General features: G+C 39.6%; 1 protein-coding gene across 2 annotated transcripts; it reads left to right on the forward strand.

The window, feature by feature from the left end:
• The first annotated feature begins 26,493 nt into the window (after positions 1-26,493).
• Popdc3 (popeye domain cAMP effector 3) lies at positions 26,494-54,069 on the forward strand. 2 transcript variants are annotated; one of them, XM_070010532.1, is made up of 4 exons: positions 26,494-26,674; positions 48,899-49,628; positions 51,259-51,367; positions 52,250-54,069. In XM_070010532.1, the coding sequence occupies exons 2-4, from the start codon at positions 49,144-49,146 to the stop codon at positions 52,529-52,531; spliced, it is 876 nt and encodes a 291-aa protein (XP_069866633.1). In that variant the 5' UTR covers positions 26,494-26,674; positions 48,899-49,143; the 3' UTR covers positions 52,532-54,069. The 2 variants fall into 2 exon arrangements, with proteins under 2 accessions (XP_069866633.1, XP_069866634.1); XM_070010533.1 differs by lacking the exon at positions 26,494-26,674 and adding an exon at positions 26,991-27,315.
• Positions 54,070-72,089: the final 18,020 nt, after the last annotated feature.

The raw sequence follows: 72,089 nt of genomic DNA on the forward strand, positions 1-72,089 counted from the left end.
ATCTATAGATATATAGATATATATATATATCACAAACCTTCACTCTGATAAGTTGAAAATCTACCAGGAGTAATGTCAGAACCCAAATGTAGCTCCTACTTCAAAGCAAGGCTCTTTGATCTAGAGGCCTCAGCCAGTCAGAAATCATTAGCATAGACAGGAACTGGGAAGGAGGAAGAAAGCTCCTAGCCAGTGGTCAGTATTGGAAATCAAAGGAAATGGAGAGGAATTGTAGTAGATGGAATTCCATGTGCAGTTCCAACCGTGCACCAGGTCCCCTGGCGGTCTACAGTAGTTCCTTCCAGCTGCCTTGCCCACACCCCCAGCCAGTATCCCACCCTCCCAGGGCACTGCTGGCCCTGCCCTGCCCAACTAAACTTAAAAGTTAATTCGAGTCAAAACATCTCTGGAAGAAATGACAAAGTTATATTTCTTCAAAGTTATACTTCTTCATTATGCATTCTATGGTGCTTAAATTACCTGCTCAACTCAAGCAGGTGAGAGTGCATACTGACTACTTCAGTGTATCTGCTAATACAGTTTCCTTCATTCTCATTTCAGACCTGCTGCACAACCTTTCCTGTTTTACCAAACCAAATATTTTGCCATTCCAAAAGAACATCCCTCTCCTGCCTCCTTATTCTTGTACATGCTTTTCCTTATGTATTTGTCAAATTTTTAGTTTCCTTCTCTTTTTTTGGGGGGTGGGGCATGGCATGTACTAAAGCTTGAACTCAGGGCCTTAAACTTATCAGCCAAGCACTCCACCATTAAACCCCCTAGCCCAATATTTTAGTTTTCCTGTCTGAGAACTTGGTTTATTTAACAAGAATTTCCTGCCTTAACACTTAAGATTTGCCATTAGTATCCCACTACCTCAATCCTTACCGCCTAGATTTTTGCCTCTGAGTACCATTCCCCATCAAAATAAGCCTGCAGAAGTGCTAGTCCATGTCCCAGGCAGGAAATGAATGTATACAGTGACTTGTCAGAAAGTAAAAAAGATCTCAAAGACTCCTAGAGTCACATCAAAAGTCAGAAACCAACAAATTACAATGGCTCCCATTGACCCAAGAAGGAGACACATCAAATATTTATAAAACTATATTTACAGATCTGTCCAACTGGGGGAGCTGGGGAGAGGGAAGGTGGGAGTAAAATGAGGGAGGGGGTAACAAGTTCAACAAGAAATGTACTCACTACCTTACTTATGTAAATGTAATCCTTCTGTACATCACCTTGACAATAAAAATTTTAAAGTATATTTATATTCAACATATATTTCAGTGGATTGAAAACTAATTGCAAGCCACTGAAATGTTGTATATAAATATATGGGATTTGTAATACTATATATTATATAGTATGAAAAAAATTATATATACTCTTTTATAATACTATTCCTACTCCATTACAAAACAAAACACCCTTCCTGATCAACTTTGAACAATGGGGCCAATTCACTATTCAAATAAAAAGACTTAAAAGAAAAAAGTCAATCACTTATCCTTACATTAAAAATGTGCCTCAGAGCATACACAGTGTAGGTTACCCACTCATCTTCACATACCTGTCCTTGAATCTTGTCTGTATGTTTAATGGACATCCTCACCACCATCATCATTTCCTGACAGGCTCTGAGAAAAGCCTGTCCTGTCTGTTGCCCAGATCCTAACTGAGTGGTTGAGCATTGAGACTCTGACTTCTCCCATTGTTTCTGGGATCTGATGTCTCCAGATTCTGCCTGGGCATTTCACCAGCTCTCTCTGAGACATTAGAAGAATAACATCTCCAAGTGAACTTTCACAGTAAGAGATACTGCATGTGAATCGCCAGTGGATAAGTTTGCATCTTTCCTCTCCTATGGACATGTCCAAAGTGTAGTTTCTCACACTGACCCTTTGGAAGATGCTTTGCATCTCCAAACAGCCAGCTGTGTTACAAGGCTGTGCCAGCTCCAGCCCACCACTCTTCTGCTTTTCCTTTTTCCTTGCCTCACTTCCCTCTTCCTCCTCTCCATCAGATATTGGTCCATATCTCCTCATAGAAACGCAAGTATACTCTAGTCTACATCCCAGCCAGTTCTCTATGTTCTAGGGAACAGAGAGAAATGATAGGATTGCCAACTCTTTGAAGCAGCAAAAGTTAATATAGTTCAGAATAATTACAGAACTAGAATATTCATCTGACTACTTGTTATAAAATAATAGGCCCATTACTTTGTATATATTAGTGGCTGATATCACAAGATACAAGAATATATTGTATTTCCCTATTGAAGCAGGCAGAGAGAATATCTACTCACTGGTTTCATGGTGGAAGGAAAGACTTTCTGCTTTTCCTCCCTCACTTCAGTAATCTGCCTATGGCCCCAGCATAAACTCCTTAACAGTCCAAGACAGGTGACAGCAGTAGATGTGTATATACATGTATTTCTCAATCACAGTTGTAAAACTTTCATTCCTTGGGCACAAAATACTCCTCCATTAACTCTTCCCCTAGTCCTGCAGAGTGCATAACCTCAGTTTCTGCAGACTACAAGTAGATACTCAATAAGAATGATGAACTAACGGTGAATTACTTGGCTTTGCCAGGAAATAAGGACTTGACTTTTATGAATACAAATAAAAAGCTGCCTCTCTGGGTTATACATTATTTTCACTAACACATTCACAATCCTCAAACATAATTCTCCTGGCTTAATGATAAGAAACCAATGGTAGGAGATTTAAAAGATTACATTTTATTGCATGAAACAATTCTCTTAGGCAGGAATTCAATTTTGCTCTAAGAGCTGGAAATGATCTCAATCTTTGTCAACAGAGATCAGTACAAGATTTAGTGATTTTTGTGTTGACACAGGCATTATCAGAATTCAAGGCATGCCTTCATTTCCTTGGAGTACAAAGGATGTGAGAATAGGAAGCTAGATGTGTCCTGTTGGAGAAAAACATAGTCTGGGGTTTTCAAAGCAAATTGTTAGTTTAGGTAGCATAGCTTCTCATTACAGAGCAAAATCTAACCAGCCACTGTTCTCCAAATCACATTCTGGTTACAAAATATTGTTTCATGAAGCCCTAATGAGGACCTGTGAATTTTACAAGGTCAGTAAAGGTTATCAATAAAAACTCACACTCTACAAATCTGAGCAAACAGAGTCACATCAAGACTACTCTAAGAGCACCCGCCTCAGCAAATTTCAACTGATGGAGAAAAATAATGACCTTCTCAATCTGGGTGCAGAAAGATGGAGGGGTAGGAGGCGTGGTGAGTTGCTCTACAGAAGCTGCTAGTATGGATTCTCAGAATGTCAGGTTTGTTTTATTTTTTATTGTTGACTTTGAGGTTAGCAATTTCATTTGTGCTGTGTGTGTGTTGCTGGGAATTGAATCTCAGCCTATTCTCCCATCCCTGTTTGGGCTTTTCCCCCCCAACTTTCTTTGTTTCCCTCTTTTATTAATGTGATACCAATGTGTAGCTTAGAAAGAAAAACACTTATGCTCAATAAATTGCCATCTCAATAATTAACAAAAGTAACATAGAAATTGGTATTCACCCATCTGCCCTGTGTACTCCGTTAACACACATAACTAGATACGCACATTAAAACGATGAAACCTGCTATAGCTCTCTATGATTTCCTGCAAGTGAGAATAAAGCAAAGGCAAAGTTTTGTTCTGAGCTTTCAAGTAGCATGGGTTAAGTGTGGATACTCAGAACAGATCCTGAAGATGACATTTACCATAGTAACATGATCACAGTCTAATAGAACAATAACTTCTTGTTGGAAGACAACACAATAGCATGATTTAATGTAATATTTTTATTTTGTGATGTCTGGAATTGTTTTGGTGAAAAAAGTAGGTCAAGTAGTAAAAGTTCTAGAGAAGAGACTTAATATCTTTTTCAAATAAACTTTGATGCAAGTTATACATAATAAAAAAGTACTTATTTTAAGCACAAGATTCAAAGCAAAAGATTTAAGCACAAACATGACTTACCTCCATTCTGAACACAAATTAGTTCAAAATGAATCAAAGACCTTAATGTAAGACCTGAAACTATGAAGCCACTCATCTATAAGGGAAACACTTTAAAATATTGGCATAGCTACTTCCTCAATATGACTCCAGTATCTTGGGAAATAAAAGCATTAATAATAGGATTACCTGCACTGAGACATCCTAAAGAAAGGGAGAAGCTGGGTTCCAGTGGCTTATGACTGTAATCTTAGCTACCCTGAGAGCTGAAGATTGAGGAGCAGAGCTAGCCTGGGCAGGAAAGTGCTTGAGACTCATCTCCAGTTAACCACCAAAAAGCCAGAAGTGGAACTGTGGCTCGAGTGAAAAAAAGCTCAAGAATAGCACTGAGGCCTGAGTTAAAGCCCCAGTAGCAGCACAGTGCACACACACACACACACACACACACACACACACACACACACACACACATACACACACACACACACACACATGCACACACGCACACACACACACACACACATACGCATGCACACACGCGCTCGCTAGCCTACCATACTAGCAATTTGAGTGTTCCAGATAATACTGGTATTTTATAGCTAGGCTCTCAGAAACCTTGCAAAGTACAGTCAGAGTACTATCAGCTCATCTGGGAAGAACATAGCTTTTCATCTTTGATGGTGTCATAAAAGGTGAATGGGGGGGGAACTCCATCAAATGACAAGACGGGGGGGGGGAGCAGAAAATGTCACGCTAAAACTAAGAACACTTTAAAACACAAAAAGGGCCTATTGTTTTTCTGCCTTGATGGAGAGCATTACATGTGGATGCATCTTCCATAAAAGAGGAGAGAACTTTCCATTAATCAAAGACACAAATGAAAAGGCAGGCTGTCTAGTTTTATTTCATCAGGAAGTGATTTCCGCATTCTTTATTTTAGCACTGCTGACACAGGTTGAAATGGATTAGAACAATAAAGGTAAAGATCTTTTGAAGACATGTGCCTGTTTACTTTGTAGAGGTAAATATAGCAACTATCTGAAGTGGTTCCAAAATAGGAGTTTGGAGGGTGGGTGTTGTTTAACAAATAGCAGTTGTGATGATTTTTATGAATTTACCTAAGATAACACACTGAAAAAACATAGAGGTCTACACATCCAAGCTTTTGCTGTTAGAAATGTTTGTGATGAAGTAGCTTAAAATGTGTGTGCAAATGTCAAAAGGAATTTAACATCTCCCGCACCTCAAAAATTTATTTGAAAACTACTGTGTTTGAGGAAAATTTCCACCTGGAACCATGGTCAAAGGTAAAGCCCATCTTCCACCATCCAAGCTGAGATTACTAGAAACTCATTCTCACATCATTTAAAGTCAAACGTTCATTTGGTTAGACAGAAACACCCACTATAGGATATAAAACAGGAAGTAGAAGAGCAGGGGTAGGAGGGAATGGTCCCCAGCCAAGGGGCTGCAACAGTGTAGTGTCATGACAGAGTGTACTAACTGATGTGCAGGCTATGGAAGAAGGTTCAACAATGCCAGTGACAGGGGCCTCCCTACTCCAATCTTGTAACATAATTTTCGATGTCTGAGATCCAGGTAAACTGGTTCTCTAGTTCCAGTGGAGGGAGGGGGGAGAGGGGTATAGTGCGGGGAGCAGTAACAGAATCCAGTCTTCATGATATTTCAGTGCTCAGTAAATTTCTGCTTAAACCAAGGCTTATTTCTCTTCTAAAAACATCTTAATGGATGAGAGAAATAGAGAGGAACCTGGGATTGATTTACCTGGCCCGGTTGAAGTAAAAGGCAAATAAAAATCCAGTTAGGAGTGAAAGATGTGAACAAGCCTCTCAGGCCCAATAGAGGTGAAAACAATTGATTTCATATTTCCCCAGGGCACTATTGGTATTTGGGGCTGCTCTTTGCTTTGGGGGATGTTTTACACATTGTAGAATGTTTAGCAACATTCCTGGCCTCCGTCCGCTAGATGCCAATGGAACCTCCTTCCCCAGACATACACCATTATGGCAACCAGTAGTGTCTCCAAACATGACCACATGTAAGAGAAGAGAGTTCTATTGTTCCTGGTTCAAAAGTACTGCCTTAAAGAACAGGATGAAGCTGACTAATCAAAAGACTTGAGAATGATTCTGGAAAGGGTATCAAAAAACTTGTAATTTAGCTGGGTGCCGGTGGTTCACGCCTGTAATCTTAGCTACTACTCAGGAGGCTGAGATCTGCAGATCACTGTTCAAAGCCAGCCTAGGCAGGAAAGCCCATGAAGCTCTCATCTCCAATTAACCACTAGAAAACCCTGTAGCTCAAATGGTAGAGCACTGGCCTTAAGCTGAAGAGCTGAGGGACAGTGTCCAGGCCCAGAGTTCAATCCTCACAATGGACCAAAAAAACCCCACAACTTCTAATTGTGTGTGTGTGTGTGTGCACATGTGTCATTCCTAGTGCTTATACTCAAGGCCTGGGTGCTGCCTCTGAGCTTTTATGGTCAAGTGCTCTTCCATTGAGCCACAGCACCACTTCTGGCTTTGTGGTGGTTAGTGATGAGTTTCCTGGACTTTCCTGTTCCAGCATGCTTCAAACCAAGATTCTCAGATCTCAGCCCCCTGAGCGGTGATCACAGATGTGAGCCACCAGTGCTTGGCTAAAACCTTCCAATTCTTAAGTTCTTAATCCAAGGCAAGCCAAGACCTTATTTGACTTTGCCAAAATACTCCTTTATCTTTTAGCCTAAAAGACTATGAAAGCCTACAAGGCTAGTCTTAAACTTGAGCCATGCACCCAACCCAGTGGAGACAGTGGTACTCAAAAGAGCTCATGGAAAATGGCCATCTGGAAACTTATCGTGGCCTTCTACTCCCCCAGCTCCTGGAATGGCACCTGCACGTACTCTTCAGCTCTCTGGTCTCTCTGAACTGTTGTAGTAGATGCGGTCATCATGTCTGTTTACAGGGAAGGCAACATTCAAGGACAATGACACAGGTGTGGGCGCCAAGTCTCTCACTGCAATCTCCAAAGGGCTTCACCAGCTTCTGAGCTTTTTTGCAGGTTCAGCCAAGGCCTGGAGATTTACTGCTGCTAGAGTTAAACTAGTGGGTGGGTTCTCTATAGGAGGGATCTATAGCATTTGACCAATTTTCCCACAAGAATTGTAGCCTACATTTTCCCTTTCTGCTGCCTTCCTTCCTTTTCTATAGGCGGTAACTCCTCCCCGGCCCCCTGCAGAACACAGCCTAAATAAAAATCCTGCCCACAAGTCTTGTTCTGTATCAAAAATCTCTTCCAAGGGAATCCAATCTGTAACATACAGTGACTCAAGGGCATGGGAAGTCCTAGGCAAATGGAGAGGCTTCTGTTGAAAGACCCCCCTATTCATTGTGAAGTGCCTGGCTCCCCAACATATTTGCAGAGTTTTAAATAGGACACTAGGAAAATCAAATATACATTTAAGAAGGCTGTTCTAGAAGCAGAACCCAAAATCTTGGAATGACGAGGGCTGACTAGAATAGTCCTGTGATAGAGGAAAAGCCTGTGATGATTGGAAACACTTACTAGTTGGACAGGCATGAGGTTGAAGGAGAGAGAAGAGCTCAAGGTTAAGATAACTACTAGTATGGGAGATTGATCCAATTAATGAAAAAATTTAGGAGGAGGGTAAATTTTTAACATGATGGATTTTAAGTATACCTACATAGACCTATCCTCAAAGCAGAGATATTTGCAGGTTTCTGTTTGTGTGTAGACAACATATAGATAGATAGATAGATAGATAGATAGATAGATAGATAGATAGATAGATAGATATCACATTACTTATGTTCATGCCCTCAAAAGCTCCAAAACAATGTTATGCATTGCAACAGGATAAAAAAAAACCTAAAAAAGACTGAGAAGAGATTTAAGTCAGGTAAATTTGATATACAATAGTACTTAAACACTATCTACAGATGGGCCACAAAGTCTGGCTTGAACTTCCTAGTGACAAAGCAGAGGGATATTATGATTTTTTTAAAAAAAAATTTATACTTTCTAACTTGGTCTTTAGGTTTCTCTTGAAATAATGGCCTTAGGTCAAGATTGCTACTCTCCAGGAGAGACTTGAGTGGGTGAAAAGCTATGTTCCAGTGCAACAGGTAGGTGAGACACAGTCAGGAGATAAATGCAAATTGCATGAAATATATTACTTATAGACCCAGAAGAGATTAGGGGTGCGGAGAACTGACTAGAAGCGTGGCGGCAGCAGGGAGTTCAGCCAGCTGTGTGAGGAAGGGAAGACCTGTGGGACTGCACCTTTATTTAGGCCCCTGGCCTTGTGGATTGGCTAACTTAAAAGAAACTCATGCAAGGGAGGACTCTTATTTGCTTGATTTAGGTTTCTATCATGGTCAGCAGCTGTGGGATATTTGGGATTTGGGGGAAGTGGGGTGAGGAACAAATGTTCTTGATTGTAAACAATCAGATGAGAAGGGGAAGCTTCTACTAGGCCAGTAGTAGTAGTGACCAGGGTACAACTAGGTTTTAAACAATGTCATGTCAGGTCAAATATGTACATCAAGCCAGCCATTCTTCAATGTATGACAAACACAATCAACTCTATGGCTCACTGACAGACACTTAGATTAAAAGCAAGTCAGTGGCTTCAGAGAATCACCGGTTCTCAGGCAATGAGATTTGAGGGGAAAGGTTTTCCAGGGTGAATCAGCTATTGGAATATAGAAAGAAGGCTGAGAAGAGAGGCCAATGAGAGAGGTGGAGGTGTGCGAGCAAATGGGCAAAGATGACGGCTGTCATTTGCACAGAAGTGAAAAGGTGACTGAGGTTGGAATCCAAGGGAAAGACTAGGATTTAAGAGGGGAAGCGAATGAGCAGGGAAATCAAGCTACTCAGAGCATCAGCCAGAGGAATTGCAGAGAACCTCTTTTAAAGTCCTTGCAAGTGTGTTTTAAATTCCATTCTCTGGTTAAATAACAACAGAAACCAGGGTCTTGAAATAAACAAATGGTAGTCTTTAAATGTTGTCTGGTGTGGTAGGGATGGGGGGGCAGGGAAGAAAGCCTCAGCAACATCTTCTTTTGTTCTTTCATAAACACAGATAAACACCGCACATAAACCAAAATGCAAAGAAGGTCAGTAAATCAACGATGCCATCAGATGACTGAAGTAGCATAACCAGCAATACATTGACAGATGGTCTGTGCAAGACTTAATAATAGTTTCTACATTAACTTGAACTCTAAACATTATATTTTATCATGTCTGGTGCTAAGGGCTTACCCTTGTAATCCTAGTGACTCAGGAGACTGAAACCTAAAAGTTCAAAGCCACCCTAGGCAGAAAAATTCATGAGGCTCCATCTCAAAATAATCTGCAATAAAGCAGGGCTGGAGGTGTAGGCCCAATGCTTAGGGCACCAGCGGAGCAAACAAGCTAAGCAAGCATGAATCTGAGTTCAAACACTTGGTACTTGGGGTTGGATGGAGGGAAAAATGTAATCTTTGCCCTTTAATAAAGGAAGTTGAGAGCTGCCTATTCTCTGAGAAGCAGACTTGAAGGAATCAGTTCAGGGTAGTGGGAGCCCTGCTGCTTGTAAAAGACTGGAGAGGCGAGGAAATACAAAGACATAATATAAATAGAAGTGATAGCATCTCTCTCTTCCAAATAGTTTCTGATAAGTCATCAACCAATGGAAATGTCATGGGGGAAACGCATTGTCTTGTGTTCACTCTTAATAGGGAACAGACAATAAAAGTGGGCTGCGCATCTTGTATAAGGAAATGAACAGATGTCAAACAGGCAAAGCCCATTGAGGACAACTGCATGATTAATACACTACAAACAGGTTGGGACAGCATGATTTATCTGCAGCCCAGAATGGAAACCTACGATGCAGAAAATGAGGTTAAAATGAAAAATGTAGGAATCCTGACAAACAGCAGAATAATGGATAATCTACGTTTAGAGTTAAGGACATAAATTAAAATGAAGAGCCAATGTTCTTCTCATAAAGAATTCAAGCATCTTCTGACAAATCTTTACCAGTAAGCCCAGTTGGAACACATCCTCAGAGAACTTGGGCTTTTAGATCTAGAATGAAATAACCCATTGTATTTCTCAGTTCCGATGATGATGCTGGATTAAAACAAAGAAAGTTACAGAGGGAGCAAGGGCAAGCCATGGAAGCTACCTAGATTTTTCTTTGTGGAATACATGGAGGAATAATTTAGAGTTCTGAAAAAATAGATGTGCAGTCATTCCAGAAATTAGATAAAAATAAACCGGAATGAAATGTACTATTTGCCAGTATTCTAATAACATTGTTGTTAGTAATAGTAGTAGTGGCAGCAGTAGTATCAGAAGTACTGGAATTTGAATCCAGTGCCTCACATTTGCAGCAAACACTGTTAACACTTGCCAGGCTCCCAGCCCTTTCTAATTTAGGATTTTTTCAAACAGGGTCTCATATTGTTGTCCAGGGTAACTTGGACCATGATTTTCCTAATTATACCACCACACACATACTGATCAAGTGGGATCTCTCAGCTTTTGCCCTGGGATGGCCTCAAACCTAATTCCAATCTCTATCTCCTGAGTAGTTGGAATGACATGCATGAGCCACTACATTTGGCTCTAACAACATTCCACCTGCAATGATTTGACTTAATGATTATTCAGCTTTTCAAGATGCAAAGGAAGTACTTGGTAGAAATCCTACTTGGAATCCTGAATTTCGATCTTTCCTATGTTAGTAATATACATCACAAAACTTTCAAGATGAAAGCTAATGGCAGCTCCTAAGCAGCCTCATAATGGCAGGATTAACAATTGGCTTTTTACCCATGCTCTGGGTCAATAAATCATAATGAATGCACTTGAAACTTAAAGTAGATTTTTTGCGACCTAACCCAATTGTAAATCAAGAAACCTGTATTTCTTTTCTGTAAACAAAGAAAAAGGCTCAGAGTGGACAATACTGAGACAACTGTCAGAGTGATTGTTACATGGGTCACACTTCTGATTGCTGGAATAACAGAGCACAAGATGCTTTGCAATTCTACTGTACGACACAAGGGATACCATTTTTCTGCACTTACTAGAATACGTATAGGCATCTCCAATTTTCCTATTACCATTTCTCAAATAAAGACACCAAGCATTCTAGAAAAACTAATGAAACAGCTACAAATTCATTACTTTAGCATTTTTGTTACCAAATACCTTTCTTAAAACCATGATCAACCTGGTAAAGGTAGTTTTATTTCTGTATTACATACAATTCATGATTTTTAAATTTATTTATTTATTTATTGTCGGTAGCAGGGCTTGAACTCTGGGCCTGGGCTCAAGGCTGTCCCTCAGCTCTTCAGCTCAAGGCTAGCGCTCTACCACTTGAGCTACAGTGCCACTTCTGGTTTTCTGGTGGTTTATTGGAGATGAGAGTCTCACAGTCTTTCCTGCCCAGGCTGGCTTTGAACCGCGATCCTCAGATCTCAGCCTCCTGAGTAGCTAGGATTACAGGTATGAGCCACTGGCACCCGGCTCAATTAATGATTTTTATATTTCATTTTGAATTTCTTGTAACAAAATTTTATGAACATATCTATCCAGAAGTGCACACATAAAAGACATATAGCTTAATAATTTCTCACAGAATAAAACATACATTAAAAAAAATTTTTTTAAGATGGAGTCTTGCTGCTTGGCCAGGCTGGCCTCAAGCTCAGCAATACTCACTGCTGGGCTCAATCAATCCTCCTGTTTCAGCATCCTGAGTAGTTGGGACTACAGGTGTGTACCACTGGTTTAGAGCAAGATTTTAGATAAAGAAAAGCAATGCAACATGACGAAAACCCTTGTGGTCATTCCCCAGTTTTTCTTTCAAAGGTAGCAATCACCTTGACTTTTTACACAGTAAACTGGTTGTATCTGAAGTTCATAGAAATAACTCCCATGTATTTACATTATTGTACTGAGGTTCTCTCATTCAGCATCAGATGCATCATGCATCTACAGTTGAATGGTTCTAGTGTACTCATTTTTTATTCTATCACATTCTACCAGTGATAGATATTTATTGTTGTTAATTTTTGACTCTGCAGTCAAAATTATAGACTGTTAAAGACTATAAAAGATTATTGACTCTATAGTCTTTTTGGTGGGCATATGGGATCATTTTTCAAACATATTTGAGGAATTTGAATGGAACTTAAAAATATATCATCTCTCTTGTTAGTGTACATCTCTTATGTGTCATATACTTAGACAATAGGTCTGGTAAACCTTCCAAATGCATATTGCAGAATTGTACCTAACATATAAATCTAGGTATAGAATTAGTAACACACACACACACACTGTTCAACAATGTAATTACATTTTAAGTCTTAATTCCTTGATGTGCTCATGTATGTCATTTATGGTTTCAAGTCATAGATGCATTTCTAGAAAGCTATAATTTGTCATTGTAATTTTGATAATGATTAAGTGGGCCTGGCTGATAGATATAGAGGAGGTTCATGAGAATATTATTCTCTTCATTTCTGTGTGTGTTTGAAATTTTTCATTACAGAAATTTTAAGTTACCAGAGAAGATAACCATGACATATATATTTTATAAATAGGCCTCTTACCTCCTTAATAGTTAATTTAGTAATAAAAAGTAAATTCAACATTACCAAATATAGACTTGATCTATCTCAAATCATTTGTATACTTTCCATGTCTATGTTTTAAGAGAACTATATGGTAGCTTTATCTTTGAAGATACTTCCAATACTTTTTAGAATAAAGATGATATGAAGAAGAAATATTTATCCTAATTGCACAAACACCTAGCAAAAGATTTTGGTGGTATGAAAACTATTGGATTCATCCATTTCCTTGCAAAGACCTTATCCATAAGTCTGTCTCTTTCTTCAAATGTAGGTTCCAAATAGATACCACATTAACCATTCCATGGACAATTTCCTGCTTCAACATCCACTAGAATGTATGCTACTCCCTTCGGACCAGAAATCTCATTAAATTTACCTTTGTATATATGATACTAGCTGGCCTGTAGTTTATTCTCAATAAATAGGAGAGCATATCGCACCAGCTCCTGCCTCCTTTACTAGGTTAGAGTGAGGCTCACAGGAGATGAAAGTCAACCCCAGGTAAATAGAATTGTTTGATCCTCATCTCTTGAAAGAAGCTTCTTTGAGTAGAGGTGGAGCTGTGTCCTTCACCTACCTGCTTGTAGTGGCAGACAACTCTGCTGTGTTTGTTTCTTCAGCACAGGCCGGGGAGCAGGGGTTAGCTAATCAGAATGGAATTAAGAGTTTAGAGTCAAAGGGGCTCAAGCCCTGGCTTGCTGCCATGCATAGCATGGCTATCTCTGCAGAAGTATGTGTGTTAGGATATTTTGTCCTAACCTCGGTCACTCTGGTTAATTCTTGAGGAGCCTGGTGGGAGCCAATGGGAGGACATGACATCAAAACTAAAGGACGCAAAAGAAATGTGGATTTTTTTCTGCAGCCTTACCCAATACAAGGGATCTTCTTAAGAAGCTCAAATTTCGTACAGTGCTAGCCTTGAGCTGAAGAGCTGAGGGATAGCGGCCCAGGCCCAGAGTTCAGGCCCCACAATGGACAACAAGAAGACAAAGACAAAGACGAGGAGGAGGAGGAGGAGGAGGAGGAGGAGGAGGAGGAGGAGGAGGAGGAGGAGGAGGAGGAGGAGGAGGAGGAGGAGGAGGAGGAGGAGGAGGAGGGGAAGAAGAAGAAGAAGAAGAAGAAGAAGAAGAAGAAGAAGAAGAAGAAGAAGAAGAAGAAGAAGAAGAAGAAGAAGAAGAAGAAGAAGAAGAAGAAGAAGAAGAAGAAGAAGAAGAAGAAGAAGGAGGAAGAGGAGGAGGAGGAAGGAGGAGGAGGAGGAGGAGGAGGAGGAGGAGGAGGAGGAGGAGGAGGAGGAGGAGGAGGGGAAGAAGAAGAAGAAGAAGAAGAAGAAGAAGAAGAAGAAGAAGAAGGAGGAGGAGGAGGAGGAGGAGGAGGAGGAGGAGGAGGAGGAGGAGGAGGAGGAGGAGGAGGAGGAGGGGAGGAAGAAGAAGAAGAAGAAGAAGAAGAAGAAGAAGAAGAAGAAGAAGAAGAAGAAGAAGAAGAAGAAGAAGAAGAAGAAGAAGAAGAAGAAGAAGAAGAAGAAGAAGAAGAAGAAGAAGAAGAAGAAGAAGAAGAAGAAGAAGAAGAAGAAGAAGAAGAAGAAGAAGAAGAAGAAGAAGAAGAAGAAGAAGAAGAAGAAGAAGAAGAAGAAGAAGAAGAAGAAGAAGAAGAAGAAGAAGAAGAAGAAGAAGAAGAAGAAGAAAGAAGAAGAAGAAGAAGAAGAAGAAGAAGAAGAAGAAGAAGAAGAAGAAGAAGAAGAAGAAGAAGAAGAAGAAGAAGAAGAAGAAGAAGAAGAAGAGGAAGAAGAGGAAGAAGAGGAAGAAGAGGAAGAAGAGGAAGAAGAGGAAGAAGAGGAAGAGAAGAAGAAGAAGAAGAAGAAGAAGAAGAAGAAGAAGAAGAAGAAGAAGAAGAAGAAGAAGAAGAAGAAGAAGAAGAAGAAGAAGAAGTCGACGCAGCAGCAGCAGCCTGCTGCTCAAATTTCCAAACAGAAACATGACAAGTCTCAATCTGCATCCCACCCCCCACTTTCTTGATGAGGTAAGAGAAGTATGAGAGGTCATTTCTTATTGTACTTTTTCCTCCCTTTTATAGTTAAGATGAAATAAAATAAATATAAAATAATTAAAGACATTAATGAACATAATCATGTTTCATCGGAGTGTGTATTATTTAAGTTAAATTTAAAGCTGGTGATGAATATACCAGTCTCTGTGATTTAAATTGACAGACTATACAAATTAAGAAACACAGTATGGGGCTGGGAAGGTGGCTCAGCGGTAGAGTGCATGCCTTGCAAGCATGAGGCCCTGGGTTCGATTCCTCAGCACCACATAAACAGAAAAAGCCAGAAGTTGTGCTGTGGCTCCAGTGGTAGAGCTCTAGCCTTGAGCTGAAGAGCTGAGGGACAGCGCCCAGACCCAGAGTTCAGGGCCCATGACCGGCAAAAAAAGAAAAAGAAAGAAAGAAACACAGTATGTTTGGGGATGAATTCTAATGGAACTCAATACTCAATGACCAAGCACACAGAGTGGATTTAAAGAGATGGTATATCTATATCTATCTATTGATCAATCGATAGATCCATCAATAGATAGACCTTGTTTTTTAATTGTTAGGAGTTTTTATTATTTCTCTTTTATAGATATTTTCTTTTCTCTATGGTATAAGATAGATTTCATTCAATAATTTCATACCAGAACTGGCTGAGGGTATAAGATAGATTTCATTCAATAATTTCATACCAGAACTGGCTGAGGGACAATATTTTCACATCTGATTATATTAAATACTTACATCTACTTCTCTTCCTGTAACTATGACAGCTCTACATCTCATATCATCCTGATGGGGTTCCTGAGAAGTTCTCTCATCCCTCCCCAAACACAAGTGCACAACTGGGTCAGCCTTCATGCCCAGCAACAGCTAATACATCCTTGTAGCCCAGGAATGTATGATCTTTCCCACAAAGGACCTCCCCACCCCTCAGTCCCAAAGATCATCTTACTGTCTTGGTCAATAACCCAATCCATCAGGAAACTCATCACCAGATACTTCAGACAATTTTCCTAGCTGTTACAGCTATATTATAGGGAAAATGACATGTTGACAAGCTCTGATTTCTTTGCTCAATAAAGAACTGGTGCTCTTGAAATGTTGGAGGTAGGAATAATCTCTCTTACCACCTCTTTTACATTGTCTCTACCCTGCGGGCCTCCTTTTCTAGCTCAGGGATGGAAAATTCTGCTGTTTGTCTATATGTACACATACAGCCTGATCTGGCGCTCCTGTGTGTGTTCCTTTGAGATGGAGAGAAAACATGACTCTCTCAAACTAAGATCAGTCCCTTTGGTTCCCATTTCCTGTGCAGCTTAGTTTATTGGTGCTTTCTTCCCTCTTTCGCCCACACAGTGAAACAATTCATCTGGCCTGAAATGTGCGTGGTGTGTGTGTGTGTGTGTGCGTGCGCGCATGCATGTGTATGTATGTGTTAGGTAATTCAGAAAAAGAATAAGGTACTTGAAAGATAAATGAGTAAATACCTGAAATTGATGTCCTTTAAGTTGTTTTGCCCTTGTTAAGCATATATTCCAATCACATTCTTGTCAGTGGCCAACTGAAACAAGAATGAAAGCAGGCAGAGCACCGGTTTCACAGGCTTGCTACAACCTTTTCCCAGATCCTGGGGAAACAGCTTGTGGTAGCTGTTTCATCAAAGAGTCTGGCTGTGGAGCAAGAATGGCTTGCTCACTCTGCTGATGAATTAGTTGTATTAGGGTGCCAAAAACAAAACAATCTGGGCGTGATTGCTGTAAAGCTTGATGTTTCATCCCTAGCTCATTAACACAGCCAAGGAACTGCCCTCACTACAGTGATCCAGAGATCAAGAGTTAATCACAGTTAATCTTTTTGTTTTAGCTTGCAGGATACTATGTTGATTTTTCTTCCTTTCTACATCATATTTTTAGAGTCATAATAGGCATCTTGTTTTCCCAGTTTGAAGTGTGTATGTGTGCACACACACACATATACACATACTGGTACTGGGGCTTGAACTCAGGGCCTGGGCTATCACTTGGCTTTTTTTTTTTTTCTGTGAGACTCTTTTTTTTTTTTTAATTGTGAAAATACCATACAGAGGGGTTACAATTACATGGGCAAGATAGTGAGTACATTTGTTATCAAGCATTGTTGCCTCCTCCTTTGTTTCCCCTTCCCATCCCTTCCTCTCTTCACCCCCCACACCCCCATACCACCTATCACCACCACTAACACCACCCCACCCTCCACCCCACCAAACTTGTAAAGTTTGTTTTTCAACAGAACGTCTTAAACATCTCATTGTTGTAATGGGTCCAGCCGTAACCCTATTTAAACTGTTTTTTCCCTTCCCATCCACAAATTATACCAACATCAAATACAGTGAAAGCAGGGCTTATACCCTGGGGGAGGGACATGAAAAGCAACAAAGAAATCATCTTATAAATATGTTGGAAATAATCACAAGAAAGAAAAATACATTTGAATCATTACCTTGGGGTTCATTTCGCTTAACATCTGACAGTTTCTGTTTGTCTCAGACATATGCTAGTTATTGCAAATAAGGGAAACCATGGAACGTATATTTCTCTGGGCCTGGCTTACTTCATTTAATATAATTTTTTCCAAGTCTTTCCATTTCCTAACAAATAGGGCAATGTCATTCTTTCTGATGGAGGCATAGAATTCCATTGTGTATATACACCACATTTTCTTGATCCATTCATCTACTGGGTTTCATGATCCATTCATCTACTGGGTTGGTTCCATATCTTAGCTATGGTAAATAATGCTGCAATAAACATAGTTGTACTGGTAGCTTTAATATGGCCTTGTTTGTTCACTTAGCTTTTTTTGTTCAAGGTTAGTACTCTACTAACTGTGTGAGCCACAGCTCCACATCTGGCTTTTGGATGATTCACTGGAGATAAGACTTTCACATATTTTCCTGCCAATGCTGGCTTTAAACAGTGATCCTCATGCCTCTTGAGTAGCTAGGATCGCATGCATTACCACTGGCACCTGACATTGAACATTTTTTTTTTGGTAAGAACCAGAATAGCACTAACATTCTAGACTAATGTTCATTTGCAGATGCAAACTGCTCAGGGGAATCAACAACTATTTGACTTTCCTAACAAGTAACTATGTGACAGATAATGACTTTTGGAGCTGTAATCAGGCAAATCAGAAGCTATAAATACAGCCTTGTCTTTACACTTGGGGAACAGGTAGAGGGAGGAGCGTTTTTAGATATGCCCTCATAGACATCAGAATATCAGAACATCTTTTCCTTTTTCAGGTCCAGGTTCTTTAACTCAAGACCTGGGCGCTGTCACTAAGGGTTTTTTTGTTTGTTTGTTTGTTTTTGTTTTTTTTTTTTGCTCAGGACTAGCACTCTGCCTCTTGAGCCACAACTGCACTTCTGGCTTTTTGATGATTACTTGGACATAAAGAGTCTCACGACTTTCTTACCTGAGCTGGTTTTGAAGCACAATCCGAAGACCTTGGCCTCCTGACCAGCTAGGATTATAGGCATCTGGCAGAACAAGTCAGTTTTAAGACTGCCCTTCCAATCACTTTAATTACAGTGAGAACTAAAGTTATTTGCTACAGACTTCTCTAAGCCTCTTCTATTTCCATCAGACAACCTCACTGAATGTGAAAAACCTTACCAGCTATTCTTGATAGTTGCTTAACTATATCAAATGGATATAATAATTATACTTTGGATGGCAATAATGATGGTGTAACAAAGTGGAAGATATAGTGAAAATTTATCTTAAATTAGTTACAGCTCAAAGTGTTAATATATTGATTTTCTCCATAATTCACACTGCCTTATTAATTTTATACTGAGCAGATTAAATTTAAAAACCCACCAGTTATACTGCATTTGAGACCGCTGACACATAGGAAATCATGTGCATGCTTGGTGAGTCAGAATGTAACAAGCAATTCAGTGTTTGGGTACAGAACATGATCTCTACTTTAAATATCCCTTTAGACCTCAGGTATTTTACCAGCCAGGGTTTTGCAATGGAGGGAACAGGGAAGGTAATCAAATTGCCCCTTTCTAGTTCTCTAGGAAGTAGTAGAAGCAGGCTTAAAAGATGAATTAGGAAGATGATGCAGAACAGAAGGAGAGAAGGAGGGGGGAAAGAGAAGATAAAGAGAAATGCTTAAAATTGAAGTATGTTATATGAATGTCATAATGAAATCCTTTTTTTTTGGCAGTTTGGAGGACTGAACTCAGGGTCTCAGCGTTGTCTCTAAGATATTGTGCTCAAGGCTAGTGCTCTTCCACTTAAGCCACAGCTTCATTTCAAGCTTTTTTGTAGTTAGTTAGAGCCAAGAGTCTCATGACTTTCCTACTGAGGCTGGTTTTGAACCACAATCCTCATATCTCAGTCTCCAGAGTAGGTAGGATTACAGGAACCAGCCACTAATGACCTTTTTATATTGGATTTTTTTGGCCAGTTCTGGGGCTGGGCACTGTCCCTGAGCTTCTTTTGCTCAAGGTTAGCACTCTTCCACTTGAGCCACAGCACCACTTCTGGCTTTTTCTGTTTATGTGGTACTCAGGACTCGAACATAGGGCTTCATCTTCATGAATGCTAGACAGGCACTCTACCACTAAGCCACATTCCCAGCCCTTATATTGGTATTTTTAGGTGAGATTGCACTTTATGTCTAAGCCAGACTGGGCTTCAGTCCCCATACTTCCCCATGTCACTGGGGATGACAGGCCTACACTACTGTGCTCAGCCATTGTTCTTCCCTGTAGCTGGGATGACAGGGGTGCATCATCATGTCCAATCATCCAGTAAAATGAAATCTTACAAACTTTTTTTTCCGCCCTGGCTGGCCTTGAACTATGACACCCAGATCTCTCAACTACACCTGACTCCCATTATATTGTACACTAATTATATTGTACACTAATATATGCAAATAAAAACAAGTCATTTAGATATCAAAACATGTGTATTCACTACTGAATTATACTGTTTCTCAAGCTGGCAAGAAAGACAGGACTGTGCTAGAAGTTCCCAATCAGCACCAATGGTGCAACAGCAAAAGTTTTGGCCTATTGGAGCAGTTGGAATCCTACTCTGGCTAAAACCCTAAGGAAAAATAATCTCTCCACATCTCAGCTTCTGCACCTGCTTTTTTTTCTTCTAGATGGAAACTGTTTTGAATATGTGGAACCTGCTTATAACTGAGCCTGGCCCATTATAAGCAGCTATTTGTTGTTTATTTTGATGGACATATAGGAAGCATCCTAAGGTTTGATGGGGGTTTTGGTGGTAGTGGTGGTATTATAAAATTTAAGAAACCTGGGCTGGGAAGGTGGCTCAGTGGTAGAGCGCTTGCCTTGCATGCCTGAGGCCCTGAGTTCCACTCCTTAGTACCACATAAGCAAAAAGAAAAAGCCGTAAGTGGCGCTGTGGCTCAAGTGATAGAGGGCTAGCCTTGAGCTGAAGAGCTGAAGGACAGCGCCCAGGCCCAGAGTTCAGGCCCCATGACTGCCCCCCCCCAAAAAAGAAACCTTGTTCCATTTGCAACATATTTTCACATTTTTTTATTTTATCCTAAAAACTTGGGGATGTGCCTTCAGTCTCTGCTGCGTTGACTACTTCAAACACTGCTCACATGCAAGCTTTTGTTTTGTTTTTGTCTGTTCTACTTCATAGGGCTTTCTAGGGCTTGAAGTTCTCTCTTGAGAACTATACATTGTAAATTATTATCTTTGAGGTGATGGTTCCCAAATCAACTAAATGTATCTTTTTGTAAAAATAAATAAATAAATAAAAGAGAGAGGTTATACAGAAACTGCTTGGAAACTCCTGAGAGGTACAGAATTATATAAGGTAAACTAGGGAGAATGGTGCTGATGAGGAAGCTAGGCTATAAACTCAGCATTCAGGAAAAAATGAAAGGTTACTCTTGGAAATCTCCTGGTACAGAACTGTCGTACAGAAGTTCCGCTTGTTGCGTCAGCTTGGAAGCTGCCTTTTTCATCCATTAAATGCCTGATGAAGTTAACTGGTTAGGCTCAGAACACTGAAGGACACACTTCTTTCACTCTGCTTGTGACTGCTTAGTGTGTATGAGAGGAAACGCTGAGTTTTAGAATTCATGAACTGCAGCGGAGTTAGAAAATATTGGAGAGTCTCAGGAACACTAAGAAACTGGTTTGAATGAAGTCCCAAGAGGGATTCAGTTGAAGAGTGGGAAGATTTAGAGGCAGAGAAAAGATATTACTGCCTCTCCTGGGTTTTTACAGCCATGAATAAGTTACCCTCAGAAAAGGGAGGAAGAATCAGCCCAACTGACTTCATTGCTTGGTTCAAAGTGGGGGGGGGTGGCCTCCTGAGACCCTTTCTTTCCTACCATTCTAGGAATTCACCCCTGGACATTATTCATAAATACAACAAAGTGAGAGAGATTGGGCACAATTCATCTAATTCATGGAATGCCTCTGTAAGGAGGGACAGACATCACTGCCTTCCCCTCATTTAACGATGATGAAATGAGACCCAGAGCTGCAATTTACAGGAAAAATGACTGTTCAATGGGAGCTTTAGCTGCTCAGGCACCCCACAGGGGCCTCATTTACATGTCAGTTTCCCCTGCAAGGCTCCAAGGACATCACTGAGACAGAATACCACTCACTACTTGCCAAATTATGGCCTTCAATTTTTTTTTTCTCCCAAGCACTTCTTAGACACATGTGAGAGGAAACCATTGTTAGATTGTAGTCATCTCTCTAGTTAGTTTTCTGAAAGAACAATATTCATGGCACAGATATTAAGATTTCTGTTCGGGCTGGGAAGTTGGCTCAGTGGTAGAGCGCTTGCCTTGCATGCCTGAGGCCCTGGGTTCGATTCCTCAGCACCACATAAGCAAAAAAAAGAAAAAAGCTGGAAGTGGCGCTGTGGCTCAAGTGGTAGGGCACTAGCCTTGAGCTGAAGAGCTGAGGGACAGTGCTCAGGCCCAGAGTTCAGGCCTCACAACCGGACCAAAAAATAAATAAATAAATAAATAAAATAAATTAAAAAAAAAAAAGATTTCTGTTCAAGTTACAGCTACCATGTGCATACAGCATCTTCACAGACTGTTCAGGAGAAATATTCTCTGAATGGTTACGTGGTTTATTAAAAGTATATAACTTGTTGGGCACTAGTGGCTCATGCCTGTAATCCTAGCTACTCAGGAGGCTGACATCTGAGGATTGTGGTTCAAAGTCAGCCTAGGCAGGAAAGTCTATGAGACTCTTGTCTCCAATTAACCAATAAAAAGCTAGAAGTGATGCTGTAGCTCAAGTGGTACAGTGCTAGCCTTGAGCATAAAAACATAGTTCAAGCCCCAGGATAGGTGTGTACATACAACACTAAAAAAGAGTATGACTTGCACATTTCTATAGCTTAATTGCATCATTTGTAGGTAAACATCTGAAAAATTTCTTAGTTTATTCTTTTTTTTGAGAATCTTAGTTTTCTCCATTTTTGCTTACAATTCATTTTATATTTGATAAGGTGGAGTTATCACAGATCAGCATCCATCTTTCAGTAATTAGTCTCACAATGATATTGTCTATATCTAACTGCAAGTTTTATATCTAATTTATTATTCATTTATATCTAATTTATGAGAATTTATCTAATTTATATTATAATACCTAATGTCTAATTTATATTGTAATTATATACAATTTATTTTTTATCGAATTTATTTGCCATTTTTGAGAAGGTACTATTTGAAGAGGTTTTTTGTTTTGTTGTGCCTGGGGCTTGAATCCAAGGGCCTGGGTGCTGTCCCTGAAGTTTTTCTTTACTCAAGGCTAGTGCTTTACCACTTACATCACAGCTCCACTTCCAGTTTTTTTGGTGCTTAATTGGAGATAAGGGTCTCATAGATTTTCTTGTCTGGGCTGGCTTTGAACCATGATCCTCAGATATCAGCCTCCTGAATAGCAAGGATTATAGGTGTGAACCACTAACACCCAGCAAGAATTGACTACTGATCAACCATCTAGTGAATTTCTTTAACTCAGATATTGCTCAGAAAAAAGCTTATAGAAAAATAAAAATAACTTTTTAATGATGCAAAAATATAGTCATCATTTTAAAAATTCAATATTTTAATTTTATATATTTATTTTGCCTCTTATACTATATAATATAAAGATATACCATAAGATGAAGAACCAAACTTTGAAAACAGTGTAAGTAATGCGGGGCACTCTAAAGTCTGTGGTTCATCTTTCTGGAAATATCTTTTTTTTTTTTTAACAATAGATACTCAGAAGGAGTGAAATTCGAAATGAACCAGAAGCCCTATGATCCTCTACCACTCTAAATTCACTACTTTCATAAGAATTTTGAGTGCCTTGCAGGCCCCCTAATCGATTCCCAGCAAGAATTCCTACCCTTAAATGCAAAAATTAAAGGCTTGCCAGGTGCCTGTGGCTCACTCCTGTAATCCTAGCAACTCAGGAAGCTGGGATCTGAGGATCACAGTTCAAAGCCAGTCCATACAGGAAAGTCTGTGAGACTCATCTCCAGTTAACCACCAGAAAACTCGAAGTGGCACTGTGGCTCAAGTGGTAAAACACTTGCTTTGAGCTGAAGAGCTGAGGGATAGCACCCTGGCCCAGAGTTCAAGCCCCACAACTGACAAAATAAATAAATAAACAAACAAACAAACAAAGGCTTCTAAGTGGAGGATGCAGACATGATACACAAGATATGTCTTCACCTAAAATCTGGGAGAATCGAAATTCTCAAGGAGCTGCTCCAGGAGTTGTTCAAATGAAAAAAAAAAAAAAAAGTCTCCAGAAGCTTTAAGAAAGTAACACAAAGAATCCAAAAACAGCCAAAAGAACCTAGAAACACAACATGACACTTGTTTCAGAAAGCAATAGAAATGACTAAAGAGTTTCCAGTTGCTGATGGAGACAGACAAGTTAACATAGCCTGCTGGACTGTGTCTGAGGGGCTTTCTGACTACTGCACCCCCAGCTAGCACAGGGACCTGTTCCCTAAGGCTCCTGTGATTGGAAACAGCTACCAAGCAGCTGTGAGAGCCTTGACTGTTACATATGCACAGAGAAGAGAGGCTCAAGGCCTTCTTGTGAGCAGGACTGTGAAGTGGGTAAGGAGCTGGAGTACTGGTTACTCTAGCACTGTGGTCTGAGACCTTATCATGGACTTGGTACTTTAATTGGGAAAATGTTCTGATTCTAAAGCAAAAAATAAAAATAAATCAAGAAAAAAAGAAAAAGTATAGATGGAAGGTAAAGAAAAGTAATAAAAGAATGAGGAATATATTTACGTAAAGAGATATTGAGGTGGTATACTAAAAGCTACAATGCATGGCAGAAGGAAATTAATGACTGAAATAAATGAAAAGACATTCCCAATTACATGTATTGGAAGGCTTATTGACAACCATGTTGAAAGTGGTTTACAGACTCATTTGAATCCCTGTCAAGAATCCATTGACCTTTTAAACAAAACTGGAGAAGATGATTGACTAATCTTGAAAATGGAAAAACAAAATAGAAAAATTCATAAAATTCACAATTCCTGCTTTAAAAAAATTTAACAGAAAAATAATACTAAGGACCACAAGTAATCAGAACATAAGGATCTATATAGGAAGATGAATATGTAAGAGAATTGAGAGTCCAGAAATAAACCTACACATACAAATACAAAACCAATTGATTTCAGTAAGAGTGGCAAGACAATTCAATGGGAAAAGAGGAGAATTTTTAACCACTGAAAATTACATGCAAAGGAATAGTTGAGTCCCCACCTCATACTAGATACAAAGTATTACTCAAATTAAATCAGTGATATAAATATAGAAGTTAAAACCACAAAACTTCTGAGTTATTTTAGAACTCATACCATTTCATACCCACTAAGAAAGCTACAATTTAAAAACAAAAACAAGTGTTCAGCCCAATGCCAGTAATACTACCTACTCAAGAGATTGAAATCTGAGACTCCACAGACTCAAAGCCAGCCCAGGCAAGACAGTCCATGAGACTCTTATCTCCAATTAACCACCAGAAAACCAGAAGTGCTACTGTGGCTTAAAGTGGTAGAGCACTAGCCTTGAGCAAAAGAGCTCAGGGACAGTGCCCAGGCCTTGAGTTCAAGTCCCATGATCGGACAAAAAAAAAAGTTTATACATAAATGTTCACAGCAGTACCATTCATTATAGTCAAAAAGTAGAAATATCCAATTGTTCTCCAATCAAGTAGACTAATAAAGTGTAGGATATCCATACAATGGAGTATTATCCAGTTATAAAAATGAAGTGCTTTAGATTCACTTACAAAACATACTCAGTGAAAGCAGCCAGACACAGAATGTCACATATTGTACAATTCTATTTATATGAACAAAATATCCAGTACAGGTAAATCCAGAGAGACAGGGAGATTAAGTGGTCAACAGATTGGGGGAAGGTGGAATTAGAGAATGAAGGCTTTAGGGTACAGGGTTTTTTCTTTCTTTCTTTCCCTTTCAAACAGTTTTGTGCTTGTTTCATCAGAATAAAGAGTATTTTCTTAATACAGCTGTCAATTTCATTATTCCTAACAGTGATACAGTACTTTGATCTCGTTCCACTTTTCCCCAGTTGGCCCTGTAATGTCTCACTCAAGGAAGTTCAGAGGGCTGAGATTGGGGCTGAGTGCCAGCAAGGGATGCTTGAGAGCCAGAGTTCAAACACACGGTATTGGGGGGGGGAGGTGCCGGGGGAGACGGGGTGAGGAGAGGGTGGAGTGGAGATCAAAAAGCAAATAAGAGATACAGGTTGCTGGATAAGTGTGTTTCGGAATCGTGGTTACCCATGCTTATAGAGAGTGAAAGCGAGCAAGAAAGTTTAAATTCCCAAAGAAGTTGGTGTCTCACCAACCATCACCACCTGCTTGGCACACCCAAACAACCCATAATCTTGCTAATTTCATAGGGAGAAGTAAATGTACTGGATGTTCGTGTATTCACCGAAATATGCTGGAGTTGGGGGAGAACTCAAACCTTGTAATTCCTTAGACAGGCTAGCTCACAGTCCAACAAAATAAACACCAGGAAACGAATGCTTTGGGGTGGGATCACGGGGAAGGATAGGGGGGTGGAGAGAAGAAAGACAGGACGACAGGAAAGAGGGAAATACAGTCATAAAACTGAAGGGATGGCAGAGATGGGAAAGAATAATGAAAAGAGGTGACATTGATCCAGATCCATTATCTTCCTTTACTATTTTGTTGAGTGGCAACTCCTTTGTACAACTACTTAAACGATCATGTTTTTTAAGGTACTTGATTACTGCTTTACCTTTCTCCCATTTGCTTATTACTTTTTGGAATCCTTCTGACATTTTTTTAAATCTCTTTTCGTGATCGGTATACACTGCGCCCCGGTGCCTTTTGACCCCATCCATCTACGCATCGATTTGAATAAAGATGAACGTCCTCTCTGTTCTTTAAACCCAAATGTTCTCCCCTCGCGCTCTCGGATCGTCGTCACCCGGTTTTTTTCGGGGTCGGTGTGGAGCGGCGGGCAGAGGGCCGAGCGAGGGCCGTTTGCCGCGGTGGCTCCGTCGGCCCCCGGCAGCGAGTTGTGGGCTCGTCTGACCACCGGGCGCACAGCGCACTTGTGGAAGGACATCTTGGGAAACTTTGGTTGGCCCCGGGCTGGGCGCACCGCGGGCTCGCTCGGGGCCAGGGCTGACCGCCCCGCGCGCCCTCCCCGCCCGCGCCCCGGAGCGCGCGCCCGAGCCGCTCCCCGCCCGCACCCGCCGCTCCCAGCCACCGCGCCGCGCCGCGCCGCTCCCCGGAGCCCGCGGCGGTCACGCTGCGCCGGGCCGCGGGCGGGGAGGGCGGCGGCTTGGAGGGGGTCTTCCGCGGGCCTGCCCAGCCCTGTGCGCACTCGGCGGGGAAAGTTCTGCGGGCGCCTGGCCGGAGCTCCGCGCGGGGTCGAGGGAGGACAGGTAAGGAGAGGAGCCCGGGGCGCCCCGCTGAGGTCGGGCGGTCCGCGCCCTCGCACCTTACGGTCGCCGCTGGGCAACTTCGCGGGCGCGGCTTCGGCCGGAGCTCCGCCTCGGGGTGGGGGCTACGAGGCCGCCGACGCCCTGCGAGCGCAGGGGGCGGTGGGGTCCTGGGCTTCCCCGCGCCCGCGCTCTTCGGCTGCGCACCCAGCTCTCGACCTCGGGGAACCCCTGGGGTCCCAGCTCCGGAGCCGATCGCGGCTGGGCTGTGTTTCCTCCCCACCGGCCTCGACCAGGAGCTCCTCGGTCCTGGAGGTTTCCCCCCTGGAATCTTCTCTCCGGGCTCCCGTAGGTCCCAGGCACACTGCTCCCCAAGGCACTTGGCCAGAAGTGTGAGCGCGGAACGGGCCAGTCCCCGGGAGCCCTGATGGTCGTGGGTTCCACCTTGGGGCACTGGGCATTGCCCGAGTTTCCTTTCCGGGTGTGTGAGCTAAGGCCCTGATTGCAGTCTGGGTCTCGCTGGGAGTTGGAGAAGGAGGAAGCTGTGCTTCAAGAGTAGCTCTGACCTAGTTTCTCCACTTGGGGATCCCCCTGCCAAAAAGAAGAACGAAATGTGCACGCCACTCAGTTTCTTCATCATGAAGGTCGGTTGCAGTGGTATAGATGGGCTTGTCTGTGTTTTTCGGAAAAGATTAAAGGCACAGAGATAAAAATACTAAAGGATTAGGGAAGGGGGGAAAAAAGATTAAACCAGGAGGCATTTGTAAAAATGTAAATGAAAATATTTAGTAAATCTACTGGGAAGCAGGTTTGGAAGCTTACTTTTGGATATAGTTTGAACTACAAAACTTACTCCTCACTCCATCTCTTGTACTTTGATTTTGCAAGCCTTACAAAATGCAATTGAGGTTTGTGACAGCCTTACGAAATGATTGCTTACCTGTTTATATTTGGTTTAGTAGCTTTATTTATTTATTTGCTTATTTATTTATTTATTTAACCTCAGGGACTATTGCATGGAAAAACTCTTCATGAGATAGCCCAGTTACTTGACATTGTTCTTTGTGGCAGTAGAAAGCCAAACAAGAATTACATAAACAAAAATTGGGTCTCGGTTTCCACTTATGCAAAAATGAAGAGATCAAGCTGATCCCAAATCCCAGATAATCTCTAAGGTTTTCTTTTCTGTCCTGAAAAATTGGGGTATGTGTCTTCAGAGGTTGGCATATAAACATGAACGGACATCTAGATATATTATCTGTTCTCAAAATTTTATGCATTTAAATGGGAGACATTTGATAGTTGAGTTTATTTAATCAGTCTCAAAATAACAAGAATCATTGTGCTTGCTGGGCTTCTAAATGGCTACAGTCTAGGCTATTAAATCACAATATGTAATGGGAATCCAAATCTCATGCTACTTACTACTCGACTAATGGAATTGATACAGCGCATTCAGGCCTACTTATTTTGGAAGTTTGCAGCCAAAATTAAGAGTGTTAGGAAGTATTTGCTACAGTGTATTTAACAACACACAACTGACAGGCAAGACATTTCAGAACTGCTTCGAAAAATATCCCATAATGCACTGGGAAGGTGGCTCAGTGGTAGAGTGCTTGCATTGAATGCATGAGGCCCTGGGTTCGATTCCCTAGCACCACATAAGCAAAAAGAAAAAAAAGCCGGAAGTGGTGCTGTGGCTCAAGTGGTAGAGCGCTAGCCTTGAGCTGAAGAACTGAGGGACAGTGCCCAGTCCCAGAGTTCAGGCCCCACGACCGGACCAAAAAGAAAGAAAAATATCCCATAGTGATGCAAGCCTAAAAATTGCAGTTAAGATCACTTTTAGTAATTATGATATTGGCTAGCTGGGATCAGGGGAAATGAATTTGCTTCTAATTATTAGAAGAGCATATTGAAACATTGTTTTGATTTTTTTTTAAGGAAAAGGGAAATTTTTTATCTGAGTACTCAGTTGTGGAAATCTTAAAGTGAGTTAAAAACAACAGGTATCTGAATTAAATTAACAATAGAAGTTCCTGGCATTATTATCTATGGTATAACAATAATAGTTCCTCTTCTGATCCAGAGTCCAGGGGTTAATTCCCACAGATTTACAGTGACACTTTGTCATTTTGTGTTCTGTAACAGAACAAGGCCCCTCCAGGCATTCATCCACTGAAACTGGCTAGGGCAGTGTAGCCAAGGAAGGAAATGTGGAACAGTATTAGGACAGCAGTTTAAACTTACAGGACCCCCATCTCTTTGAGCCTCATTTTCTTCTCTGAACAGTGCTGACACAGGTTGAGCATCCCTAAACTTAGCTACCACCACCACCACCTCCTCCTCCCACCCCCTCACCCCCTTCCTTCTCCTTGGGACTGATATTGGAGTTTGAAGTTAGGGCCTTGCACTTGCTAGGCAGATGCCATACTTCCTGTACTTTTTTTTTTTAATCCTATTTTAGGCTTTACAGTTGTAGTTGGGATGAGTAGCTCACACTACCACACTCAACTTCTATCTGTTGAGATGGTGTCCCAAAGATTTTTTGCTTCCCTAGTCTGATTTGGAACTGCAATCTTCCTAATCTCTTCCATCCATACAGGTAGGATTACAAGTGTGAGTCACCAGCACCTGGCTCAAAACATGAACTGAAACTTTTTGAGGACTGATAGGATGTTCAGAAAGTTCCAGATATTGAGATGTTTTCCATGAAGCCTTTTTTTTTTTTTTTTTAATGATTAAGGATGCTTACCTGGAAAAAAAAATTAAACCTCTGCAATTGGAAATACTTCTAGTCCCAAGCATTCTAGATAAGGGATTCTTGACCTGTAATAACATTTAAATGACAGAGTTGCTGTTACTCCTAGCTAGGGGGGTTGGTAGGTATAACATCTGGTGTCTTTGCACAGGAAAAGCACAACCAGTCTTGGTTCTCCCTCTCTTTTTTGGAGGATATTTGTTTCTTGACCCAAGATTTTAGGCTGAGTATTAGGTTATCGTTTTTGCTTCCCCCTCCCCTTTGGTCCTGGGGCTTGAACTCAGGGCCTGGACACTGTCCCTGAGTCTCTTTATGCTGAAGGCTAGTACTGTACCACTTGGCTTTTTCTGAGTGGTTTATTGGAGATAAAAGTCTCACAGAGTTTTCTGCCTGAGCTGGTTTTGACCTTCAGTCCTCAGACCTCAGCCTCCTAAGTAGCTAGGATTACAAGTGTAAGCCACCAGAGCCTGGCTCAGTATTTGCTTGAAATTAAAAAAAAATTGATCTCACAAAGCCTTGATATTTTGTTGAATCTGGGATAATGGTAATAGGAGATCATGAATAGGCTTATTGTAAATGATTTTCTCCTTTTGTCTGTTTAAAATTATTCAGAAATGTGTGATTCTTACAATGTGTCTAATTGAGCATTTCATTTTAAATTATATGCATTGTCATTGGTATAGATATTTCAGATATTTAAATATGAAGTAACACAAATTACTTATTTGGAGTGGATGGGCCAAAGTAGCCTGGATTTTTCTTTAATATGGAATGATTTACAGAGACTTTAACAATGTTGTTGTTTGTTTTGATTGTTGGAGGGGTCACAGATTTTTATTAAGTTCTTTGAAATTTTTATATTTAATTTTTTCAGATTAATATACAATCACTGTTTGTTTCCTAAAATCACTGTAAAGAATTGTTTCCTAAAATCACTGTAAAGAATGCCTAGATAGGGCTGGGAAGGTGGCTCAGTGATAGAGTGCTTGCCTTGCATACATGAGGCCCTGGGTTCGATTCCTCAGCACCACATAAGCAGAAAAAAACAGAAGTGGCGCTGTGGCTCAAGTGGTAGAGCACTAGCCTTGAGCTGAAGAGCTGAGGGACAGCACCCAGGCCCAGAGTTCAGGCCCCATGACTGACAAAAAAAGAAAAGAAAGGAAAATAAAAAAAGAATGTATAGATACTTCATTTAAGAAGAAAAAGTAAAAATAGTATTCCACCATCCAAGAATACCTATTTTTAACATTTAAGTAAAAATCATTGATGTGTCTTTCTATGCATTTGTAAAAATATATTGATAGAAAATATATTGATAGAAGACAATTCTATTATTAAATTCTACTATTAAATATTACATAAACATAAGAATTATAGATATAACAGTTTTTATTAAAAAACAGAATTGTTAGATAAGCTGAAGGCCACCTGTTTTAATCTTGTTTCCTTACTTTGAATTCCTTTATAACTGCAACCTAATTTTGTATACAAACTGAAACAATTTAAAATTATACATTTTTGTAACAAGTGTCCAGATTTCAACCAATCATAAACTGCCAAGCTTCAGCCAATCACAATCAGCCTTTTCCTCATGGCACCATGCCCAAAGGAGGTAGATGCTTCACTGTAGCCAATCAGATGATTCTTGCTTTGCTTCCATGTCCTGAGTATAAAACTTTGTTGTCCAAAGTGCTGCCTGATTAATGAGTGGTTTTTCAAATAAATGGTCAGGTTTTCTAAAGTTTTTCTTCTCTCATGATAATAATAAAGGTACTTTCTTACACTTTTTAAGCTAATTAGAAGAAGAGACTTGGAGTGAAAGTGAAGGAATTGCACATTAGTATTGAGCAGGTATGGTGGTACATACCTGTAATCCCAACATTCAAGAGGCTGAATCAGAAGGATCATATAGACTGGGTTATATAGACACCGTCTCAACAACCAAAACAAAACCTTGCAATGTTTCTACATCCTGAGAGATAACAGATCATAAACTAATATTCCAAACTGACAAGATTCTGGATACATCCCAAGATCAATAAAATACATCAAGTTTTGACAGTAGCTCTCTGTTATAAGACACGTGATTGGTAGTTTTATATTCTCCTCCCTTTTGGTTTGAAACGTTTCATGTGAGGATCTTTGATATTAACACTGGATTTTATAAACCTCATTTCAGCTAATAGTCTGCATTTTTTATTAAGTATAATCATTGCTTATCATTAGTCCTTTTACCATGGTATCTGAAATATGAACTCTTAAATTTTTATTCTTCCTTTCTTTGGCTAGATATTGTCCATATGTGTATTTGGGGGGGGCGGGGAGTTGGAGGAGGAGGTGTTTCAAAAGGGATCATTTCCTTAAAAGGGTGTCTTTCCTGGGTCTTTTTATGTTTGTGATGTGCATCTTATTCCTATCCTTGAGTTACTGTTTGGCTGGTTAAAACACTTTGCATTACAATTTCCTTACCTCAGAATTATGCAGCCCTTCCTCCATTAGCTTCCAGGATCTAATGTGGCTGTGAAGATGCCAAAATTCTGAAGTCTTCTATCTGTGCTTGGTGTTTACTAACTCAGCCAAGCCATATCATTATTAAAATTCTATATCTAGAATTTGTTTAAATGACTAAAAAGGTAACTAATTCATAAATGAAAACTTAGCAGAGTCTAAACAACAGGTCAGGAATTATGATATGATCCTAATTTGACCAAGTCATTCTTAAAAGAGTTTTCTTTGCTTAAAACCTGGAAAATAGCTTCCTCTCCCTCCTGCTTGTAGTATTTTGTAGCTATGAAATAACATATAGGAATACTTCCTGCAGGTTCTGACATAGTTACTACTCAACAGATGTTAGCTGTTGTTACTTATATTTTTTCCCTTCATCCAAGCTGGAGGAGGGTTGGTGTTAGAATCAAATTCCAAGCAACTGTTATGTTATAATTGTTTTGCAATCCACAGTGCATGAATGATGGATAATGTCTAGTTTCATCTGTTAGAAAAGGAAGTTTAATCTCTACAGAAAAAAGAGAAAGAAACATAAACACTTAAACCTCCTGTTTAGAATTTTAACTTGCTGTAGGGTCCCAGCTTTCTTTTCCATCTTTTGTGTTCATTTTCAGGTTTAAATGAAATCTTGGCTACTTACAGAACCTATCAACCAGTGGACCCTCTTGAACCCATACTTAGATAGGAAAGCAAGTTTAATTTGAAAGTTCTGATTCCACTGCAGGGGAAAGCGATCAACAAATGTTGTTTGGGAATTAAGAGAGCTAACCATAAACGTGTGTAAATGGAAACAGTTAGGTCACGATTTGTTTGACCTAACAGGGCCTTTCGTAGAGCTTGGTTCTGTAGGTGTGGCCAGACCTGGCCTCTTATGCTTTGCCTGTTATAAGCAGTGGCTCTTAATGGTGTTGGTAAAATTATTACTTACTGGCATTTCTTTAAGTCAGGAGAGTTCTCATCAAATCTTCTCTTGAATAAGCAGGTGGTCTGACAGTGTTGGGTTCCCTCAGCAAAATGAGCTGGAACTGAGGAGAGATTTTTCTCTTTGCATGGGCATGAAAGTGCCCGTGGCTTTCCCTGCACAGTACTTCCCTCATTTGTGTTGGCTGTCTGGTTATTGTAGAAAGCATTAATGTGTCTCCTGGAGATGAGCATGTGAATTAGTCCTACAACCACAGCTAGAGAGACCCCATAACAGAGCCAGGATTAGAGCTCAGGTGCTTTTATATCTAGTTCTGTGTTTCTACTGTACCATGCTCTTCTCCTCTTTGATCACACCCTCACACTCATTGTTAGGTCACTGTGTAGGCCAGCCAAAACCAAGGATTGATTTCTGTGCAACCAAAGAAATCTAATTGAGAAAAGAAATACTTAAATAATATTCATCAAAATCCATGTGGAACTGTGTTGAACTAAGGCCTTTTTGAAACAATTTTTTAAGCTACCAATGTGTTTTTGGTAGATATATTAGCTATATTAGTATTTCATATATGTGTACATATAAATATCTGTGTGCACAAATATATTTATATGTATCACAATGTGCCAAGAAAATGTTTGTACAGGCTAATTTTATAAAAAGATGATTCTTACAGGTTGTTTAATTATTGAATGAAACTCTCCATTATTTAATGAAACAGTATTTTCAGTTTTGTGTAATTTACATCTTTATCTTTAAATACATAAGAAAATGATAGGGTTTTCATTATTTCCTTAAGAAACAGTTTTGTTGCTAAGGAATTAGGGAAAAGTACTACTACGTAGTGTACAAATAAGTTTATCCCTGCATAAACCTACAAACATTTATTATCTTGAACTGTGTGTGCTAATATATAATATGCTGTTCTGATAGCACATAGAATATTTGGGAATTTGGGGGAGGAAGGTTGGCTTTTGATGGGAATTCTAAAAATAAGCTTCTTTGCTTTCTGATTTTTAAGACTTTAGACTAACTTTTAAAATGTAGCATTTATTTAAAATTCATTACAGACCAACGGACTTGAAATGAGTTTTATGTAGTTAATTTGCAAGTAAGTATATCCCCCCCTCCCCAGTCAGTCCTGGGGCTTGAACTCAGAGCCTGGGCACTGCTTCTAAGCTCTTTTGCTCAAGGCTAGTGTTCTACCACTTTGAACCACAGCTCCAGTTCCAGTTTTCTGGTGGTTAACTGGAGATAAGCTTGTCACACTTACCTGCCGGGACTGGTTTTGAACCATGATCCTCAGATCTTAGCCTCCCTGAGTAGCTAGGATTACAGGTGTGAGCCACTAGTGCCTGACACAGGATATACTTTTACCTAAATAAAATAGACCTCATAATTTGGAAACAAGACTTAAATGTATCAACATTTCAATTTCAGTAAAATGCAAGCTCCATGAGGGCAGGGATTTGAATTGTTACATATATTGAGTCATTTGAGTGCTGATAATTAATCAATCATTCTATAAAGCATGTTTACCAAGTGTGCATTGTTCCACATCAGTTGATGTATTAGGGAATGATTTGAGCATGATGCAACTTTTGTGTTTCCATACCCATGACTTAGTCCACCAGAAAGACTGGGTGAATGCATAAAACGGCGACCAGCTGAACTGAGCCATGTTGGACACACACACACACACACACACACACACACACACACACACACACACACACACACACACACACACACACACACACACCTCAGTTGTCAACCCTGGTTCATCATATACTCCAAGGACATGCTTTGCTATTCTTTTACACTTGTAAGCTTTACTACATAAAAACATGCCCAGTTAACAGCCTGGATGGTTTGGTTCTGACCAAATTTGGTTAGGAAGTAATCTCCTGAGAGGTGCTATCTTTTGGGCAGCAAGAATTGGGGAATAATCCACACTGTACATAATCCCAGGCAGCACTGCAGAGAGAGAAGTCTGTGTCTGAAAGTAAAAGTTCAGATATTGCTAAATCATTAACAATAGAATGGGAAGATTGCCAAATGTCTGCATTTAAGACTTCACAGTCAGGGCTGGGAAGGTGGCTCAGTGGTAGAGCGCTTGCCTTGCATGCCTGAGGCCCTGGGTTCGATTCCCAAGCACCACATAAGCAAAAAGAAAAAAGCCGGAAGTGGCGCTGTGGCTCAAGTGGTAGAGCGCTAGCCTTGAGCTTAAGAGCTGAGGGACAGCGCCCAGGCCCAGAGTTCAGGCCCTATGACCGGACCCAAAAAAAAAAAAAAAAAAAAAAAAAAGACTTCACAGTTAATAGTCTTTTCTTCTAACCAAAGAGGAAGCACTAGCCTTATATATACACGTTTAAAAAGAAATCATCACACTAAACACCAATGTTCCTTTCAGCCCTAGCTGTGGCCAGCTCACAGTTTCAAGCATCACTGTTAAATGTTGTGGGGCTGAAACAAAAGCATTTCTAGCACTCATGTAGGAATTCATTGAGGAAGGGTACATACACATTGTCCAATTTTCAATTTTGAAGGCAGGGAAGGGGAAGAGAAAGGAAAGAAGGGGAGAGAAAGGAAGAAGAAGAGAGGAGAAGGAAAGGGAGAGGAGGAGGGTGGGTGAGAGAGGGAGGAGATAGGAGAGAGTGAAAGAGAAGAGGAAAGGAAGAAAAAGAGTGCCTTTAGAGGAATACATTTTGACCTTCCATGTCTAGTTTTACTTTTCACTTTCAGTAGTGGTACCTACTCTTGCATTCCCTGCACTAAAAGTGTCCAGTTGTGACTGACCCAAGTATGTTGTTCACCTGGTCATTTAGCCAGAATAAAGCAAAGATGGTAGGCAGTTAGCTAGCACATGATCTTGTTGGAGCTGTTCACCAGGAAAGAACTTGAGAAGCTAAACACAGAAAACATATGTGTGCATTTGTAGCATATAGGTCACTTGGAATAAGGACAGCATGTTTCCATTGTTTGTTTACAATAACAAATAGACCATCGAATGCACCTGCTTTCACTTACCTCTTTCATCAGTGTCTTACTACATGATGTCTTAGCAGCTGATGAGAAGGGAATGGCCTCTTGCTGTACTTTTAACCATTCTCAGGATATGAGTTTGAACAGAGCCAGCAATAAGTTAAAGCAGCAGGCCTGGGAACAGACTTCCTGCTGCTTCTTCTAATGGAGTGGTTTTGGAATGACCAAGTGGAGTGTTTCAACTGGTAAGACCCAGCTCTCATCCTCTGTGACTCAAAAAGATGTGTATCATAAGAAGACATTTAGATGAATTGAAGGAAGAAAACGAGGGTATTGTCAATTTGTTCCTGTCAATCTGGATATGTATTCAGATTTGAATTATATCCATGAAACAATACAACATGGTAGTTAAGAGAGCAGACCCTAGATTGAGGATGGAGCTCATTGGTAGAACACTTCCTTAGTATGTGCAAAGCCCTATGCTTAGTCCTCAGAAGACAGAGAGAGATCAAGAGTGAGCAGAAACTGGAACCCACACCTGCGTGGGAGTAAATTTGAGCTCTATCACTTACGTGTCCTTAGGTGACCCACTTTATCTTAGTGATTTTGGTTTTCTCATGTGTAAAATAGAGACAATAAAATACAGTGATCCTTCACCTATCGCAAGTATTATGTTCCAGAGACCCCGCGATAGGTGAAAATCTGTGAAGTAGCAGCATTATATTTATTATGTGTGTGTGTGTGTGTGTGTGTGTGTGTGTAAGCAACCATTTTACTTCATTTAATTAAATGGCATTCAACTCTATATATAATTTTTTACTTTTATTTTATTGTAAAGGTAATGGATAGAGGGGTTACAGTTACATAAATAATGTAATGAGTATATTTCTTGCCAAACAGTGGTACCCCCTCCCTCATTTTCTCCCACTTTCCTCTCCCAACTCCCTCCCCAGTTGTAAAGTTCATTGCCCCCATAGTGTCTTATTAGTATCACTGTTGCATTGGGTCACTCTTTGTCCTTTGTCCCATAATTTTGTGGTTCCCCTTCCCTTCTCCAAATCAGATAAACGTATATACAAAATAGGGTACCAAAATAAAAAACTGTAACAATGGAGGATAAACCAAAGGAAAAATAACTGAGTGAACTAAGAAATAACTTCACACAACACATTAAAAACAAAACAAAACCCTATTGTTTCCATTTCTTGGAGTTCATTTCAATTTATATCATTTTATATGGTGATATGTACATAGTTATTGAGCTATTCTACTCATCTGCTAGGACATATACTAGACATATACTAATTATATATATCCTAGACATATACTAATTATTACAAATGAAGGAAACCATGGAGCCTGTGTTTCTTTAGGTCTGGCTTACTTCACATAATATGATTTTTTCCAAGTCTTTCTATTTCCTTACAAATGGGGTGATGCCATTCTTTCTGATGGAAGCATAGAATTTCATTGTGCATATATACCACATTTTCTTGATCCATTCATCTACTGAGGGGCATCTGGGTTGTTTTCATATCTGAACTATGGTAAATAATGCAGCAATGAACATGGTTGTTCTATAGCTTTAGTGTGGACTTTTGTGATCATTTGGATAAATGCCCAGGAGTGGGATTGCTGGATCATAGAGGAATTCTATGTTTGGTCTTTTGAGGAACCTCCATACTGGTTGAATCAGTTTACATTCCCACCAACAGTGTAGTAGTATTCCCTTTTGGCATCCCCTCCAGCATCTATTACTTGTTTTCTTGATAATGGCCATTCTGACTGGAGTGAAGTGGAATCTCAATGTGGTTTTGACTTGCATTTCTTTTATGGCCGGAGATGTTGAACATTTCTTCATATGTCTATTGGCTATTCTTATTTCCTCCCAGATAAATCTCTTTTAATTCTTTAGCCCACTTATTAATGGGGTGGTGGTTTCTTTGAGGATTTGTTATTGGGGATTTAATTTTTGAGCCCTAGGTATATTTTAGATACGAGGCCCTTGTCTGTTATGTGGCTAGGGAAGATCTTCTTCCAATCTATTTATCTTGCTAACTATGTCCTTTGCCATGCAAAAGATCTGCAGTTTAATACAATTCCATTTATGCAGCCTTTCTTTTATTTGTTATGTTTTTGGACCTTTATTTAGGAAGTTTTGACCAATAAGCCTTAGTGTATCCCCCGTAATATTTTCAGGGTATCTGGAGGTTACCTGGAGGTCTTTGATCCATTTGGAGTTGATTTGGTGCAGGGTGATATATAAGGATCTAACTTCAGTTTTCTACTCATGTATAGACAGTTATGTCAGTACCATTTGTTGGAGAAGCTATCTTTCTTCCCTCTGATGATTTTGGCTCCCTTATCAAAGATTTGATGGCCATAGGTCTGTGCGATTATTTCTGGGTCTTCAGTTCTATTCCATTGATCCTCAGGCCTGTTTCAAGCTGTTTTTATAACTATGGCTTTATAATAGAGTTTGAAGTTTAATACTGATATTCCTGCTAAGGAATGGTTTTGCTATTTGGAGTCTTCTATTATTCCATATGAATTTTTGGATTGCTTCTTCTATTTCATTAAAGAACCTTGTTGAAATACTGATGGGTATTGAACTGAATTTGTAGATAGCTTTTGGCAATGTTGCCATTTTCACAATATTAATCCTCCCATTCCAGGAGCATGGGAGGTTTTTCCACTTCCCTAGACCTGTTTTGATTCCCTTTTTCAGGTTTTTAAAGTCTTAATTGTAGAAGTCCTTCACTTCTTTGGTTAAATTAATTCCTAGGTTATTTTTTGAGATTATTACAAAGATGTGCTTTCCTGATTTCAGCTTCTCCCTTATCACTGTTGACATATAGAAAAGCTGTTGATTTTGGTGGATTAATTGTATACCCTGCTACTTGGCCAAAGTTTTGAATTATCTCATATAATTTGAGAGAGGAGTCTATGGGGTTCTTTGAAGACGGGATCATGTCATCTGCAAAGAGGGAGAGTTTTACTTCTTCTTTCCCTATTTGGATCCCCTTTATGTTTGTCTCTTGCCTTATTGCTCTGTCTAGGAATTCTAATACTATATTGAAGAGGAGTGGAGAGAGAGAGTGGAAATCCTTGTCTCAATCCTGATTTTAGAGGAAATAGTTTTAACTTTTCACAGTTAAGTATAATGCTAGCTATAGGTTTGTCATATACAGCCTTTATTATATTGAGGAATGTTCCATGGATTCCTAGTTTCTCTAGAGCTTTCATCACGAAGGGGTGTTGAGCTTGTCAAATGATTTTTCTGCATCTATTGAGAAGATCATGTGGTTCTTGTCCTTATTTATATATATTTTAAGGCTTTATAAACCTTTCCCACTCTCTTGTTAACCTTTCCCACACTATTATCAGTTCACATGCTCTTAAAACACTTTTTACATTCTTAAACCTATATAATTTTAACAACATATAAACTTCTATATCAGTACTCACCAGTGAAGTATATACTATACTTGAATGATGAAGATCATGAATTATGTAGCTGCACAGTACTGATGGTGATGAAGGTGATGATGATGAGATTAATGTACACATCACTTCATCAGGCACTTCATTAGATGGTGCAGTATCTTCACCCTGAGCTGTAATTTCTATTTCCACTAAAGGCATAGGCATAGCTGATATCTTTGTCCAAATAATGAATATAGTTATGGGAGTTGCTGGCACTGCGCTTTCATCTGAGTGAAAGGTTTTTATAAACTGACATGCCACTCTACGTTGTATTTATGAAGTGCAGTGAACAAAGCATCTGGGGGTCCCATTTGTCAGCCACTCACTAAAGTTCTCTGGTCATGGTTGCAAGACAATCGAGTGTTAGGCCAGCCTTCTCTTCTTCTCCAACCTGTAGTTCATCTTGCTCATCCTTTTCTTGCTGACTTCATCTCATCCATGTTAAAAACTTGTTCAGGCTTATAGATCATCACTTCCTCCATGATGGATTTGAACATGATGTTCACCTATGCCCAGTTTTGGCTTTATCCGCACAGGCAGCTTTTCCATGCAGAGAAATGCTCTTGAGTCGAATGTGTCTTTAAAATTCATCAAACCAGACCTTACTGCACTGAATGGGGTTCCTCTTGTGGGAGAAACACTCATTGGTCGTTCTTCGGTGTCATTATCCTCATCACTGTTGTGATTATCTGTGCTTTCCACAAAACTAAAATAAAGTTTCTTGGCCTTTATCTGGATGGTTTTGTTATCCAGCAAGATATTCTTCTTCCTAAAGACATTTATCCACAGGGTCAATGAAGACTTCATCCTCACAATGGTCTTATTGTAGAAAGTGACCACCCTATTTGCAGTCTTGTTAAAAGTCATCATCATTGCGGAAGACCTAATATTCTTCTTCTTTTTATGTAGCAAACAGTAGACTCATTGATCCCACAATGGAGGTCTACAACTACGTAGCTTTTTCCTTTCTTTAACATATCAAGAAGTTCCATCTTCCTCTGGTACTTGGGTTCACTGCCAGGAGCCTTAGAAGGCGCAGAATGTTTGGGTGGCATCATAGGGTTTGAAATAAATCCAAATGTTCACAAAAAATTCACAACAGCACAACACTGTAGAGCAACACTACAGTGCAGTGATCAGACATTGATGTGAAGTAGACTAAAAAGAGAGATGCTGAACATATGGACACAGTGTGGGAGAGCAAACAGCTCAATGCTACAGTTACGGAACCAATCAGTACCCCTGATACAGAACACAGTGCTGTGTTGGTCCCCTTACAATCCAGCCAATAGTGTGCTGTGTATAACCTCACATTGGCAAACTTGTACAAGTGGCAGTGGCATACTGCATTTCCATTGCGTACAGTACAGTACAGTATTCATCTGCTGATGAAATGCATACTGCATTTTGATTTAATATTCTTTTAATATGTTTGAATTAACATTTTTATATTTTTAATTCATAGGCAAAATTAATTAAAATAAATATTATATAACTACCTATAGTCCTCAATATAGTGAAAACTCTGCAATACAGAATTAGATATATTCTTTTTTAAAAACCTGCAATACAATGAAGCTGCAATAAGGGGACCACAATATAGCAAGTGATGATTGTACTTCAAAAAAAGTTGTGGGGGAAACTGGATGCCCGTGGCTTGTGTCTGTAATCTTAGGTAGGCTGTTGAGATCTGGGAGATTTTAGTTTGAAGTTAACCTGGGCAACAAAGTCTGGAAGACTCTATTTCCTTTGGGGGGGGGATCCAGTCGTGGGGCCTGAACTCTGGGACTGGGCGCTGTCCTTCAGCTCTTCAGCTCAAGGCTAGCGCTCTACCACTTGAGCCACAGCGCCACTTCCGGCTTTTTTCTTTTTTGCTTATGTGGTGCTGAGGAATCGAACCCAGGGCTTCAGGCATGCAAGGCAAGTGCTCTACCACTGAGCCACCTTCCCAGCCCACCCTGCTGGAGGCATGGGCCAAATGGTAGAGTGCCAGCCTAGCAAACAAGCCAAGCAAGCACAAGGTCCAGTGTTCAAACTCTGGTACTGGAAATAAAAGAATTGTAAGGATTAAATGTCATGCTATCATCTTAAGATCCTCAGTAATATATATCCAATGAATCATAAGTGCTCAGTAATTGCTAGATACTCATAGTAGTCTATAGGTAAGAGAAGATGGTTGCCTATTGCACTAATTTCTCACTGATAAAATTATGATAATCTTAATTGTATGTGAAATCACACAGATTAGAAAAATGACCAAAATATTAGTTTTAAGTTATCACGGGCTGTATTTTGAGTGTTGGTCTCTGGCTACTTCTGAAAAGTCAGCATTTATCTTATCTGTACAGTAAATTTCACAAAGAACAAACTGATCTGAAAGTCAAGCAAGGAAATATGGTTTTGGAGGAGTTTGGGAGATTGGCAGAAGACTGTTACAATTATTCTAGAAGATGCCCAGGTACTCAGGTGAAGTAGTAGAGTTGGGTCCACTTGACTGCATGAAAAAAAAAAAACTCTATTGCGCTGCTGGAAGCCACAGGACTCCATTCTCATGATGTCTTGTTTTCTACAAATGCTTAAGGAGCCATTCCTTCCTGGCTTTCCTAACATACGTAGCTATGTTCTTAAGTCTGTCTGAAAATATAGGTTGTTAATTTAGTGAAAAGCCTCAAATGTAGTACTTGGGATTGATCTCAGGGCCTCACACACTTGCTCAGCTTTCTTTCTCCCAGCTAGAACTCTCCCACTTGAGCCATGCCTCCCATCCAGCTTTCTATTAGTTAATTGGAGATAAGTCTCATGGACTTTTCTGCGTGGGTGGTTTCAAACTGTGATCCTCAGATCTCAGCCTCCTAAATAGCAAGGACTACAGGTATGAACCACTGAAGCCTGGCTGTAGTGAATATTTTTGTATGTGTGTGATGAGGGTTGTTGTTGTTGCTGTTGAAGTATAAAACATTGCCAGAAACTTAGTGGCTTAAAAACAACATTTTTTGCTATCTCAGTTTCTGTGGGTCAGGACTGCTGTCAGTGTTGAGCTGAATCGTCTGCCTAGGCCTCACAAGCCTGCAATCCAGGTGGCTAGAAGAATTCAGTTTCTCCAGATAATAGGTCTTGGGTCCCAATTATCTTGCAAGTTATCTTCTTCTTTGGGAGTTCTTTCAGTTCATAGAGGCTTCCTGCTGTTCCTGAACTCCAGAGGCAGTTCACAACCTGATTGTTTGCCCTCTTCCAGGCCCATAGGAACATACTTTTCCAGTCCCTCTCAAGTCCTCTGGTGTACTCCTGCATAATTTAGCATCACTATGGGAATGACTATTCCATTGCCATTTGCCATGGTTATCTGGTTAAGAGGACATCTGTCCCATCGCATTCCTAGGCTTCACCTTCAAGAGAGGGACTTACACAGGGCATATGTATGTACCAGGAAAGGCAAGAATTCTGAAACCCTCTTAAAATTCTGCCTGCTGAAGTGTGTGATAAAGTCAGGGACCAGACATATTGAGAACAAGCAAATGTGACGTCAACTGATACATGAAAATCAGACAACTCCAGTGTAGTCAGTGTGCATATTTTTGAAAAACAATTTTCACGGAGACTTGGTCCATGCTCTCATTAGTAGGCAGAATCCAAGGCTTAGCACATTCTGCAATCTAGTGGTTCATGAAGTCTCTACCAACTCTATGAAAGCAACAGCTGGAGCAGCCCCTCAAGAATTCAGAAGCGCAAATCCAGTTGTCTGTATAAAACTAACGAGATTGTCTGGGAATTCTGCATTGTTTGGGATTTCCTTTCTCTGAGGAATCATCAGAAGATGAAATGAGAAAATCAACCAAGTAATATATTTGCTTTGGAAAGTAGAACTGTGTTCAGGCAAAAGGAAAAAGTATATATTCATTGTTAGGGGTTTACCACCCAGGTAGGCAGAAATCAGATGGTGGCATCTCTGCTTTGTTACATCTGACTGGCTGCTGCATGTGAAGAGTGTTGCCAAAATAATTTACATTCACATCAATTCTCTGTTCATAATCTTGGGAAGTTTTTCCACATTTCTTTATGCATTATACATATGCACTGTTAGTACAATGTTTCCTCTTACTGTTACTTGAGAAGCTGTAGATCAACACTCTCCAATAGAATTATAATGCAAGCATACATAATGCAAATATAAACTAGTTACATATGTAATTTAACTTTTTCCAGTAACTTCTTTTTAAAGTTAGAACAGGTGGGTATAGCTTTAATAATAGGTTTTATTTAATGTCTGTCTCCAAAATGCTGATTTCAAAATGTAATGAACTTAAGAATTATTAGTGACATATTCTTCTGTACTGTCTTCAGAATCCATTGTGAACAAGACTTCTCAGTTCAGACCAAACACATTTGGGGAGATCAGTTGCCCACATTTGGCTAATGGCTATCAATTGAATATCTATCTAAGGCATTTAAGATCAAACTTCATTTGTCTCCTACCCAGCTTTTGAATTATCTTGCTGACTCCAATCTTACCCTGTGTGCGTGTGCTGTTAAATCTCTCTTCTGCCACCCTGCTCCTTACTTTCTGCTGTGAATTCTTCTAGGCCATGAGCATCAGGTTAGACATGACTGAAACTGTGTTCCCCTTTCCTCTGATTTACTTCTGAACTGTCAATAGATACCCTCACTTCTTCCTATTAGTCTAATATATAGTCCTTTCTTTTTTCTAATTCAACATTTAAATCACTGATTCAGCTATTGGTCATATTTCTCTTGGACTTCGTAACACATTACTTGCTTATGCCAGAACTGTATTCTAAGCATTGCTTTAAAACCGAGTTCTGAGATCAAAGCCAGCCCAGGCAGGAAAGTCTATGAGACTCTTAACTCCAGTTAACCACCCAAAAACCAGAAGTGGAGCTGTGGCTCAAATGCTAGAGTACTAACTGTGAGCAAAAAAAATCTAAGGGACAGCTCTCAGGCCCCGAATTCAAGCCCTAGGACCTGCGCGCGCATGCGCGCGCATGCGCGCGCGCGCACACACACACACACACACACACACACACACACACACACACACACACACACACACACACACACACACACACACACACACACACACACACACACACACACACACACACACACACACACACACACTCTAAGCATTTATGAAAGACTACTCCAGACCTCATTTCCAAATTCAGATATATGTCAAAATATACATAAAAATGACCAATCAATAAATATATATTACACCTATCCTAATGCACAATTTATGTTTTCTTTGTAAGAAATGCTTTAAAATGTTCCCTGAGAAACACAAATTGCCATGCTTTAAACAGGAAAGAAAATCAGTGGTCAATACAGTACTATATGATGGAAGCCAGGTAGACAGTGAGGCTAGGTGCCTCCACATTCCCTTTTCTAAGATTAGTCACAAAGTTCTTAACTCTGGGTTGCATAACAAAATCCCTGAGAAGTTTGGGGGAAAGGGCATACCCGTACCTGACCCACCCAGCAGACCAAGTTATGTATTACCTTCTACTAAGATTTTTCATATTATAAATACTGCAAATCCATCCGTATTTCTGACCTCAATTGGAATCACCTGGGAAGGGAAGGCTTTTCTAAAACTACACTAGTCCTAGTAGCTCAGCTCTATGGCATGCAAGCAATAGGTTATCTCTATATATTAAAGTATTCCCATTTGAACCTTCTAGTACCATTTAAAGTGATGCGAAAAGATGACAGTGCTTCTGCTTTACTGATGAACAAACATGTGAGGATTCATTTCAGTAGCAGAAGAGAGACTAAGCACCTACCATTTCTAATACTGTTACTGTATGTTGGAAGCAAAATAATGTAGTCTAGGTGATGTGTGAGCTTTGGAATCAGGCAGATCTAGGCAGAAACTCAGTTCCTTTGTAAGTATTGTGACTCTGAATGCTTTATTTACCTGCTTTCAATTTCCGTTTTCTCATCTGCAAAGTGCAGAAAATGGCACCTTTCTCAGTGAGGTTGTTGAGGGAATTCTTAAAATATGTGTAGCACATCTTCGTTGAAAAGATAAGAAGAAAAAAATCCTAAGAAAATAAGAATTAAGCATGTGGAACGTATACTGAGGTTGGGATTGGATTCTAATTAATAAGTTGAACACTGATGGAATTTTGAGCTGATGGTGTTGCCTAGCAACCCAAAAGTAACTCAGTACTATTGGCTACCAGAGTTTTTGTTAATCACAGCAGTAATTAAACTGCTCTTAAGCTCAAGGATGTAGACAGACAAAAGGATTCCCTGAGAATTTAGAGTTGTGTCAGATACTTAGAAAAAGTGAAGCCCCAATCCTCAGTTTATCTGTGCTGAGATATCTTGGAAACTGGCCCACTTCTGTGCCCTATGGAACACAAGTTGGTAGAGCATCTCATGTTGGAGGTGAAGTGCACTTCCAACGTATCCAATCAACATTCATTGAACTTAAAGACAAAAACCATTTGTCTTTGCCCCTGCTGCCCTTTAGAATTCAGAGTCTAGGAGAAGAATCAATACTAAATAAAAATACAGCAAAATCTTTCATGAGCCCTGTCTATGTCTCCAGCATTATTCTAAGCATGATGGATTGAGCAGAACAAGCAGGGGCAGCAGCTCTTAAGTAGCTGCTGTAGGGTTTTTTATTTTCCTGGCAAGCCTATCCAGGAAGAATATTCCATTTTGGTTTCCCAACACATTCATACTTCTTGATTCATAGCCTCAGAGGCAGCTTCGCCTGTTGGCAAGGGATGATGCTGGACTGTGAGGCCATGCATTCCCACTATACTGGATAGGACTAACTTGCCTCTTTTTTACCTGAAGTCAGGGACTTCATTGCCCTGTGCCTTGCTTTTCTCATTTGTAACCTGGACAGGAAGATTTAGATTCTGCCTCCCTTCAGGCAGTTGAGTGTCAAATGTAGAAAAGCGCTGAGCAGATAAACACTATTTCTGAACTCATCTTCATCAATTTGCCACCGGGTTTATATTGCCTTTCATTCAGTATTCTCATGCCATTAAAACCCACTGTCTGAAAATTTAAAATGAAAAAAAAATTAGAGGATGAGCATGGAACTCTTGTGCTTGCACTGAATCTTGTCTCCATCCTTTGTAGCTCAGTGTGCTCCTTTGGCAGGGAAGAAATCCATTGCACTCCTCAGGCATTTCAGCATTAACTTACGCACAAACTTGACTTACAGCGTGAGTGCCTTTAAGGCAGGCATCTGGTCCATGAATCATGTCCAACATTCATGCAGTGTGGCTGGTGTCTATCAGAGGATGGCTTCTGCCCATCACCTGCCCCTGTCAGTTCTTTGGTGACTGAATAAAAACACAGCTAGTAGAGAAAAGCTGGGTGGGGAGTAATTTAATCAGAGCAGGTCAGCACACTTGAGCAATACAGTGTCAAGGATAGAAAGATGGCCTGGTCATAGCTTAATGAAATAGAAGTAGACAGGAAAGGGCTAGAAGCACAGTTGCTCTGTGCTCACAGTTCTGGAATGTAGCGGCCCTAATATATCTCTCAAATCTCAAAACCATTTTAAGGTGACAAGAGTCCTGTCGGCTTGCTTCTGAGTTCCCACAGACATTTTACACAGCCTTTCTCAACTAGCATCATTTTTACATTTTGTTGAAGATTATAAATATTTAAGGAAGTTCAAACCAAAGTTCAAAGCCCTATTAGCAATTCCTTTCAATATTGGCTTGCATGTCTCTGTCTGGTATCCTGATCTGAAATATCATCGTTTTAAAAGTCAGCATGGAGACTGGCATTGAAAGGCTGGTAATCACAATTATCACTTCTAATTACATGGTTTTTTGTTTTGTTTTGTTTTGTTTTTTTGGGTCCGGTCGTGGGGCCTGAACTCTGGACTTGGGCGCTGTCCCTCAGCTCTTCAGCTCAAGGCTAGCGCTCTACCACTTGAGCCACAGCACCACTTCCGGCTTTTTGCTTTTTGCTTATGTGGTGCTGAGGAATCGAACCCAGGGCCTCAGGCATGCAAGGCAAGCGCTCTACCACTGAGCCACCTTCCCAGCCCTCTAATTACATGTTTTTGACAAGTTCTTCTTCATGCAATAGTCTAGAGCCATGGGATTTTACATTTTGTTTAGAAAGGAAAAAAATTGGACATCACCCATTCTCTCATAGTTTTTCCCTTCCCTTTGTCCAAAAAAAAAAAAAATGTTCCCTTTGCCTGACTTATGTTAACTCTAAACCTTTCTGTTTAATAAAGCCCTTCTTTAATTTTAAAAAAAGGAAGTATATTTTTCTTCCTAGGGGACAAGATCTGTGATACCTGATACTTTATTAACAGATGTTCTGGAAAGCACCTACTTCAAAAATAAAACACTAAATATAGCATACACATTCAAAGCTTCTGAATGTTGCTAGGGCTATATTTGTAATCCTGACTAGTCAGGAGGCTGAGATCTGAGGATCACAGTTTGAATTCAGCCAGGGCAGAAAAGTCCCCATGAGACTCATCTCCAATAAACAACTCAATAAAAGCTGAAGTGGTGCTGTGGCTCAAGTGGTAAAGCACTAGTCTTGAGCACAAAGAGGCTCAGGGACTGTGTCCAGGCCCTGAGTTCAGGCCCCAGGACTGACAAAATAATAACAGCAACAATAACCTCATGAATCTATTGAAATCAGTATTTTTAGGGAACCTGTTGGTAAACACTACATGTATCCTGGAACTCTGCCATCACAGCTAATTCACTTCTGACTCAGATCACATATTAGCATTTGCACCATATGGCTGAAAGGGTGGAAGAATATATGTGCAGAGAAACAGAGTCAGTAACATTTGTGACCATCTGGTAAATAAATGTAGAAGTAACAGGACTATTCATATTTATTTATTGTATAGATGCAACCTTTAATCTGAAAGAGCCACCAATACAGCCACATAAAACTGTACTACATTTACATTTTCCTCACATGATTTTCGCAGTCTGTGTTCATAAAATCTGACCCCCTTTTTTCTTTATATTTACTGATTGGGTAGAACTCCCTGCAGTACTAAGTTTAGAACACCCTTATGAGAAGCCACAGGACTGAATTGGCACATGGCTACCAATGCAGAAGTTCTGTCCTGCCACTAATCTTTGTGTAGCTTTGGATAAATGACTGGCTTCTCAGAGTCTCAAACTCTTCATGTGTAGAATGAATAACATATCCTCTAGATTTCCCCTCAAAGGGTAGGCCATGGAGGACCACAGACTCATACATCAGAATTACAGGGGAGGTTTGTTCAAAATATACCTGGGCCCCATCTTCAGCAACTCTGATACAATAGGCCTGGAAATGGTCTGTGAATCTGCATTTCCTATCATTGTTGCAAGAGATCAGCAATCACACTGAATCATTGCTGTGCAGTCCAACTAGTTGTAGACCACTTAGATTCTCCACATGCTTTTAGATGATAAAAATGTAACTAAACGGCAGCATTTGTGCTTAAAATATTCCAACTTTATAGAAATAGATGGTCAACATCCATTAACTAATGTTGATTCATTTGCTTTTGTTTTTGGTTAATTAGATCCTTTATCCTTTTCCCCTTGCACAGGGAATAGCAAAATATCTACGGACTATTTAAATCAGAATCCGGATGAACCTGAAGAAACTAGCATGCAAGTCTGAGGTTTTCACCTTCCAGACCCACAAATCTCTTAATCTCTCACTGACAGCTCCAATGTCTGCTGGGTTTTGTAAAGACAGCAAACCTCGAATGATGAAAAAGCAGAGAATTTAAGCACTTGTTTCCATATCATCTCACATCAATTGGAAAGTGAAGCAGACAGTGGGAGAGCCATGGAAAAGAATTTGAGTTTATGGAAGAACCTGATAGATGAGCACCCAGTCTGCACAAGCTGGAAGCAAGAGGCCGAAGGAGCCATATATCACCTTGCCAGTATTTTATTTGTAGTAGGTTTCATGGGTGGCAGTGGATTCTTCGGGCTCCTTTATGTCTTCAGTTTGCTGGGGCTGGGTTTCCTCTGCTCTGCAGTCTGGGCATGGGTAGATGTCTGTGCTGCCGACATATTTTCCTGGAACTTCATACTTTTTGTCATCTGCTTCATGCAGTTCGTTCACATTGCATATCAAGTGCACAGTGTAACCTTTGCCCGGGAATTTCAGGTGTTGTACAGCTCCCTTTTCCAGCCCTTAGGGATCTCTTTGCCTGCCTTCAGAACAATTGCTTTGAACTCCGAAGTGGTTACTTTGGAAAAAGAGCACTGTTACGCCATGCAGGGGAAAACTTCCATTGATAAACTCTCCCTGCTTATTTCAGGAAGGTTTGTACCTTTGGTGCCTGCATGTCATTCCTCTGTATCCACTGTGTGTGTTTCTTTGCATCATATTTTTCCACCTTGGTGCAGGGTCGTACTGGGTGGCATTTACCATCCTGAACCTTGGGAAAGTCTTTGAGACATTAGCAGTAAATAGGATCATGTAGAAGGCGGGGTATTATTTACTTAAAGTAGGAAATATCTAGAGCCATACTCCTTTGTCTTAGAGAATAAAGGATGTGGATCTTAAAACCAAAGGATGAGCCAGGTGCCAGTGGCTCACTCCTGTATTCCTAGCTACACAGGAGGCTGAGAGCTGAGCATTGCGGCTCAAAGCCAGTCTGGGCAGGAAAGTCTGTGAGACTCTTATCTACAATTAGCCACCAAGAAACTAGAAGTGGCACTGTGGCTCAAAGTGATAGAGCACTATCCTTGAGCGTAAAAGCTTAGCACCCAGATCTGAGCTCAAGCCCCACAACTGACAAAAACAAAGGTACAAAAAATGAAGTATGAATTTACTAATCTGAGTATGACATTTGCTTCCTAACTTATCACTGAGAGTCAAGAAGAGGACTATGCCTGCTTGCATTGAGTAACTTACATTGGCACATGAAGAATTTTAAATAGACTCTTCAATGGGGCTTTCTTTTAAGTAGCAGAGAACTTTTCATTTTAATCATTACCAAGTTTGTCATTAAATTCTTAGCAACTTCCCACTTATTAGAAGTGGGAAGGAAAATATATGTAGATAGGAGGCTGAGATCTGGGAGAACAAAATTCAAAACCAGCCTGAGCAGAAAAGACTGGAGGTGTGATTCAAGTAGAAGAGCACCAGCTGTGAACAAGAAAGCCAAGCAAGATCTTGAAGTTCCAAGTTCAAGACTCAGTGTTTGAAAACACACACACACACACACACACACACACACACACACACACATTTAGAATTCATCTAAATTCTGAAAAGTAGAGGGAGGAAGGAATAGTACATCTTTTATGTTTTTAAAAAGATGAAAACCTTAGTTTACAGATATATTTATAGCAGATCCTTTACGTTCCTACATATTCTCCTACTTATTTGAAAATTTTAATAGAGCATAGTTAAACTTTTTAAATTGAAGTACAATACACACCCATAAGTGGGCATTCATTATTAACATGCCACTTGATGAGTTATCTGGAAAAAAAAAAGTGAATTTCATTCAAGAGTTCAGATTCCTGAATGGGAGCTGGCTGCTGGTAGTCCACTCCTATAATCCTAGCTACTCAGGAAGCTGAGATCTGAAGATCCAGTTTGAAGCCAGCCTGGGTTGGCTATGATACTCTTTATCTCATGGCCAGTTTGTGAGACTCTGATCTCCAATGAAGCACAAAAAAGCCAGAAGTAGAGCTGTGGCTCCAATGGTAGAGCACTAGCCTTAAGCACAAGAGCTCACAGACAGAGAGTATGTACAAATATCACAGGATGTTATGTTAACTTATTGTCTATGAATCTAGTCTACGAATCTAGTAATTTGCCCATCACAATTTTAGGGGAGAGAAAATCAGCAGAGATCTGAAATATATTTCCCCATCTCCTTCCCTCCAGTCATGTTCTATTTTCTCCTTGCCTCCTAACTGATGTTCTTGTGTTTGGCAGGGTCAGGGTGACAGTGGATGGTGAATTTCTGCATTACATTTTCCCCTTTCAGTTTCTGGATTCTCCTGAGTGGGACTCACTGAGACCCACAGAGGAAGGCATTTTTCAGGTAAGGGATAAGTAGACTGCATGTTTCATACTTCTTCTCCCAAATGGAGAATTTGTATTTGCACTAAAAACAAACAAACCAATAGAACAACAGGAAATACAAGAGTAACTTACTTTAACTTTGGAATTTATTTTGCAGTGCTTCTATAGGGACAGAAACAAAGATGTCCATGATAAATATTCTTGAGATTTCCTTTGCATAACCTAATATTTGAAGCTTAAATGTAATTAATTGAGATTTGACTATAAACTAAACACTGCCAACAGTTTAGAAAACACCAAGAACTAAAAAGAGCATTTGTTACTGAATAAATGATGCTTTTAATTTAAAATACTAATGACATTTAGTTATTTTCTAGCAGTGGGGTGACAACTGTCACTTCTCTGATAGCTTTGAAAAATAATCATTTCAGTAGGTTCCATTTATCATACTAGACTGTTTTCCTATGAGTTAATACATAAAGTACTCATCTGTATGTAAATAAGTTTTATATACATATGCAAATTATGCATTTTATTTCTCTTTTATACTAGAGAAATAGGGTTAAATGTTTGCAGTCTTTAGAACTAACTTAAATATACGTCTAAAATGTTGATTTGTTTTCTGCTTTTACTATCAAGAGCTTTTCCTTCAACAAAATGTGAATCATAAGTTCATACCAGAAAAAAAGATAAGCTGGAGATAGGTACAACATTATGATCATTCATTTTATAAATTATTTGTAGTGATAAATGTAGTTTTTCTACTTCACACTATATTATAAATCAACTGGAGTTTTTACAAAGAAAGCAGATGAAATTCATTTAAAATTTAGACCAGAAAAAATGTGACTGAATATCTTGCTTCCTCATTTTTTTCTATGTGGTCTTACTTTTTTTTCAGGTAACCCTCACAGCAGAAACTGATTGTCGATATGTATCTTGGAGGAGAAAGAAATTATATTTGCTCTTTGCTCAACATCGTTACATTTCCCGCTTGTTTTCAGTTTTAATTGGCAGTGACATTGCAGATAAACTCTATGCCCTGAATGACAGGGTATACACAGGAAAAAGTTATCACTATGATATTCGATTACCCAACTACTATCATATGTCAAGTCCAGAAATGCCCAGATCACCTCTGACAGAACAGTTTCGGAATTCCAGACGATACTGTGATAACTGACGTCAAAATATGAAGTTTTATAACTATTAAAAATATCTTCGTCATTCCCCAAAATGAAATAGCAAAATATAAAAAGTTGAGTTCACTAATATTTTTGTAACTCAGATTCAGAGGAATGATGCCATTGCCAGTTATTTTTATTCATCTCAACTACTGTGTTGCAAATAAATTTTACAATTTTTCTTGTATTTATTTATTTATTTATTTACTGTATTTACAATTGGGAAGGGAGAGTGAATGATAACGGACAGCTTGCCTCAGAATTTGGAGAATGTGACTTTTTCAAAGGTTTTTCTTCAGATTCTCTCCCATGTTTTGTCTTGCCCTGTTGACTTTGAGGCCAGATGTTGCTTTTCTGCTACAACCTCTGATGAAAGCCAGGCATGATTACTCGTTTTACCTATGAAGTTATTAAGTAAGACTAAAAACTAGAATAAATGTAAGAAACAATCATATGCCAATCTGGAAAACTATTTTCTTGCTACAAATAATTTCTCAGACTTAATCTTTACCATTTAAAAAGAGACATTTTCACAGGAAGCACAACAATTGTTGAGTAAAAAGAATGTCCATAAACAAATAATGGAAATGTTTTACAGCATTTCAATTTCACAGGCTAAAAAGGCCAGGATTTGCCTGGGCAGGGAATGCCTCACAGTGAATGCTCAGCCTACCACCTACAGGACCCTGCTTGATACCATTACTATAGTCTTGTAAATAAGAAAAGCACAGATCCTTAGTTGCAGATCTGAGCCCTTCTTAGCTTGGGAAAATTGGTTTCCTAAGGATCACGTGTAGTCTGTGTTCTTTGTAGAAAAATGTATTATGCATTTGCAGATGAGTATTGTGCTCCTTCTGCAATTCTGAGGGCTATGACAGAAACAGACACCTGTGTTTTCCCCCAATATCAGAATGTACTAAATGACAACAGACTCACAAGCTATGTCAATTTCATTGGTGTTCATTGGCCCAGTACTACTGAGGCTACTTGATAGCCTAGGCTAATAGGCAATATTAATCTATATTCCTATGTTAACTGTCCACCACATATTAAACTTCACAACCATGGGTACAGGATAGCTAGGAGGGTAAAGTTATAGGGATGGCAGGGTTTAGAGAGGTCTTGCTTAAGGCCAGAGCAGAGAAGTACAGGAGCAAAGAGAGTCATTGTTGGTGATCAGATGAGGTAATAGTAAAGAGCTCAGCCCCACAGCACATGTGCAAAGCTGGTTGAAGGGTAAAGCTGATTTCAGGCAGTGTTATCTTGGGCTGGATATGGAGCTGAACTAGATCTTCAGGGACAGAGCTGGGAATCCATCACTCTTAGAGAGCTGCTGCATATAGAATACACAAGATGGTCTGATGGACGCATCAGCATTCATCACTGCAGTATCTCGGTGCAAGGAGTCCATTCTTTGATGTAACGTAGGTGAGAGAATTTGTGTCAGTCAATCCTGGGTCTGGTATCTTCAAAAAGTTTATGCCTGCTGTTTCTGATATGACTTGATACATTTGCTGATGTAATTGTTTATTGGCACAAATAAAGTATTATCAGTTTGTGCTTTGTGGTTTTCTGACAGATGGTGGTTGTTTACTTGCCTAAACAAGATGTAAAGTCATTCTTGTTTTGGTAGTTATCATCAGAGTGGAATGGCTTAGGTTAAAACCGTTGCTTTCCAAAATAGAGTAGGTCAGGGCTTAACACAATCTTTTTTTTTTTTTGCCAGTCCTGGAGCTTGAACTCTGGGCATGGTCTCTGTCCCTGAGCTTCTTTTGCTCAAGGCTAGCACTTTACCTCTTGAGCCACAGAACCACTTCCAGCTTTTTTTTTTTTTTTTTTGAGTACTTTATTGGAGATAAAAGTTTCAGGAACTTTCTTGTCCAAGCTGCCTTCAAACTGCTATCCTCAGATATCAGCCTCCTGAGTAGCTAGACGTAAACCACCAGTGACCAGCCTTAGCACAGTCTTTTAAAAAATTTTTGGGTCTGGTCATGGGGCCTGAACTCTGGGTCTGGGCGCTGTCCCTCAGCTCTTCAGCTCAAGGCTAGTGCTCTACTGCTTGAACCACAGCGCCACTTCTGGCTTTTTTTCTTTTTGCCTATGTGGTGCTGGGGAATCGAACCCAGGGCCTCAGGCATGCAAGGCAAGCGCTCTACCACTGAGACACCTTCCCAGCCCCCTTAGCACAGTCTTAACGCTGTTCTATACATCTGAATGGCCCAGGGCAAGCCCAGATGTTCTCTTCACCAAGGCACTGACAGTTCACCAAGTTATCAGATGAGTCCCATCTCTTATGGAGCTTCTATTCTGGGGGTAAAGGAAAAGACAATAGAATAAGTAAGAGAAAAAATTATGATTATAAGTGAGTGTGCCATGGAGAAAAAAATAAATCAGAGAAGTTGGATTGGAAAGGGATTACAATTATAATCAAGCAATGAAAATCCCTTGCAAGAAGCTAATGTTTGAACAGCGCTGAAAGAAGTGGAGGAAGCACAGAGATAGTTTTTAAACAGTTTGTATGTGAAGGAAATAGAAATGTGCAGTAGCCTGAGCAGGAAGTAGAGTCCACAGAGAGGAGGAATACCAGATTTGTTTGCAGAAAGGAACAATCTAGAAATGATGGGTGAATTTCTGGAGAGATGACGTTGAACAGGTTAGTGATGATGGAACTTAGTGTCCTTTAGGACCATATAGACAGTTCATCATGGGTAAGGAGAGATGTGCATGCTTCTGAAAGTTCTCTAGTTATTCTTTCTGTTTACTCAGTGCTCAAGGAGGCAAAGTCAGTAAGGGGGGATGGGGTTATATAACATGTATTAATTCTTCTGTATGTTAGCATCTGCTGTAAGTGGGACCATGTGACAAGGTCTGAGTCACTAGTCTGGATAAGCTGCCGAACTATTCGAGATCAGCATGAGCTAAGGGAACAGCTGGATGGTTTCCTCTGCTTCTGGCCACACATGGCCATCACAGGCAGCCACAGTAGCAGCTGTCTGGCAACAATTTGAGGTCTCTGGGAGAAATTCAGTTGTCTCTTCAAGACTTTATGGTAATAATTATGAAAATAGAGCACATCCTGCCTTATATTAATACCAGGTAATAGTTTAACACCTTAAGATAGAATCAGGTAATAATTTAACAGCAATTAATTATCAGGTAGCTTTCTAGTAATGAAAGTTAACTGGGAATAATGCCACACAGGAATGGAGTGTTGATTTTTGGCTCAGATCACATGACAGCAGGAGAATGAGGGCGTTTTATTTACAAGTTACCCAGAAATCGAACTATTTTTAGTATGGGGAGAAAGAGATAAAAACACAGCAGATAAAGCATGCAAACAAAAAAAGGGAGAGCGGGATTCACGGAGATTCCATGGTCTTGTCTTTGTGTAGGCTGGTGTAGTCAGTCAGTATTAAGAGAGAGGTGGTGATCCAACACTGGTTTGTACTAGGTTATCTCATTCCACAAAAGTAAAACTTCAAAAGCCCTTCATGGACATTGTAACGACACTATATACCTAAAATACATGTCTAGCAAACCATACGATTTGTCTCAAAAGAATAATCTACCCAGGCAGAAAGCAGAAATGGTAGAGATCATAGAAAAGTGTCCCTGAATTGTGATTCCATGGTGCACTGAAATGGTAATTTGAATTAAAAATCTGGCTCATTTTAGCTTCAGCCTAATGGATTCTAGTCCTAAATATCTTTGGTGATTTTCTCATTGGTAAGAATGAAGTAAGATGAGGAATAGGGTTGTGTTCTTATCTTTAAAATGCTTTATAGGTTGGGTGGGGCTTTTTGGTATTATTTGGTTTTTAAATTTTTTCTTTTTGGTGGTATTGGAGTTTGAACGTAGGGCCTCACACGGGCTAGATGGTAGGCCACAGACTACAAAGCAACACTTGGGCCAAGACTTGTCCCTGTGACTTTAAGGAATTGGATTGATGGACTTGTGGTTTTTGTGTTCAATTTCATGGCCAGGAGAGTCTCTGAATAGAGGAGAGAGGAGGAAAGGTAGGACTTTGACACAAAATGAGCCCATAAACACCCATGCTGTGTTGCAACCATGCCATGTTGCACGCCTTTACTTCACCTGTGTATTTGGAAACTTGCTGTGCTCTCAGAGCTATTTTCTTGCATCTGGTCTGACCCCTGTGATTTGCACTGTATTCTACAGTCCTGGAGTTCTGAGATTAACCTACCATAAAGAATAGTGGAAGAAAGGCAGACACCAGTGGCTCACGCCTATAATCCTAGCTACTCAGAAGGCTGAGATCTAAGGATCATGTCTCAAAGCAATCCCAGGCAGGAATGTCTCTGAGACTCTTATCTCTGACTAACAACCAGAAAACCAGAAGTAGCACTGTGGCTCAAAGTGGTAAGAGTACTAGCCTTGAGCAAAAGAGCTCAGAGACAGTGCCTAGGTCCTGAGTTCAAGCCCCATGACCAACAAACAAAAAGACTAGCAGCAGGGGTGCCTGATGAAGAGATACTGGACACATAAATACACGTGTTAAATTGTAACCTTTTGCACAACCATTTGAAGATTTAAAGAAATTATTTTTTTAAGTTCTGGGACAAATAATAACATGATGTTCTCCAAGCAATTCCTTGTGAGCTGCAGATTTTTTTCTCCCTTCTTCACTGGAGAAGCAAAAGGGAATTCATTTGTTCTCTACTCAGGCAGATAAGTTCTGGATGTGCCATTATTGCACTGCACAGACCCTGAGGAACAGAACTGATTGGACAGAGCAGTTGCAAGTGAAATTTCCTAAGATAAAAAAACAAATACAACAAATAAGTAGACAAGATACACTATAAAAGAAATACATTATACAGTGTCATGTGCATGAGATGTGTGCTTCAACTAAGTAAGTGCCACAAGATGACACTGCTAACGGGTTCATGTTCTCCAATATTATGAGTTCTCAAAAAAAGTTAAAAAATTGAAAACTGATGTCCGGAATTAACATTATTTCTATAAAATACAGCATTTATGCATACTAAAAGAGAATATACAAAGGGCCCAAATATATTTTTATGCCACTACAAATTTAGCATTGTATATAAAAATAATAAATATTAGTATCATATAGACCTATTATAATAAAAATACAGGCTTAACATGAGGGAATTGTGTGTTATTTCAAGACCAAAACACAAAAAGATGCAGCAAGATTATAATATTACTTAGTCATCTCATCATGAATATTACCATCATTTTAATGACAGACTGACTGTACGTTTGCTTATATCAGCATAGTCTGAACATAATTTGAAGTTTTATTATCATGCTAAATTTCTAGTTTGAAAACCCACTAGCTATGAATGATGGACAGGGAATGTTAAAACATTTGTTTCCTTAAGAACTGGTTTGTCTTTGAATTTGTGCTATAATTTCACTCCTGAGCCTTTGGTGATCTTAAGTATAATTTTATTTTATTTAATGGAACTTGAAAATACTTGCTTTTGCCTAATTCTGTATTTGGGTTTCAGCTCTCTTTGATACAATACCCCATGTTTTGCCTCATCAGCGTTGAGATTACTGCTTATTGAATGTAATAGTCTCTCTTGAATTAAATAATCACAAAACAGTGTTTTATGTTTCTCTAAGACTTTTCAGCTTACAAAGCACATGTGTGTGTGCACATGATTTGATTTGTTTGTTCCTTGAATAATTCCACTTTGTGGATACAGATTACAGAGCTTGAGTCACCATTCATCAAGCTAACATTCAGAACCCATTCCTTCAAATCAGTGTCCTGGCCTTCTCAATGCCGCACTGTTTGCCTGATTCTGTTCCTGACTTGGAAAGTACTAAAATGTCCCCAATCTGAGCTGACGGGAAAGTCAATGCCAAAATGCTAATTATACATCTTAATGAATTCCTTCGTGGTAGTACAAGAAACGGTAGCCAAATGTGAACGTTCCTTCTGAAGCATCAGCAACAAGAATGAGGTCTGCAAGTAAAATGTGTAATTCAGTATGCTGTAATAGAAATGGTTATCAGTTTGCATAATGAGGGAACATAGCCAAGTTTCTTTGATGCAGCTTAAACAAGTTCTGTAGTCCCGTATAGTGGCTTAAGCCTGTAATCCTAGCTGGTTGGGTGGCAGAGATCAGAGATTGTGGTTCAAGGCCAACCTGGGCATAAAAGTTCACAAAACTCCATCTTAGCCAATGAGGTGGCATGCCGGTGTGTGCCCATTATTCCAGCTACGAGGGAGGCAAAATGGTTGGGCTGTGACAGTCATCCCCACCAATGAAGGGAAGTGCAAGGAAGAGGATCACAGCCCAGGAATCCTCATCACAAAATGAGACTCTATCTCAAAAGTAACACAAGCAGGGGCTGGAAGTGTGGTTCAAGTGGTAGAGCGCCTGCCTAACAAGCAGGTAAATTGTGACTGGCATAATTATAATCCAAGCATTTTTACAGCTCATGTGAGATCTCTCCAGATGTTTCAGCTAACCTGCTTTACAGGTCACACATCCCATTCTTACAAGGCAGGAAAATGAAATCCATCAAGTGCTTTATCTCTCTCCTCTCAAGTAAAAGAAAACTTCATGTTCCACAAAATTTTTTCAAATAGAAGCCAGTGAGGGCTCTAAGATATGGAAGATATTTTTAGTGTGATATAAGAGGTTCTGAAAGAACACAGCAATAATGCATATTGGCTCTCGAGATAAAAGTTTAGCCAATGTATAAGCACAACATCTATTTTTCTAAACTTTCCACTGGTTTATATCTGGCTCCTCATGGGGAACAAGATATAGATCTACCTAGTATGTAATAACAGCATTGGAACTATCAACTGCATAGAAGGAAAGTCATTGGACCTGTTCCTGAATCTGTCCTCCCCCTAGTTGATTTCAATTATATAGTGCTATTGGTTATTTGGCCAGGAAATAAAATGCAAGGGCTGTACTTGATGCCATTTCCTTTTTCTTGCTGATGCTACTGAAGTGAGTTTGAACAGAATACATAGTTATAGTTTTTTGGTTCCAAGATCAAGCTTTGGATTAAAAGCCTGAGTGTTGATTTGCTTGGAAATGTTCAAAGATAAGGCACACTGAAAATGTGTAGAGTTTATTTGAGCAAACAGTAGATCATGAGCCAGACAGCACCAGACCACAAGGGGTTCAGTGTTCCCCTTACTTTTAAGGGGAAAAAGGACCTCAAGACAACATATATTAAACTGGTTAATGAGGAAAGTTCTCATAAGAGGCTAGTAATGGTTTCTGGTTGGTAAAGTCTAATTAGAGGTTGGTTGGTAGTTAAGTTTCATTTTTTACTATGTATGTGTATGCTGAACTTTGGTTGTTTAAGTAGGAAGTCAAGGGCCCCAAGCCTTCTTCACTTAAGGCCTCCCAATGAATTTATTTTAAAACAGAAACAGGTAATGTTTTATGATGTTTCTGTAAGCAACTTCATCTTAAGTGATCCATAGTGTGTTTAAATATATGTGTTTTGTTTTTCATTTTTCTCAAAAAGCAAAGGGTGTGGGAGCTGCTCTGACTTCACATCGAGCTAGTCTCCATGTTGTGACTATACTTCTATATATATATAAAAAGATAATTGTGCAAAAATCACCCCTAATTTAGTGCCTGGAATGTAGCAGGTGCTCACTGAACTTTCCAATAAAAGTAAATACAATGTACACCATGTATACATGGAGGAGATATTGACTAGCATGGGGAAAAATACTTCTTCACTTCTCTCAATTTGCCATTAATCTCATCCTGGGCTCACACCCCCTTGGAGTCATGGCAGAAAATGCTTGATCCTGTCACTTAAATTTTTTTGTTCCACTTTTATTTGAAATGAATTCCTTCTCTTTCTGCTTCTCTCCTTGCTGCAAGGGAGGCCAGGGATAAGTTTATATGGGGCAAAGGCATAGGAGGAGGAGGGTGCTGACCTTGAGTCCTCCTTGGATCCCTTGCACTCACTGCTGTTTGACTATCTGGCCTCTGGGCTGCTGGCCCTGGAGTCTGGCTATTGCTGTCACTACCTGAGCTGTGGAAGTTCCTGCATTCTCCCCCTACTGCTGCATCCTAACTTGGGCATTTCTCACCCATTAGAAAAGTCAGTGCTCTGAATATATCCATTAATGAAAGGATTCTGAGTTACAGCCTCTCTTTCTCCCTGTGCCTTCCAAACCTATCTTTCCCTGGAGTCCCTTTCCTGTACCATCATGAGTCAGCTGGGTAGGAGAGTGGAAGGGAAGAAGCTAGCAATGCAGGGGGGAGTGGGGGAGGGGGCAGGGGAGCGGAGCGGGCTGTCACCATCATGGTTGGAATCTCATCATCATTCCAACAAAGTGACCCAGCCTGATGAATATTAAGTATCATTTTGTTGTAATTTATTCCTTGTATTGGAAAAGTAATATGACTGGATTAGAAGCAAATTGGAATGGATAAAAGAATAATTCAACTCCCATAACTCAATTTCTATTGATGTGTTGGTACATATTGCTTCTGTTACTTTTGCCATTCAGAATAATTTAAGTTATAAGATATAATTTTTAAAACTTCTATTGATGAAATGTCTACTATTTGGTCTATTGCAAATGTACTCCATTATTCAATCAACATATATTTACTGAGTTCCAAATATAAGTGAAGCACACGTTAGATACCCTAGAGATATGAAAGATGAGTTAGGCACACTTTCTACCCACAAGAAACTTACCACTTAGAGAAATCACATTTTAAACTAAACACGTTAAGAGTAGCAAGTGATAAAGGCCAGAACAAGATGAAGGCAAGCTGCTCTGGGGAGTTACACATCTATGTCATTTTGAAACCAGTGGGGTTCATGTCAAACTATTAAAGCTATTAACAAGGTAAGTCCTGAATGCACTGTGATTAACAGTAATATTTTCTACCATTTTTTCCATTTAGCATCAATTTCCTAGGTAGAAGTTTTATTTATTCATTATTCTAAGTCATGTGAAATCTTCAAAACAATTTCAGGATTTCTGGACTCACATTTAAATGCTCTTAGATTCCATTTTCTGAGCTTATAATATACCTTATAATATACCTCATAAAAAGTGGTGCAGCTGATGTAAAAATACTAATAAGGTACTGAGTGCTGGTGACTCACACCTGTAATACTGGCCACTCAGCAGGCTGAGTTATGGAGGACTTAGATTTAAACCCAGCCTGGGCAGAAAAGCTCATGAGACTATCTACAATTAGCTGGCAAAAAGTTGAAAGTGGGAACATGGCTGTAGTGGCAGAGTACCAGCTGTGAGCAGAGAAGCCAAGAAAGAGCATGAGGCTTTGATTTCAAACCCATGTGCCAGAAAAGAAAGGAAAGGAAGGGAAAGGAAGAAGGAAGGAAGGAAGGAAGGAAGGAAGGAAGGAAGGAAGGAAGGAAGGAAGGAAGGAAGGAAGGAAGGAAGGAAGGAAGGAGAGAGAAAGGGAAGGAAGGAAGGAGAGAGAAAGGGAAGGAGGGAAGGAAGGAATGAAGGAAAAAAGTAAGAAATCCCACATTGTATTCAATAAAATCATAAGAGCATTTTGTCAGAAATGTTACCCAACTGTTGTTATTCTTCCCAAATTCTAAATAGACCCTCACTCAACTTCTCTAAAATCTCTACCTCTGCAAAATATGACTTTTAAAAAGGGGTTGTTGGTAGCTTTCAACCAATATCATTGTAAGTCATTTTGTGAAGTTCTAAACTGGGCCACATATGTTTGACTTTGATTAAAAAAATGTTTCCTTGGGTTTGCCATTTTTTTATGCAAAATAGTTTTTTAAAATCTGCTGGTATGTGTCTCATAAATATTTTATAAGGCTTTCTATATGCATTAAGCTACAGAAGTGTCTTATTTTCATGAATTTATTACAACAATTTAAACAGTAGTAATAATACAAATTTGCATTTAAATAATTTTTTTCTCCTGGGAACTTTTGCACATCAATTAATGCTGGATGGCAGAGTTATTGTTCCCCCCCACACACACACACACATTATTTCACTACTCCATTTTTTTATGTGTTGGGTTGGGGCTTTGTTTCTAGTTTTATGTCAATTTCTTGGCTGGCTGATATCAGGCCTCATGTTCACATCCAAAACAAGTCTTTTTTTTTTTGGCTTAGGAAATGAATTTATTTTTAATTTAATTTTATTGTCTAGGTGATATACAGAGGGGCTACAGTTACATATGTACATTTCTTGTCTAACATTGTTACCCCCTCCCATGTTTTTCTCCCAGTTTTACTCCCCTCCACCTGACACCCACCTCTCCAGTTGCAAAGTTCATTTCCAACATAGTGTCTTGTGAGTATCACATTGGTTCACCTTTGTCCTTTGTCTCACCATTTTGTTGTTCCCCTTCTCTTCCCAAATCAGATAAACATTTATACAAGACATAGGGTACCAAGAATTTAAAAAGTGACCACAACAGGGGTTAAAACAAAGGAGAAGAAAGTGAAAAAAAGAAATAGCTTCACATAGTACATTAAAAACAACAACAAGGAAAAACCTCTTCTTTCCATATCTTTGGAGTTCATTTCAATTAGCATTATTTTATATGATCATATGTACATAGCTTTAGAGCTATTGTGATCCTCTGCCTGGACTATCCTAGACATATGCTAATTATTACAAATGAGGGGAAACATGGAGCCTATGTTTCTTTGGGTCTGGCTTATTTCACTTAGTATCAAAACCAGTCTTTTTGAAGATTAATTCATATGACCTAATGGCATTTGTTGTACAGTAGATACCCTACTGCTCTCATCAATACAGATTTTATTGCATACAATGTAGGTATTTCTTATCTTGTTCCTTCCTTCCTTCCTTCCTTCCTTCCTTCCTTCCTTCCTTCCTTCCTTCCTTCCTTCCCTCCTTCCCTCTTTCTTTTTCTTTCCTTCTTTCTTTTTCTCTTTCTTTCTTTCTTTTTTTGGCAGATGGGTTTGAAATCAATACAGATGAAAAACATGCCTGCCAAAATCTTGTCTATATCATCGAACTAAGATCTGTTATGAAGAACTACTGAAAGGAGAAAGATTTATAGGATCTGAAGTGAAACAGCCTCTATAGAAAGCTCAAATACTATAATTCTTTAGAAAGACTAGTCAATGCCAGACAAAATAAGTAACCAGAAATGGGTACTTGCAAGGGGAGGGGAGCAGAGAGGAGTAGACAAATGAAGGAGGGAAGGAAGGAAGAATGCAGTCAAAAATTCAGTGTCTAGACCACAAAATTAAGAGAAAGAAGGGAAGAAGTGAGTCAAAGGGGGAGGTGAAAATGTTGCAGGAATGATACAGATCAAGATGCCTTGTATACATAAACTACTTATTAAATAGCAAAAAATAATTCATAAATATCCTTAAAAGTTAAGAAAAGTGAGGAAAGGAATGGGTTGAGAGAGGTGGGTGAGAATGTTGAAAGGGGTGACATTGCTCAAGATGCACTGTACTCATAAACTGCTTAGTTAAATGCAACACCTTTGTATAACTGTTTAAAGATAATAAAAATAAGGGCTGGGAAGGTGGCTCAGTGGTAGAGTGCTTGCCTTGCATGCATGAGGCCCTGGGTTTGATACCTCAGCACCACATAAGCAGAAAAAGCTGGAAGTGGTACTGTGGCTCTAGTGGTAGAGTGCTAGCCTTGAGCTGAAGAGCTGAGGGACAGTGCCCAGGCCCAGAATCCAGGCCCCATGACGGACAAAAAAAAAAAAAAAAAAAAGATAATAAAAATATTTTTTAAAAAATTCTTGTAGTTTTTTAATGTATTTGTAATGTACCATGTGATTTTTTTGTTTCTTTTGTATGTTCTTTCCCCTTGGTATAACCCCTGTTTTCACTGTATTTGATCTGGGTACCCTGCATCTTGTATATACAATTTTCTAATTTGGAAAGGGAAATAACAAAATGCTGAAATAAGGATACAAGTTGACCCATTGTAATAATGAGATGTACAAGACACTATGTTGAAAAGGACTTTACAACTTCTTGGGGTGGGGAGGAGTTGGGGGTGGGAAGGGAAGGGATGGTAAGAAAAAAAACAAAGGAGGAGGTAACAATGTTTGGTAGGAAATGTACTCATTACCTTGCTCATGTAACTGTAACCTATCTGTACAGTATTTTTTTTTTTTTTTGTCGGTCATGGGGGCTTGAACTCTGGGCCTGGGTGCTGTCCCTCAGCTCTTCAGCTCAAGGCGAGCGCTCTACCACTTGAGCTACAGCACCACTTCCGGTTTTCTAGTGGTTTATTGGAGATAGGAGTCTCACGGTCTTTCCTGCCTGGGCTGGCTTTGAACCGCAATCCTCAGATCTCAGCCTCCTAAGTAACTAGGATTACAGGCATGAGCCACCAGTGCCCGGCTTGTACAGTATTTTTACAATAAAAAATATATACAAAAATAATTGCAAAAAGATATTTTTTGTCATTAAAATCATTTCCTTTTTAACTACTAAATGCCTCTGACACCTCCTATACACAAGTTGCTCACACATTAAAATAGTAATAATACCTTTTTAAGTGCCATGCTTTAGGACTAAATGGTTGTGACATTTTTCTTCTCTGGAAGAAGCAGGCATTCATCTTGGGGTTCACTGACAGGCTTCAAAATTTTCCCATAAATTTCCAAAGGGGAAGGGGGAAAAGGCGAGTAAGCAGGCCAGGAAATCAGACCTGTAATCCTAGCTATATTCAAGAGGTTAAGCTCATCATGGGTTAAGAAAAGCATGGGTTGAAGTCAGTCTGGGCAGAAAAGTCTAAGAGATTTTATCCCCAATTAACTAGTTTTTAAAAATCCAGAATAGTAGAGAGCCAGTAAAGTAAGCATGAGGCCCTGAGTTCAAACCCCAGTATTAAGTTGATTCAAGAGTTGGAGCCTCTGCCTCTGGTGACTGGATTCAGTTTCTTTGTGAAGATCTAACCCAGACCCCTGCCGTTGAAATGAACCTCAGGGCCACATCTTTGATCCTCTTTTCAAACTTAACATTAAATAAAAATGTTTCTGTTCTTCCTGGTTGCTTATTAATTTCTTCCTTTTAAAATAATTTCCCAAAGGCTTAGGAAGTCCTAATAAATGTTTCATCTGTGGTATTTGTTATTATTTGTGTTTAAAATTCACAAGTATAATTAACAATGGTAATTCTCCTGTTGTAGATGGAAATAGAACTCTCCTAGCTTTAGATGGAAAGCCATGTGAGGAAGAATAGACAGGAGGAATGTCAGCCTTCTAACTTTTGACATTGTAGCCACTGTGTGCACAATCCTGCCAACCCTATGATGGTGAATTGCTGTAATATATCTCTGCCAGCTGCTGGGTTTTTAGGATATATACTGTTGATTATTTCATGAGTTTGCCTTTCAAGCCAATATCTCATTTCTGGCTACTCCAGGGAAATCCCAAACCACTGGCAATTTTAGCATTTTTAAATAAGAATTTGATGATATTATTAGATTCTGATAATTTAATATTAGAGTATTTGAACATTGCTTTAACCATTTTTTTAAATTTGAAGATTTTGGAAACAATAATATGAAAATTTATACTCCTTTGTTCTGAGATATTTCCTGTTTCCTATTTAGCCAAAATACAGAACACCTGTTCATGCATACAACATTTGGCTATTTTGAGCCAATTAAACAATTGAGTCAGTTGAAAAAGAGAAAGAATGGCTAATTATTTTAAACTGACATGATTAAATGTGAGCAAGGAGTAGAGCAACAGGAAGACTCATTCATTGCTGAGGGATTGCAAGTAGTACAACCACCTTGGAAGAGAGTTTGGTAGTGTTTTACAAAGTCAAACATAGTCTTAGCTTAAGATCTGAGATGGACTGAAGATATGTCCACATAAAAATTCCTCCAGATGAGTGTTAATCAGGTTTTTTGTTGTTGTTGTTGCTGTCAAAGCCAGAAGAAAGTAAGAGGTCGTTAAAATGAGGAAGGGATAAATAACCATTCACTATTCTCTGGTACAGCCATACAACAATACCTATAATAACATTCATACAATAGAATATAATTTTGTGATTAAAAAGAAATGGGCGGGGCTGGGAAGGTGGCTCAGTGGTAGAGCGCTTGCCTTGCATGCCTGAGGGCCTGGGTTCAATTCCTCAGCACCACATAAGCAAAAAAAGAAAAAAAAACAGAAGTGGCGCTGTGGCTCAAGTGGTAGAGCGCTAGCCTTGAGCTGAAGAGCTAAGGGACAGCGTCCAGGCCCAGAGTTCAGGCCCAAGACCGGACCCCAAAAAAACAAACAAACAAACAAACAAAAATGGGCTAGTAAGACAGAAACATCATAAAGTTTATACAACTGATACCACAAAAATAGATCAAAAGATCCTACAATGAAACATTATATGTCAACAAGAAGATCTGAATGAAGATGTTGGAAACATACAACCTACCTAGACTAAAGAAACAGAAAATATCAACATGCAAAATGAATAAGAACACTGAACTGGTAACAAAACAATCTTTCAAAATAGAAAAATATAATACCATAGAGTCTCACTTTTGAATTTTACCATATATTTAAGAAATTAATATCAGGGGCTGGGAAGGTGGCTCAGTGGTAGAGCGCTTGCCTTGCATGCATGAGGCCCTGGGTTCGATTCCTCAGCACCACATAAGAAAAAAGAAAAAAGCCGGAAGTGGCACTGTGGCTCAAGTGGTAGAGCGCTAGCCTTGAGCTGAAGAGCTGAGGGACAGCGCCCAGGCCCAGAGTTCAGGCCCCATGACCGGACCCCCCCCAAAAAAAGAAATTAATATCAGTTTTTCTTGAAATCATCCAAAAACTTGGAGTAACATTTTGAATTTATTTTGCAAAGCTAGCATTGCCCTAATATCAAGCCAGAAAAGGATGTAACAAGAGAAAACTATAGGATGTTATCTCTAAATATGAATGAAAAATCCTCAACAAAATCCAACAGCACATTAAAATGATCATACACCATGATTACACAAGATTTATTCCCAGGATGCAAAGATAGTTTTAATATATGCAAGTCAATGAATGTGATATGCTATATTGACAAAGCAAATGTTGAAAACCATGTGATCATCTCATTGGACACGGAAAAATCACTTGACAAAATCCAAAATCTTCCATGGCAAAAATTTAAAAATCCTCAGCAAGTTAGAAATAGCAAGAATATTTCCGAACACAATTCAGTCCATATATCACAACCTCAGAGGAAAAAATGTCTGAAAACTTTTCCTCCAAGATTAGAAACAGGATAAGCGTTCCTTCATATGCCAAGACAGTACTGAAAGCCTCAACCAACGAAGTTATTAAAATTAAGAAAAAATAAAATTATGTCTTTATAGATGAAAATGATCAAAACACTAACATTATTATTTTGGGGGAGAGGGGGTCTGGTCATGGGGCCTGAACTCTGAGCCTGGGTGCTGTCCCTCAGCTCTTCAGCTCAAGGCTAGCACTCTACCACTTGAGCCACAGCGCCACTTCCGGCTTTTTTCTTCTTGCTTATGTGGTGCTGAGGAATCGAACCCAGGGCCTCAGGCATGCAAGGCAAGCGCTCTACCACTGAGCCACCTTCCCAGCCCTAACATTATTTTTTTAATGGTAGGGATCTTGGGCTGGGATGTAGCTTGGTGGCAAAGTGCTTGCCTAGCAAGTGCAATATCCTGAGTTCAATACCCAGTAACAAAAAAGAAAAGCCAAAAAAATACAGTTAACAAATTTAAAAAACTCTGGGGATCCTAGAGCCCTATGGGGACTATGACTTGGCTGCAGGAGATTTGACTGACTTCAAACCGTGATCCTAAGATCTCAGCCTCCTGAGTTGCCAGGATTACAGGTGTGAGCCACCATTGCCCAGCCCCCCCCCAAAGCCTTTTTTACAGAAATGAAAAAATTCTAAAATTTGCATGCAACTATACAAGGCTCCAAATAGCCAAAGTAAAGAAAAAAACAAAGCTGAAGACATCATACTTCCTAATTTCAAGTGGTATTACACAGCTAAAGTAATCAAAACAATACGGCAATTGATTAAAAAAAAAACACAAATGAATCTAGTATTAGAATGCCTAGCTACAGCAATAAGACAAGATGCAGACATAAAGGGGATCCAAATAGGGAAAGAAGAAATAAAACTCTCCCTCTTTGCAGACGACATGATCTTGTATTTAAAGAATCCCATAGACTCCACTCCCAAATTACTCAAGCTGATTCAAAACTTTGGCAAAGTAGCAGGTTATAAAATTAACCCCAAAAAAATCAATGGCTTTTCTGTATGCCAACAATGAGAAAAGTGTGGCTGAAATTAGGAAAGCAACTCCATTTGTAATAGCCCCACAAAAAATAAAATACCTAGGAATTAACTTAACCAAAGAAGTGAAGGACCTCTATGATGAAACTTTAAAATCTTGAAAAAGGAAATCAACACAGAACTTAGAAAATGGCAAAACCTCCCATGCTCCTGGATTGGAAAGATTAACATCGTGAAAATGGCAATACTTCCCAAGGCTATCTACAAATTCAACGCAATACCTATCAAAATTCCATCCTCATTCTTCAAGGAAATAGAGGAGGTAATCCAAAAATTCATATGGAACAATAAAAGACCCCGAATAGCAAAAACGCTCCTCAACGGAAAGAACACTGCTGGAGGAATAGCAATACCAAATTTCAAACTCTACTATAAAGCCATAATAATCAAAACAGCTTGGTATTGGCATAAGAACAGACCTCAGGACCAATGGAATAGAATTGAAAACCCAGAAATGAACCTACAGACCTATAGCCATCTAATCTTCGATAAGGGAGCTAAAACAATAGAATGGAAGAAAGACAGCCTCTTCAGTAAATGGTGCTGGCAAAATTGGTTAACTACTTGTAGAAAACTAAAGCTTGATCCTTATATATCACCCTGGACCAGAATCAACTCCAAATGGATCAAAGACCTCGAAGTCAAAGCAGACACTCTGAAAACATTACAGGATGGAATAGGAGAAACCCTAGGTCTCCTTGGCTCAGGCTGAAATTTTCTGAATAGAGACCCGGAAACACAACAAATCAAAGAAAGGTTGGACAAATGGGATTGCATAAAGTTGCAGAGCTTCTGCATGGCAAAGGACATAGCTAGCAAGATCAATAGAAAGCCCACGGATTGGGAGAAGATCTTTACTAGCCATACAAGGGACAAGGGTCTCATATCTAAAATATACTTGGAACTCAAAAAATTAAACCCCCCAACAACAAATCCTCAAAGAAACAACTGCCCAATAAATAAGTGGGCGAAAGACTTAAAGAGAAACTTCTCTGAAGAAGAAAGAAGGATGGCCAATAGACACATGAAGAAATGCTCAACATCTCTAGCCATAAAAGAAATGCAAATCAAAACAACATTGAGATACCACCTCATTCCAGTTAGAATGGCAAAAATCAAGAACTCTAACAACAACAGATGCTGGAGGGGATGTGGACAGAAGGGAACCTTACTTCATTGTTGGTGGGAATGTAAACTTGTTCAACCACTTTGGAAAGCAGTATGGAGGTTCCTCAAAAGACTTCACATAGAGCTCCCCTATGACCCAGCAATCCCACTTTTGGGCATTTACCCAAATGTTTACAAACAAGACCACACTAAAGCTACCAGCACAACTATGTTTATTGCAGCATTATTTACCATAGCTAATATATGGAACCAACCCAGATGCCCCTCAGTAGATGAATGGATCAAGAAAATGTGGTATATATACACAGTGGAATTCTATGCCTCCATCAGAAAGAATGACATTGCCCCATTTGTTAGGAAATGGAAAAACTTGGAAAAAATTATATTAAGTGAAGCAAGCCAGGCCCAAAGAAACACAGGTCCCATGGTTTCCCTTATTTGCAATATCTAGTATATGTAAGAGTATGTGATGTTAGGAAAATGAACCATTAGATATGTATTTTAATGTTTTTTTTCTTTCATGCATGTGTTTCTAACGCATTTATAAGATTATTTCTTTGTTGCTTTGTATGTCCCTCCCTCACAGTATAACCCCCACTTTCAATATATTTGATGTCAGTATAACTTGTGGAGGAGATGGGGAAAAACAAGTCCTTTAAGGATTCAGGTGGACCTGTTGCAACAATGAGAAGCACAAATTGTCATGTCAAAAACGAGCTTTATAACGTCGGTGCGGGGGGGGGGGGGGAAGGGGGGGAAGGAGAAGGATTGGGATTAGCGGGGAGGGGGGAGGCTGGGAAGGGATGTGAAGGGTAAACCAAAGGAGGAGGGTGCAATGCTTGGTAAGAAATGTACGCGTTATCCTGCCCATGTAATTGTAACCCCTCTGTACAGTATGTTCACAAATAAAATAAAATTAAATTTAAAAAAAAACGAGCTTTACAATGTTGGTGGGGGGGAAGGGGGGGAAGGATTGGGGGGGAGAGGGGGGATGCTGGGAAGGGAGGTGAAGGGTAAACAAAGGAGGAGGCTGCAATGCTTGGTAAGAAATGTATGCATTATCCTGCCCATGTAATTGTAACCCCTCTGTACAGTATGTTCACAAATAAAATTTAAAAAAAAAACACGAATGAAACATGATGGAAATTCCAGAAGCAAACCCACATACATATATATTTACATTTGCATATATATGATCTACTAATATGTGATAAGGGCATCAAAAATATTATTTCAGTGGTACAGGGCATGCTAAGTATATGTAGGGTCCTGGGTTGAACCCCCTACACCATAAACAAAAAACCTACAATGGGGAAAGAATAGTCTCTTCAATAAACTCTACTGAGAAAACGGGAAATGGATATACAAAAGAATAAAACGAAGTCCATATGGTATATAATTCACACACACAAACACACATGTATACAAATGCTCAAAACAGACTTAAATGTAAGACTCAAAGTCTTAGAGCCCATGGAAGAGAATACTGGGAAAACAACTTTCTGACATTTATCCTGATGATGATTTCATTGGCTATAACTCCAAATACACAAGCAAAAAAGCAAAATTAAACAAGAATTTAAAAAAAGTATTTGCATATGAAAAGATACAATTGACCTGCTGAATGGGAAAGAAAATGTTTACAAATTACACAATAAGGAGTTAATATCTAAAATATGCAAGAACTCATATAACACAATAGGGAAAGAATTGATCCAAAACAGACAAAGGAAGCTGGGCCCTGGTGGCTCACACCTGTTACCTTAGCTACTCAGGAGGCTGATATCTGAGGATTTTGGTTTGAAGTCAGCCAGGGCAAAAAAAGCCTAGGAGACTCTTATCTCCAATTAACTACCAAAAAAAGCCAGAAGGAGAGCCATGGCTCAAGCAGTAGAAGGTAGAATGTTAGCCTTCAGCAAAAAAAAAACTCAGGGACAATACTCAGGCATTGAGTTCAAGCCCTAGGACAGACAACAAAATGAAACAAAACAAAAATAACAAATAACAACAAAAATATGCAAGAGAAACTGAGTGTGTGTATCTATAATCCCAACACGAGGGAGACTGAAGTAGGGGAATTGTTTGAGATAAATATATGTATCTATATATAGGTATATATGTGTATGTATCATATTCTGTAATCTTTGCCTAGGACACAGA

Source organism: Dipodomys merriami, unplaced genomic scaffold (genome assembly GCF_024711535.1).
Source record: "Dipodomys merriami isolate MVZ:Mamm:240054 unplaced genomic scaffold, mDipMer1.0.p SCAF_8, whole genome shotgun sequence".
Classification (NCBI taxonomy): Eukaryota; Metazoa; Chordata; class Mammalia; order Rodentia; family Heteromyidae; genus Dipodomys; species Dipodomys merriami.

Coding starts and splice junctions, on each gene's coding strand:
- Popdc3 (XM_070010532.1), top strand. CDS start 49,144: ATGGAAAAGAATTTGAGTTTATGGAAGAACCTGATAGATGAGCACCCA. Junction 49,629..51,258: donor TCCCTGCTTATTTCAGGAAG/GTTTGTACCTTT, acceptor TGTGTTTGGCAG/GGTCAGGGTGACAGTGGATG. Junction 51,368..52,249: donor CAGAGGAAGGCATTTTTCAG/GTAAGGGATAAG, acceptor CTTTTTTTTCAG/GTAACCCTCACAGCAGAAAC.